This window comes from Mus caroli, unplaced genomic scaffold, assembly GCF_978045245.1.
Source record: "Mus caroli unplaced genomic scaffold, Mus_caroli_1 scaffold_15, whole genome shotgun sequence".
In the NCBI taxonomy this organism is placed as follows: Eukaryota; Metazoa; Chordata; class Mammalia; order Rodentia; family Muridae; genus Mus; species Mus caroli.
The window spans coordinates 73,151,880-73,223,968 of record NW_028227270.1 but is presented as its reverse complement, the minus strand read 5'-3'; the positions used below and the strand labels follow the sequence as shown (position 1 = coordinate 73,223,968).

At 41.8% G+C, this 72,089-nt stretch overlaps 1 long non-coding RNA gene across 1 annotated transcript; it reads right to left on the bottom strand.

Moving 5' to 3' along the window:
* Positions 1–50,922: 50,922 nt before the first annotated feature.
* On the bottom strand, positions 50,923–53,318 carry LOC110307574 (uncharacterized). The gene is made up of 3 exons (XR_002379424.1): positions 53,278–53,318; positions 52,710–52,848; positions 50,923–51,030 (listed from the first exon to the last, which is right to left on the bottom strand). It is a non-coding gene; the product is annotated as an uncharacterized LOC110307574 (long non-coding RNA).
* Positions 53,319–72,089: the final 18,771 nt, after the last annotated feature.

Below are 72,089 nucleotides of genomic sequence, written 5' to 3'. Positions count from 1 at the left end.
ATTAGAACAATGAGATATTAAGACTGTTGCAACAATTTAAAATCAAATCTGTTTGAAATTTTAGCTTCAGACTAACCTCAACATTCAACTCTATTTGAGTTCAGTTCAAGATTTAGAGTATCCATGAAATATGGACTAAATCTCAGAGTCATTTTGATTCATATTTTCCTGATGAGGAACATTTCTTTAAGTGCCTCTTGGCCATTTGAGATTCCTCTGTTGAGCATTCTCTGTTTAGCTTTGTACCCTACTTTTTAAAGTTGGGTTATTTGGTTTGTTAATATCTAATTTCTTGAGTTCTTTATTTATTTTGTATATTAGTCATCAATCAGATGTAGGGTTGGTGAAGATCCTTTCTCAGTCTGTAGACTGCCATTTTGTCCTATTGATGGGGTCCTTAGCCTAGCAAAAGCTTTTCACGAGGTCCTATTCATTGTTGATCTTGGTGCCTGAGCTCCAGGGTGCTCTGTTCAGGAATTTGTCTCCTGTGCCAATGAGTTCAAGGCTATTCACCACTTTCTCTTTTATTATGTTCAGTGTGCCCTGTTTTATGTTGAGGGCCTTGATCCATTTGGACTTGGGTTTTGTGCAGACTGATATATATGGATCTATTTGCATTCTTCTACATGCTGATATCCAGTTAGACCACCACCATTCTTGAAGATGCCTTCTGTTTTTCCATTGTATGGTTTTGCTTCTTTGTCTAAAAACATGTGTCAAAACCCCATAGGTGTGTGGGTTTCTTTCTGGGTCTTCAATTTCATTGATCAACTTGTCTGTTTTTAGGCCAATACCATGTAGTTTTTATTACTATTGCTCTGTAGTAGAGCTTAAAGTTAGGGATGGTGATAGCTCCAAAAGTTCTTTTATTGCACAGGATAGTTTTAGCTCTCCTGTTTATTTCCCCCCCATATGAAGTTGAGAATTGCTCTTTCCAGGTCTGTAGAGAATTGTGTTGGAATTTTGGTGAGAATCGCATCGAATCTGTAGATTGTTCTTGTAAGACTCATTTTTTGTTAGTCCTACCAATCCATGAGCAGTTGAGATCCTTGGGAAGTCTTGTGCAAGAGTTGGGGATAGAAGTGAGTGAGCCGAGGGGGTCAAGGACACCACAGGAAGACCTACAGAGTCTGCTAACCTAGGCCCATGGGGTCTCACAGAGACTGAACCACCAACCAAAGAGCATGCAAGGGCTGGACCTAGGTCTCACATTTGTAGCAGATGTGCAGCATGTCCTTTATGTGGGTGCTCTAACAATTGGAGCAGGGCTGTCTCTGACTGTTGCCTGCCAATGGTTCCCCTTCCCCTACCTGAACCGCCTAGTTGTGCCTCAGTGGGAGAGGAGGAGCTTAGTCCTGCTAGAACTAGATGTCCAGGGTGAGGTGGAACCCAAGTGGGACTTCCCCTTTACTTCAGAGAAGGGGAGGGGCTAATGGGGGAGGGATTTGCAAGGGCAAAAATGAGAGGAAAGGAGGGAGGGGACTGTGATTGGGATATAATGTAAATAAAATAATAAATTATGGGGAAAATGAAACAAATCTGACTTACATTGATATATACTTGAAATTTGAAACAGGTTTTTTAGTAGCTGTTTTGCAAACTCATGATTTTTTTTTAATTAAATAGAAACTGCAGGAGCTTTCCTCCAAGGTCCTGTAAAATGGTGTGAACTCAGCAACATGAAGTCAATCATGTTGGCCATTTCTCATTCATTTGCATATGGTTTTCTTCTGTATCTGGAAGAGGACCTTCTTCAACTATAATTGTGAAAAATAGGTTGTAATATGTATAGCAATATAAATGTAAATTAGAAAAATCCTACATCTGAACTAAGACTAAGAATTTTAGCATATGGGTGTGGACTGCAATAACCCTTTACACAGGCGGCTTCTCCAGCTTTGTCTTCTCATCTTTAACTCCCAGTCTAGCACCAAACAACATTCTTAACTCTTAGAAAACACTATAATCGGGGTTAGGTATGGAGTTCAGTTGGTAACTTGCTTGCTTGGTATGCAGGGAGTACTTCATCATGAAGCCTGAGACAGGAGGATTAAAAGTTCAAGGTCATGCTCAGCTCTATGGTAAGTTCAAGGCCAGCCTGGGCTATTTGAAACCCTGTCTCAAAAATCATGCCCCAATTGTTGACTCCTTGTTTTCCTGCTTCTCAGCTGTCCCTCTAGTTACAGTACTCTTGGTATTCTAGTTTCTCCTTTGGAAAATACCCAGTTCTTTCCAAAGCTCCTTCCATGTGCATGTATCCTCTTTTCTTGAGAAAGCAACCTGAGACAAAAAGAATTGACATTTTTCATCCCCGACCCCTCTCTCTTCATAAAAAGAAAGTTAAAGGAACTCCAGAGGGTGGAACTGTGAAGAACCTGAGGAGGGGGAGTGGAGAGAGGCATTCTTTTATCAGATTGTTTAGAGACTGATATGTCTTTTCAGCACACTCCTACACGGAGGTAAAAAGAGTCAGACCTTTGTCTGAGGTGGAAGGGATTCAGAATGAACTGATATAACCCTAACCTGACTGGTCCCAGGGTGTAGTGCACAGCATTGGTGGTCTAGTGGTGGTGGGTAGCTATCTGGTGGCCCAGGGAGTGGAATCTGTTTTGCTGGCAATGTTTGCTGGATTCGATCAGACCTGTTAATATGGCTCCTTGGTACTCACCACAAGTAAATTGATGGAGAAGTAAAATAGGTGATGATCTTAAAGGTGGTTCTTTGTTCTACCACTTGACTTGGAGAAGGGTCATTCTCCGAATATTCCACTTGGCCATTTTTAGAATAGCTTCAACCTGCAGCTGAGAGAGCCCGGGTGAAGGTTCTCCAAATTACCTCTCTTGTACAGTCCAGTCACACACACAGCGACTAGAAAAATGATTGATAGCTGGGTCCATGAATGGCATAGACCCTAGGGATAAAAGTTGATATCCAGCCTCACATACATAGCTTTAGAAGGAAGCCTAGGAAACTTCATATCCCAGAGAATCAGCAAGAACTTGGCTCTGAATGTGTGTATTTTCATCTTTTGTCAGCATAAGCTTAGCCCTGTAACTAGGTGTTCCTTTAAAGGGAGCCTGTTGGGATGTTCTGCACATAGACTTTGCAGAGTCACAGTGTTATTCTTCCTAGGAACCTAGTCTCGGTCTGTCAATGGCTTCAACATTGAAAACTCAGCTAGATTCTGGAAAGCCGTCAAGTGATTTGTTAAGGACAGGGCTTTCCCCAGGCTCCTGATAACCTGCCAATTATTTCTTTCTACAGACTAAACAGGACACTTGTTGAATGTCACTTACCTTGTCCCAAGGATGCTGTGTTCTGTAACTAAAATCTATAGCATTCTGAGGTTTACACTTCTGGATGCCACCCAAACTTGCAGTCCCTTGAGATGACTGAAGCCACATTTTCTGGAGATGGCTAAGTACTACATTTTGGCATTGCCTCTGACCCATTCTTCCCAGGGAGTCCTGATTTGGAGCAATGTCCCTTCTTATCCACCCTGATCTGCAGACACCAGTTACAGATTCAATGTCCCTTTCACAAACACAGTCCCCATCTCGTTGGCGAACAGTGTCCCCTATGAGCCCTTCTGCCGAGCACAGTTGGCTAATGGATTTGCTGGCCGTGTGTAACCACTTGCTTTTGCATGCCTGCTGTTTTGAATCTTTGAATTTCTTATTTTGCCATCTGCCACTGTATCTCTGGAATTTCACTTCATTAAATGTGAGGGCATTGCCATTTCTAAGCTCAACCAACCATCCCAGTGACAAGTTAGCACCATTTATTGGAAGTGTCCCACGGTGTTAAGGCCTGTGTCACAGTAGAGTGTTTCCATGTTAATGACCTCTCCTTCCTTAATGCTGTGTTCTAGCCCTGTTATGTAGCACCCATGGGTTACGGTTCCATTGGATTCAGATAGTGGTATTCTACCAAGAGCTATGTTTTATGCACATCTTTTTAGACTATCGTTCTTTCCTTCCTTACCAAGCACAGAACTTGCCAGTGTATTATCAAATAAACCAATCCTAATCTCTTGCCTGACAACCAGGAGAAGATTAGATTACACATCATAATACGGCTGACATTAATCTGAATGGATGAGATGTCTTCATTGGCTGTGAAAGAGACAAAGGCACTTTTCTTCAATAGGAAAAATGGACACCTCATCTGGCCACAAGTTTCCATGAGTATCTGAAATATTTAATATTACTGAGTGGTGTGAGATAGACATACTAGGATCTACTTTCCTAATACAGGTTGTGTTAGAATTGAAAGGGTTGAAGGTTTACCCCTGGAGACTTGTGACCCTTACAGTTAAGTCTCAGGGTCTTTGACTTGCTCCTCCCTCTGGCTATAGGAGATAAGAGTTGATGTGATGGAGAAACATGCTGATTTTTACTCCATCTGTAATGGGTAATTAATCACTTGTGAAACTCGCCCATTGCCTTTCTTCAATGCAAAACTAGTGCCCTACAGAGCCATGGGATTCCATTGTTCTCAGAGTACCATCAGCCCACCTTCAAAAGCCTGAGATATTGCACCTACCAGTGTGTTCCTTCTTACCAATGCTCTATCTTGTCATACTACTTTCATACAGGACCTGTGGTCACCTGTGATGTAGTCATAGCTACTGCTTGGCCCATAAATGACCTAGTTTCAGAATCCCATTTTAAAACCTTGCTCTTGAGAACATATTACCTATCTTGAGTTAAATTTATCGAAAGGGGGACTCTAGAATGGACATCTTCATTGAAGAAAGATATCAAGGAACACATAAACGTATCCACAAGGCAACCTCATGCATAGACTGGGTGAGAGCATTCAGCTACCATAACTTCAGGCTTTTTTGTAGCTTTCACACTGTCATCGGTCCTCCTGGGGTTCCCTAGGATTCTCTGGGTCAGTAACTAACCAGAGCTAAAACAGAAACACTTCTGCCTGGCTGAGGACTCATCTCAAGCCAGCCTTTGTCTTCTGCAAGCCTTTGTCCTGGTCCCACTTATCATTCTGGCCAAGAGGTTCTCAACTGAACATTTAAGTGAGACATTTGCTAACCAAACCAGTCTGTCTCCTTTAAGCTCTTGCCTCCTCCTCCTTTATCAGGAATTCACTCAGCTATACCAGTGTCTCCCTAGGCCACTGTAAGGGACACGGAGGATAAAGAATGACCCTTCCGGGGAAGAAGGAAAGCTGTAGCACTGGAGGTTAAGGGAGTATCTGGGCTCATGAGAAGCTCTGGACCTGATATGGTCCTTAAGAATGATCCCCAGAAAATGAAGCAAGAGGGACAATCCTTTCTAACTCTGCCTCTATGACTCACTGAGTAAACACTGCCACCAGGCAACTATACTAGGTGGGTGAGTCAGCTCCTGTGAACTGAAGGCAATGCCCAGGGAGAGACCCAGCTGTGAGCCATTAGCAGCAAACATTCCCAGCAGCAGAGAGAATAAAGGCCCAGGTTCTCACTGGGGACTTCAGCAACCTACAGTTTCTACTTCAAGTAGAAGCTGAAAACTAGTGTTCTGATGAAAGGAATACAGATGGAAACTTCTTCCCCCTTAGACTGAAGATGGCACCTTTAACAATGCTCTGTTGAGTTCTTAGAGCACATTTTCTTGGGGCAGAAAAGATATTATCAATTGTTCTGCTATACTGAAGTCCTGAGCAATGCCAAATGAAAGGAATCCTATATTTTCAGGGCACATGGTGTGCTCTCTTAGCAAGCACAAACAATAGTAACTATAGCCACAGCTTATTGACTACTAACAGATATGTTTCTTGTATGATACATCTACATCCAGTTCCCAGAGAACCTGAATACTGGGTATCTTCTCTATTTGAATGGTGGGACCAACTGCTAGTTGGAAGGTGGATGGTTTTTCTAACAGTACCCAGCCAAGAAACAACATACCTGGAATGAAACCCAGCTCTTCTTGGCCGCAAGAACAGTTTTCTTTACCATATCCCCCTGCTTCCAAACCCACATAGAAACCAGGGTCCTCATTACAAATGCTTTCAGGAGCCATTGCACATTTCATTCTAAAGGAAAGGCAAAAGTTGAAGCGTCAGAGCCCTTCCCTGTAATGATCAAACGCATTGATAACTATGATCATGTGATAATGGCACAGGTGTTAGGAGCACGGGGTGGCAGATTTCATCTGAAGCCCGGGAAGATATTCTGTAAAATGTGTGCTCTCTGCCAGTGTGCATTCACTAAGCTGTTTTGTCCCCACAGTATCTAGTCTCCCAGCTGGTTACATTCTCCTCGCTTGGCAGTCAGCATATGAACTGCTGTGGCAACACACACACACACACGCACACACACACACACACACACACACACACTCCTCCCAGCCTTCAATTATCAGGATGCAGCAGGCTTTTGAGGTCTTTTATTCTTTTTCCATCCTGAACCTTTTGATGGGTTGCTTATACATTCTTTACCTCATGAGCTAACAAGGCTGTCTATGAGGAGAGGATTCCTAGGCAGCCAATTAGAGGCTGTGAGAGTGATCAAAACAGAGCAGCCTGCTGGGGGTATATCCTTTACAAAATTAAATGCAATGCACCCATTGCTAAGAGTTTAGTTTGGACAGGAGTTGGAACCTCACATCTACATCTTTGGTCAGCTAAATAAACCTGGTGGGCTATTTTTGAGTTTTGTAGCCTCTCTGTACCCATTTCATTCTCTGTCTCTGTCTCTCTGTCTCTGTCTCTCTCTTTCTGTTTTATACATAATCATTGCTCACATTTTAAAATACCTAATGATAATGGTTAGCATTTTGCAATAAAAGATGGACAAAGGTAGCCCGCTCGTAAGAGCCAATGCTTTGAATAGAATCTGTGGGTGCAAATACCTGACGATTGCAGATAGAATTGCAGCATGCAATTGGAGAAGACAGAAGGAGACTGTTACACCATCTGTGTGTGAAAGCCAGAGGTGATGTTACCTGACAGTTGCAAAGGCAGATCATTCCTAACCAGAACATGGAAAATCACTCACCAGAGTCTCTAACAAGCACACTGTGTCCGACTCTCAATCTAGTCCAATCTAGCTGACCCTCCTCTTCCTCCCAACTAGTTCTTTGTCTACAGTCCTCTCACATGTTTGTTTAACTAGGGTTGCTTTTCAGAGCATGGATAGGGGTTATTTCCCAGATCATGGAAAACCGAGCAGTGGCTGCATCAGTGATGCAAATGCTTCTCCTTGCCCAGATACCGTTGACTGCCTATAGAGGCCCCCAGGAAGGGGCAGGGCCTCGGGACTCTCTCCTCTCCTTACATGCTCCAAAGCTGACCTAATTCTTCAATAGAACAAACATGGGATGGGCCTTAAATAAGCAGAGGGGGGACATGAGAAAGAACAACTCTGTCAGTATACCTCTCAATGTCCCAGGAAACAGTTGCTCCACCCAGCAGATCACTCCCCAGTCACCCCAGGCCGAGTCCCTGCATGACCTGGCTAACTGATTCCGTACTGTGTCTCTCCATTATTAAGGAGCATACAGACAGGCTTTGACACATTCAAGTGTTGTGGATTTTTTTTTGACCATGTTGAGGCATAAACAGAAGAGTTATGTGTTTAATCAACACAAGCAGATGTCAAGGAGTGCAAAAATATGCCTCTTTTAAAGTCAGTATGTCTGCGTGTCTGTGCCGGCATATGCCCGGAACATGTGTATTTTGAGTGGTAAGCAAGGACAAATGACTAAAAGAACAACAAAGCTCATCCCTAAAAATATTCTTTTAAAAAAAATGTCTGTTGTATTGTAACATTTCATATCCATTCAGGGGGGCTGCTGAGCAGGCTGCTGTGATCTGAGACAGCCTGCGATGTGAGCTGAGCCAAGGACCCTATCACTCGCAGTCCCTTTTGTATGGAAATACAGTGCAAGATCTCCGTCATGTCAAAATGACTTGATATCTAGAGATACATCCCAGGGAGGAGCATAAACATAGATTGGGGTTAAAGTAAAAAAAAAAATGACCTTTTTGGCTTGTTTTTATTTTTTAAACTAGGTCTCACTGTTTTAGCCGTGGCTGTCCCAGAACTTGCCCATAGATGAGCAAACTCTGATGCTTATGTCTCCCAAGTGCTGAGAATAAAGGCATGTGCCACCATGCCTGGATATATTGGTAAAATAATGTTTAAATAGGGATAGAATTGAGCTGGGAACTCCCGAGGGAAACAAATATGAGAGAGACCACTCTAGTTATCACTTTGATAAGAGATAAAAATGCTGAACTTTCCCATAGTGGGGGGAGAGGGGGAAAGGGAGTGGAATGCAGATTTGACAATAGTTTCAGGCAGTCTGAGGCAAAGAGAACTAATACTTGAATGGGTAGGTGACCCATGTCAGGCACTGCACTAGGCTCTCTAACATTGACATTGTTTTATCCTTATAACAACTGCATGAGATAACGACGCTGTTTCATATTTACCAAGGGGAAAAGGCTCAGGTAACAGGTTAAGTGTTCTTCTGAGACTCACATCACAAGATTGGTATCAAGCCACGCTATATGATTTCTGGCAAGTGGATCCCAGGTGAGCATCAGCAGCAGAAAACACACCTGAGCCAGGTTAGTGGCAGGCAACCTGCAGGGGTCTTCAGAGGGTTGATGATAAAATGTCTTAATTATTACAACAGAAGAGGAAACAAGCTCTTAAAATGAATGGGAATTCTCTAGGACATTCAGTGGTGTCAGATTGAATGTGACATGATCTGAGGAGTTAGGGCTTCATCCAATGATGACAGGATAGGGAGGTGGGAGAAGGTTCTAGAATTCCACACAGTTTTTAACAACTGTGGTGATCTGCCACTCAGAGTTCCCTTCTGGGAGGCAAAAAAAAAAAAGTTGGCTGATGACATCTAGGGTCACACTCTCAAGATCAGCTACAGTATACATGAAGGCCATTATTGAGAGCCAAGCTGTTCTGCCAGCACAGAGCGTCTCTGATAATCACTGTGAAGGACACCCTAGCAGCAGAGCCAGTCCTTCTTATAGCTGTACTGAATTCTTCTTCTTTGATCATTCCCCATTCTCCTGCACCCATAAAATGTGTCTTCTGACACCCCACATCATGGTTTAAGGCCCTTTCCATCCAATCAGGTAGAAATTGAAGATGCTATTGTTCAATACCCTGAAAATTCCTGTACTTCTAGTATAACCTAACACAACTGTGTCACCGAGGGTCTAAAATAATAGATTGGCATTATGAATGGTTCGGAAAAGCAGTAATAAAATCAGGATAACACGTCTCTGTGGGTCAGGACTGTGGTACAAGTGGTCACAGATCCTGTCTCAGTAGTATCAAGATCATAGGTCCTAGCTCATAACAAGATCACGGATCCTGGTTCAGTAATAGCAAAAAGAAAGACAAGAGTTCCCATCCCCCCAAAGAGCAGCCAGGGACAGTCCCTCATTACCAGAACCAGAGGCTGTAATTACCATAATAATCAACCAAATCAGAAGAACAGCACATTTAAATGATAGAAATGGTTAATAGAACAAAGTACCACCAAGAGGGAAATAGACAAGAAACCAGGGGTGCTATTTATGATCTGTAATCACAAGTACCAAGAAGCAGGGATCTCAGGGAAACATCATGAGCCCGTAACATTGATTTAGCAAATACATTGTTTTCAGGAAAGAAGAAATGTCATGCATCTATGCAAAAAACGACAATGATAGTCTTGTACAATTTTATACCCAGCTCTAAGTTCACTTTCCTACATACTATTAGAATCCAGTCTGAAGGCATGTAGGTTATCAGGATATCTATCAGACTATCATCTGGATCCAGTGCACCAACCAAGTCAAGCTTTTAGGGCAGTCTCAGCCACTGTTGGCTAGTACACCAGCTGCATTGGGAGGATTCATACACTTCACTATCTAAAATAAGCCCTAAAAAGATTAAAGGATTTGTTTCAACAAAGTATTTAGGAGTCTACTAGTCATGGTATATTTGGATACACATCCAAACATTTGAGCAGAATTCCCATTAGGATCTTAAAGAGATCCTCATGTAAGATGCCATGTTTCCTCCACTGTTTGGTGTCTTTGTCAAATATCAGATGACTGTAATCACTCATGCTTGGATGTTTTTTGTTCCATGTCATTCAGGTCTGTTTTTTTGTGCCAGGACAGTGCTGTGTTTATTACTATTGCTCTGTAATATAGCTTGGAATCTGTCTATCCCTTTCCCATCGTTCTTACTCAGAATTGATGTAGCTTTGGGGGAGTCTTTTGTGCTTCTGTGCAAATTTTAGGTTGTTTTTTTTTTTTAATATCTGTGAAGAATATCATGGAAATTTTTATTGGAATTGCAACGGATCAGTACATTGTTTTTTGGTAGGATGGTCATTTTCACAATTGTAATTCTACTAATCCGTGAACATAAGAAGGTCTTCTAGTATGTTTCTCAGTTTCTTTCTTCACTCATTTAGGGTTTTATTGTAGAGTTCTTTCACCTCCTTGGTAAGGCTTATTCCTAATAGTCTTTGGGTTATTTGGAACAGTAATGTTTCCATGATCTGTTTCTCAGGATGCTTCTATGTGATATGTAGGAAAAACTATTTAATTTTCTGACTTGATTATGTATCTTGCCACTTTGCTGTAAGTGTTGATCACTTCTAAAAAAAATTAATGGAATTTTGGGATTTCTTCTGTATTATATTATGCACATTATATTGTGTATAATATCTGCAAATGGAGACAATTAGACTTGCTGTTTTCTACCTCATTCCCCTGTATTTTCCTTCTCTTGTCATTGCCCCAGTGAGGACTATAAGCACTATATTGAAAAGAAGTGAGGATAGTGGATGACCCTGTCTCAGTCCCTATTTTAGTGGGATCACTTCAAATTTTCTCCATTTAGGATGATGTTGGAGGTGTGTTTGTCACATATAACCTTTATTATATTAAAGCATCTTCTCTTTACCCCAAGTCTCTTTAAGACTTTTGATGGACAGGCATGCCACATTTTTGTCAAAGGTCATGTCTGTATTTATTGAAATGATCATGTGATTTTTTTCAACAAGGATATTGGTGTACAGCTTTCTTTTTCTGTTGTACCCTTACATGGTCTTGGTAAGATGATAGTCAATTAATAGAGACCGTTTGGAAGTGTGCCTTGTTTTATTAAAAAGATAATTCAGGAATTAGTGGTTCTTACCATTATCTTTGAAAGTCTGGTAGAAATCTGCTGTGGATCCATTTAGACTTCTTATTGTTACTAGAAGTCATTTTATCATTGTTTCAATCCCCATATTTTTTGAGAGTTGGCTTAAGTTATTGATCTCTTCTTCATTTTAGTTTCATAGTTGGAATAAATCCAGAAATTCATCTATTTCTTCCATTTTTTCAGTTAATGGAATATAGGTTTTTAAACTATTTCCTAATATTATTCTGAATTCATAGATGTCTGTACCAGGGAGCCTTGTTCATTTGATTCTTAATCTCGGTCTCTTTTCACTTACTTTTGGTTGATTGGGTTATAGGTCTATTTGTCTTCTTTATATTTTTAAATGATCAGCTCTTAGATTTATTGATCTTGTATTGTTGTCTTCATTTCTATTTAACCAAGTGAAATTTCTATTTTGCCTCTTGCAGGTGTTTCAAGCAGATTCCAGCCAATGCTTAGGCATGATGGTAGGACTGAATGGAACCAGGGCAGAGCACTTCTAGCTCAGAGGCCTATGTGTTTTGCTTCAGGGAATCTCCTCAGCCTGCTTGAGTTTTGATTTTTGTTTTTTGGTTTTTTTGTTTCTTTGTTTGTTTGTTTGTTTTGTCGTTGGTGTTTTGTTTGTTTTTAAATCAAATTATTGATTAAGAATTCATCCACGCATACAAAGTGGCTTGATCCTGCTTACCTCCATTCTCTCCTCTCAATTCCTCCCCATCCCCTACTCCTCATCCCCACTTTTCCTTCCCAACTTCATGTGCTCTTAAATTCACTGAGCTTACTTGGTGCTGGCTGTGTGGGAATGGGGTCACCTGAATCATGGTAGCTTCTCTGTAACTGTTTGGGCTTTTCTATGTCCGCCACAGCTCCCCAATGATGACACTTATGTATTATTTTCAATGCTTATGGCCATAAGCTAGGCTTACTCCCAACTAGCTCTTCACGTGTATTAACCAGTTTATGCTCGTCTATGTCTGCCACACGGCTACTATTCTTTCCTCAGTTTTATTCCTCTGACTTTCTCAAAGTACGGGTAGCAAACATCCCGCCCCAGACTCTTTCCCAGGGTTCTTTTCTCTCTCTCTCCCTCTTTCCTGAACTCCCACCTTCAACCTTCTTCCTTTGCTATTGGCCATTCAGTTCTTCATTGATATGTGATGCTTTGACACAGTGCCTAAGAGATTATCCCTACACTTCTCAGTAATCACACACCTTAGAACATGATCCCCCTTTTCCAGCAGCCACCAAAAGGCAGTAATTCTTCAAAACTAAATGATTAAGGTTTTCTGTTTTTTTTTTTAAACAAATCAGCAGCTTGAGCCATTCTACCCAATTCCCCTTAAAGTTTTCCCCTTTACAGAGAGGACAAACCTCCAAAACAATCTGAACCCCACTGTCACATTCATAGTTATTTTCATCAATGCATCTTTAAGGCATTTTGTTTGTTTGTTTTTATTTATGTATGCATAGCACCTGTGTGCAGTGAACTCAGAAACCAGAAGACACCGCCAAATCTTCCTAAAATTGAAGTTAGAGGCAGCAGTCAGCCACCCAGTGTGAGCACTGGAAACCAAACTTGGGTTCTAAGAGCAGTAAGTGCTCCTAGCCACTGAGCCATCTCTCCAGTCTTCAGCAATACTTCTTCTCAACTTCTAATCCTGTCTTCATGTTCTTTTCCCAGAGACCTTAAGAACCATGAAAGGGAAATCAGAAAAAGATATACTCGGAGCTGTGGCTCGATTACTGAAAACAGACTGCTTTACCATGTCTGTTTTGAGCGTTCTGGACCCTTGCAAATACCTCTGGGCTTTGTTTGTTTGTTTTAGTACTGTTTGATTTTGTTGTGTTTATGATAGAAAACAGAAAGTCCTAAAAATAGAAAGGAGTTGCTGGTTTCAAAGAGAACAGGGAAACCAGAAACTTGTGTTGGCTCCGCCCCCTCAGCGCTCCCCCCCCCCCATATTGGGCAGAAAAGAATCCAGCTGGGGAAAGCTGCTGGTGACAGAAAAACAATGAAGTTGCTTCACTACAGGTGACAAGGAAAGACATTCAGTCAGTCGGCTAACAAGAAGTGTGATCCAGATTGCACACCTTCCCACAGAGACATATTTAAAACATCTGTGTCCAAAATGGTCTAGTCCCTAGGAAAAAAGGGTCTTGTTACAAACCCTTGGGTTGGTGTTTGTGATGTTTATGAACACAACCTAAGCCGCTTTAGTAGGGCTCCAAAGAAAGGCAATTTCTACCCACAGAGAAGGCATGCCAACAACATCTTTGTTTATACATGTCCGAGGAGAGGATAAAGGCATGAGATTTGTTCCTGAGTGGCAATTCAAGTCCAGAAGAATGTTTTGAGATATCGAAGAAACTGTTTGTCTCTAAGATTGTTCGGAGGAGCTAGAGGGGGAAATACCATTGACTAAGCCGACAGAGGGAAGAAGAGAGAGGAGGGACTATTGAAAAAACTCGGGACGGGATATAAAAGTATGTCTACTCACCCAAGATGTATGATATTCTCCCTCTAGTTGGGGACTTCTAAACAATTCCCATGGGCCACACAGCATCAGTATTAAGGCTGTGTGTTCTGTTCTGGTTCACACACTAGAGCCCCAACAGGAATATACATGGACAAAATATAGTAGTACATACATGATACAAGAAAAGAAAAATCTAATTGTTGCTTTTGCTGCATTGGCAGTTGACATTACTATTAGGGTTTTCACAATTTAAATTTTTCTATTAGGGTTTTTATAAATCGAATATTCTAATGGGACGATTTCTGTCTCATTGTAGCTTATTATCATTATCCTTGTGATTAATGCCCTACTTTGTTGTTCTTGTGATAAAACTTCCAGATAAAACCAACGTAAGAAAGGAGACTTATTCTGGCTCACAGTGCCAGGTTATAGTTCACCATGGCAGTGAAGTCAAAGCGGCAGGAGCTGGAGGGAGCTGGCCCCACTGTTAAGAAACAGAAAATAGGGAATGCTCTGGGTGCCTAGTCACTTTCACCACATACATCAGCCCCCACCACCACCACCCCTACCCCGGGATCACAGGGATGGAATGTCACCACCCACAGCAGGCAACTTCTTACCTCAGTTAATTTATTCAAGATAGCCTCCCCGCTCAGATATCCCTAGACTTCTAGGTTCTTTTAAGTTGACAGGCAGCACTAGCCATCATCACTGAGACCAGTCGGACATCTAGAATCTAGTACACCAAGAGTGGGAGGCTTTGCTTCGTGATATAACCCTGCAAGTCACTTAATATGCTGCATCTCAATTCGATCATCTATGCATACTTCCTGGAGTATGTGCTGATGATGAAGAAAGTGGGAAACATTCAGTGTTATTGTCAGGTTCCTTGCATACAGTAGATGCTCAATAGATGACTAGTAGTAGTTGTTGAAGCAAAGCGCACTGCAGTTGTAATGGTTACTGCAGTAGTGAACGCTCCAGAAACAGGAATGGAAATATAGGGTATTCAGGAATTCTTAGAAGAAACTTGGGAAATACGTAAAATTAAGTCATTTGTCACACAAATGACTTTATAGTTTTTTTTAAAAGCAAAATTGATCCTATTTGAAACCAAAAATCAAAAACCACAAGCCCCCTCCAGTCTTGTGAGAAACATTCAATGGTTTTCAGCCTTTCCATTTTGATGTGTATTGCTGCAGTCATATACAGCAAGATCGCAACATTCCCTGTGAATCATATTTTTATTAAACACTGTGTATTTTACGTATTTTACCTCTACCTTTTATTATTTTTTTGATCGAAAGCAACTAGGATCCCCGGCATTCAGAGGCAAAGGCCCAAAGACTGTGAGATCAAGACCAACCAAAGCTACATACATAGTCTCTTCTCCAAACAAAACCAAACCAAGCACAGCGCACACCATCAGCAGCACCTCTTTCCTCTCCTTATATCCGTTCTTAGAATCACTTATATGCTGGTGTGCATTTATGTGTTGGCATACAATTAAATATTGATGTAAACTTATTGGGCTCATACTGTATGTATCTTCCTCTGTCTTGTCTTTCTCGTTTTATGGCAACACTTCTAAGTAAATAAATATAGGCATAGCTCATACTTTGTAATAGCTATATAATGCTTCACAATAATGGTTTTCTTCTGTTTGTTTACCCTTTCCCTTGTTGACAAGAATTGAGATTTTTAGCAGTATTTTCTCACTTTAAACAATTAAATAATGCTATAAGAAGCATTGTTTCACTATTGTTCTAATCCCAGTTCTAATTTATAATAATCTTATATAATAATATTCTATTTCTATAAAGTGACAAGGACTATGAAGGAATAGCTAGGTTAAAAGAAAACATGTGTTCATTTTAAGCTGATATTTCTAGAATAGTCTCTCTGGTAGCTTTATAGATTATACTCTTCCCCCCATAATGCAGCAGGCCACCACCCCCCAGCATCCTTCCTTCCACAGCTCAGCCAGCTACCACTCCTTCCGTCTCTATGTCTATCATCAAGTTCTCTTTAATTTACCATTAACATCTGTGGCCTTGAGCCTGGTTCCCATGAGCATGCTTCTGTCTTGCTCCTGGCATCCGGGGGCTTTCCTGGCTCCAACAACTGTTGAAATGCGGCCCAACCTGTGTGTGTTTCTCTCTGGCTGCTGCCTCCCCATGTGATACCCACAGTTCCAATTCATTGTTACAAGCTCATCCATCCTTTCCCTGGAGAGAGAAGTCCTTTCAGTTCATTGTTCTGTGCTCAGCTTGAGCTCCCAATATAAAAGAGACATAAGAGAATCTGTTTCCTCCTCCTCCTCCTCCCCCTCCTCCTCCTCCTTCTTCTTCTCCTTCTCCTTCTTCTCCTCCTCCTCCTCCTGCTTCTCCTTCTTCTTCCTCTTCCTCTTCTCCTCCTCCTCCTCCTTCTCCTTCTCCTCTTCTTCCATTCCTCCCTTCTTCCTTCCCCTCCTTTCTTTTCTCTCTGTGTATATACATGCATGCATTCTGTGAGTGTGTATGGGCACATGTGTGTGTGTGATGCTGGGAACTGGAATCAGAACTTCTTTCATGCTAGGAATCTAGGCAAGTGCTCTGCCACTGAGTTATAGCTCCTCTCTCTCTCTCTCTCTCTCTCTCTCTCTCTCTCTCTCTCTCTCTCTCTCTCTCTCTCTCTCTCTCTCTCTGCTAAACTATCAGCCAAAGCAAGATCTAAGAACAATCTAGACTTAGCATGATTGCTCATTTCACTAACAGCATATGGACTGTGTTCTTGGAAGAACTCCCCTGGGTAATTTCTTTCCTTGAGGCTCCATGATTTTAGTCCATGGAAGTCTGGGAGAGTCTAGATCAGCACTGTACACCTTTGGCTACCAAAGGTCATTTGCATATATTTATGGTCAAGGGTATCGGCTTCTACTCATGGTCTTTAGTGGGAATTTTCTGACATTGATTATTTATGGTCTTGTTACTATTATAATCTTTATTATAACTAAGAGTCACTATGTAGTGTAAGGCTATCTCCAAACTTGTAATCCTCCTGCCTCAGCCCCTCCAGAGCTGGTATCAGAGGAATCCACCAATGTCAATTATACTTGCATCATTTGACCATGTCAGTCCAGTCTGTACTTGGTCAGTACTACAGAAGACAGAGAAATCCAGAGATGGCTAAAACAACAAAGAGGGAAAACAGGATTCATTGAGTGGCTCTCATTTCTTCTTGAAAAGGGTCTGTCTCTTATTTACTTTTCCAGAAAAGAAGGTGGATAGAATTAAAACATAGAATTTCAGAGCAGGGTTCCAGCTACTTCCTGTTTCCTAGCTTCTCTGACATCGGGAGCAAAGAGTGAAAATGTGAAGCCCAAAATAGACCTTCTTGCTTTGCAATCTGTCTTTGACCTTGAATTATTTATGATTCTTAGAACAAGAGGGATCAAAATGATTGACATGATAAGAACCAAAAGATTTTACTTTCCACAGAAAGGTATTTTTAAAAAAAATGCCGTGGATGAACGGATGCAGCAGGAACATGGGACATAGGTATGGTTTCTGTTCTCTCCATATCGTGTTTTTGACCAGGCATACAGTGAATGGCTGTCAATGGCTCAGACCAGTGGCACAGCAAACAGGACAGTGATCTGTCTCAGACAAAATGGCATTGATATACTATATCACCTTGCAGAGATGTAAGCACCAGAGACACACAGTTGGAATTTTGATGGATAATAATTATTAAATCTGAGCAATTAAGCTTATCTATTCTTAGAGATTATCTGACCCAATAATTATTACCCAGAAAAGTTAAGTATGTGTTTGAGATCCATATTCTCACCAATGATAAGCCTGTCAATTTCATCCCATTAGCTAGGTTCTGTTACTGCCTAATGCTAATATGGATGAAATCACCATGAATCCTAGTTGTCAACCAAATGCACTTAGAGGTTCTGTGGATTAGAAAGGATCAAGGTAACTTACTACTTGTACGCAGAACATCTATCCAGCTGATTTTTAAACCACAGAAAACCAACTCAGTAGTGATAGCAACTTCTCTAACAGAAATCAAAATGATAGAAGCGGTGATCCACACACTGACTGTACACAGACAAGCTGAGTGATTCACCTTCATAATTCTGCTTAATCCATTATTCATCATGGCTATGAGGGGCTGCAGGTGGAAGAGGCAAGTCCCCTGCCTGTTTCTCAGAGCTGTTAAGGATAGAAGTTGGATTTTAAACCCAGATTTGCCAGAATCTTCTCTCTCTCTCTCTTTTTTATTCTCTGAACATGAGATGTATATTACAGTAAGAGAGCTCACCAAAGGTCCAGGGACTACGACACTAATATCAGTAACAATATTGATAAAGCAGCTGACTGACAATCTCAAGCTGTGCGTAAAGTAGAACTCTAAAGTCCCACAGGCTTTTAAAATAAATCAGTATTTTAACGATATTTCTTGCATGATGCATAATCAAAATTGCGTGCCTTTAATTTCTTGGGGACAGACTGTTTTTTTGTTTGGTTTATTGATTTTCTTACTGTCCCAAGGCAACTTTCAAAGAAGGTTCAGAAGAGCTCTGAGGTGAGGTGGAGACAGAGAGGTGTCTGAACAGAAGCAGATGCCCTGGAATAACCTGAAGCTAGAGAGGTGACATCACATACAGCTGTGGCAGCATCTGCCTTACCAAATTCATCCTCTTGAGCCATCTAACCAGGTGGCCTGAAGAACAATGAGAACATGAAGATATTTTTAGGATGTTGCTAAATGCATCCCTCAAGAAAACATGATTCAGGCCTGTGATATCACCAGGCTATGCACTAGGCCAGGGAACACCCATGGCTTTGGGTGACATGTTGGACACAAATGACTAAGCCTAAACTTAAGAACTGGGCTGGCTGGGTGGAAAACATTCCCATAAACCTATTCAAGCATGTCCTGTGCTGTCTGACATTGTGTCCTTCATGAGGAATCAACCGGCAAGGAAGAACTTGTTGATGTAGCCACAAAAATCCTTCACAGATTGCACTGAAATAAAAGCAGAACACATCAACAGTGAGACTTGGATTTAGGATGACCGGGTAGAAATATTTTGAGAAAATGGAGGATAAAGATCTTAATGCCATCTTCAATATGGGCTTACGGGTTGCAGTCACTGTTCCCCCCGCCCCAAACACCAGCCAATCTAGTGACACTAGTAAATATTATTTTTAAATGAAATAGAGGGGCTGGAGAGATGGCTCAGGTGTTATGAGCATGTACAGTTGTAGAATACCTGAGTTCTATTCTCAGCCCCATCTCCAGGGGCATCTGCCTCTTGCCTCTGAGGACACCTGCAACCATATGGGCACACACACACACACACACACACACACACACACACACACACACCTCTGGATCCTTAAAAATTAAATAGAATAGAATTTAGTATCCATAGTAAAAGTTAGCACTTTGGTTAGTTCTTTGCCCTGAGAGTATGTGGGTGCTGCATCACAATGTGTCATATCTCCTATGCCTTATCATATCTCCTATGCCTATGTCATATCTCCTATTCACAAAAAAAGTGTAAAAGAAGTGAAAATGTTATTGCTTTAGATCAGGGATTCTTAAGCATCCTATTCAAATCCCCTTTCTGTCCATTTTTTTTTCTGGGATCCTGGGCATACTGGTATATAAAATAAGCAAACAAGTTAAACATTTGCTGATAATGAATCACAACGTAATTTATTTTAAAACAATTCTTTACTGTACATAAAATTTTACCATCTATTAAAGATCAAAGCAAATTTGCATACTAATGAGAAACATGTGCTTGTTTGCTTAATATAATCCAACCCAAAGATATACTAATTTGATACTTACATGCTGAAGAATGATGATAGGAAAATATTAAAAGTATTTGTTTTCTCTGTAATTAGACAATTATGTTTCTAGAACAGCAGAAAATTTGCATGTATGGTAGAAACACTTCAGTTTGTTACATACCAATGATCTCAAGGCTTAGCCAAGGTGTATCAAGTAGAACCCATTGACATGTGTGTTGCAGAGCATACTTCATGCAAAGTGCACATGTGTGTGCAGAACCAGGCTTGCAGGGAAACTGTTCTTGGCCCTTGTGCATTCAGAAACCATGTACTATTGATGTACATGATCAATAATTCCCAAGACCCACCCCCACGTTCACTTACCTGAACCCATATAGGATCACAACCCTCAGTTTAAGAAGCTTTGATGTATATGATATTTCTAAAACACTTTAACTTTGTGGTTGTTCAAGTCATTCTATGCCTTGGTGGCATCCTGAGTAACTTTTAGCAGTGCCCAAGTTTCCTATGAGTTACTTAGAGGTGGCTGTAAGTGGCCTCTCCTTGGCTGGTCTATCAGATTGGGGACACACCAAACCCAGAAAAGTCATGCTTTACCTCTCGTGTCCCCGAAGCAGAATGTAATGCAAAGCCTGTCATCAGGGGTTGTCCCCAATGGCAGAGTCCATAGTCTCCCATGCAGGATGAAAAGGATGGTGGGTGACCTATGGCCACCATGGCATAATAGTGAGTGAGTTCCAAGGCAGACGCTTCAGTGACTTCACTTTCACAGACTCTCAAGTTAACTCGCTCCCCTCCCTTCTCACTCTGTAGTTGGATATGGTCAGACACAGCCAAATAAATACATGGCTTGCTCAAGGGCACACACTTGAACAGGGCCAGCCTGATATTAAAGTGCTTCCTAAAGTGATGCAGTGCGTTCCAAGCATGCGTGCTCCTCTACCACACAAGAGACACAAATATTTCACATGCTTTTGGGAAAAGCTATTTGTCACTTCTCTGAGATTACTGAAGGTTTTGGAAGTTTGAGCTTGGATGTTCTGCTTGGAATAAAACTAAGTAACTCTCTCTCTCTCTCTCTCTCTCTCTCTCTCTCTCTCTCTCTCTCTCTCTCTCTGAGTGAGGAAGAATAGAGAGGGTTTAGAAGTCACTGAGCCCCTCAAGACCAGGCAGGTCTTCTGGAGTTAACTATTGGAAACAAAGGGAACACTGGAGATGCTGGCAGAGCTCACAGACTCTCAGACAGCTGGAGTGTTTCTGCATGATTTAGCCTCATGTAACGAATCTGGCATTTCCAAGTTTGGGGAGGAGAGATGAGATGAAGTTCACATTCGCTTGGGGTTATCTCTGTAATCATTGCCCTTTGATGCCAGTAATATTCAACTCAAAAACCTAGATAATCTTCTCATTATACAGAGTGTAGAATCATCCCAGAATTCTGATCGGTAACATTTCCACACGGGGAACGCTTCTCTGTGCAGCATGTCCTTTTCCTATGAAGTCACTTCTTGGCTGGCTCTCTCTCCGTTGCCCTTGACTCTCCACCAACCCCCAGTGGCATGTCAATGAGAGCAACTGTGCATAGAGACCTTTCTCAGACACTGAGTTTCTAGTTCATTCAAATTTCTGTTTGGGGTGCTCTGAAAATACAGAAGGGACACGGGACAGATGTGCCATCCAACTGGGAACATCTGGAGAGTTTCACTGAGTGGGTAAAGTGACCTCTTCTCATTTGTGGAGACAGAAAGTCTATTTCAGGGATGGGTAGGGTCTGCAGCAAACCGGTGGTGGGGTCACATTTCTAGGCATGGCATGAATGGTGCAGTTAGCACCAGTGCCATGTTTTAGAGACCTGGTTTGGACAGTAAATTGGCTTGAAATAAAATAAGCGAAATCTGGCTGTGATTCCACTGCCCTGGTGAGATGGTTCCAGAGCCCAGGGGAAAAGGACAAAAGGGGTCTGATTCTCTCCAATCAAGTAACGAAATAGCAGCTGTTCCCATGGGCAAGAAGTACAAATGGCTTTGCTGCTGAAATAGGCTTACAACGAATCCAGGCTAATCTTTGTGAAGCTGTGCTTTGAATGACTGCTGTTAACAAGCATTTGCTAAGATAGTTGCTGGGTTTTTGTTTTGTTTTGTTGTTGAGATTTCAGAGTGCAGCAAACCTCTCCTGCCTTCTCTTGTCTCTTCATTTCTATTAAGGGAGAAGAAGAGCTACTCCAAAAATCTGCAAAGAAAACCAACTCTTCAGTCTTGTCGGTGGCACTGGCTATAGATTCTGCCAAGCTACATAGTCCAACTTTGGGGATAGCACTGGTACAAAGGAATTATATAGAACAAGTATATTCAGACCTAAGCATACCTCAGGTATTAAATAGCATTTGTATATGATCTACACATGTCCTCATACATACTTGGAATCACTTCTAAATTACTTATAATACTGAGGAAGATATGGATACCATGTAAGAAAGTATTATGCTGCATTCTTCAGAGTGACAAGAAAAGGTTTACACATATTCAGTACAGATAGAATTTTTTTTTGAATACTTTCAATCCACATTGGTTAGGACCGTAAGTTCAGAGACCATGACCAGGAAGGGTCAGCTGTACTTAAACCTGCTCTCTCTTAATATTCAGATGATGAGAAAGAACTTCAGGAAGCACTTCTCCACACAGACTCCCAACTATCTATTTTATTTGGAGTTTTTGTTTTCTTGAGATGGCATCTTACTAATTAATATGTACCCCTGGCTGGCCTTGAACTCATCATATAGTCCAAGATAACATGGAACTTGATGCAGTTCTTTTACCTCAGCTTCCCAAGTGTTGGGACTATGGCTTTGTACCACCATGCCTGAATTTTTAAAATAAACATTTTTATTAATTATTTGAGAATTCCATACAATGTATTTTTATCATATTCATCCCCAACTCTTCCCTTAACTCCTCCCAGAACCACTCCAAGATTCCCTGCCAAATTCCATTTCTTTAAAAAAAAATAGTAATCCATTGGCTCAAATTTGTGCTTTTCCTGGTGTGGGTTCATCGAACAGCTCAAGAGCCACACCATTAAAGAAAATGGACTCCATCTCTCCTATCTTTCCCCAGATTCCACCATTAGTCCATGGATCCTCAGTTAGGCGTTAGGGCTTATGGATCCTTTCCCACTCTAAGCTGTAATGTTGACTAGCTTGACCTTGCACAGATACGTACAGCTGATACGAGCTCATGAGACCAGTGGCCCTGATGTTTGCAGAAGATACTGTTGCACTTTGGTCCTCCCTCACCTCCAGTTCTTATAGCCTTCCTTCCATGATGGTCTCCAGGCCTTGGGGAGAGAGTGTGATGCAGATACCCTCTTTGTGATTGAGATCTCTTGTATTCTCTGCTCTTTGACCAGTTGTGAATCTGTTGTCAACTACCATCTACTGCACAATGAAACTTCTCTTTTAGGAACTGAGGACTGTACTAATCTGAAAGCAGAGACATGTGAACTTAGGGGAGAGTTTGATACTAGATCCATTTAACGAACTAATAGTAGGTTTACCTCTGGGGCCTCTGAGCTCACCAACTAGTGTTCTTGGCTAGATTTTCAGTATCAGGCCTGTGTTTCCTATGGTAGAACAAGACTTAAACTCAATGAGGAAGGATTGGTTACCTCTACAAATTTGTGCCACTATTGCACCCATGGACATATTTTGCTTCCTTGGTCATTATTGCAGATTTCAGGATCCACAGTTCGGTAAGACAGTTGAAGACATTGCCCTAATTTTCCAGTAGCTGACATAGAACTTTCCTTTTACTATTAGAGCTAGCCAGCAGGGAGGGACTTCCTAGTCAGCACTGACTTGATTTCTCCATGTTCAACATGTATGGCATCTGCAATAGAGTATTACCAATCAGTTCTGTACTCAACTAAAAATAATGGCAATAGCTATATTATTTGGGGACACCCCTGACCAACTATCTGAGGAGAGGTATCTCACAGTTGGTAATGGGCTTTTTTGGGCTAATATATTGTTTCTGGAATAAAAATAATCCCCTGTAATTCTTTTGTGGGAATACACACATATATACATACATATTATTTTTTAAAGATTAATAATTTATTAGTTCCAATTTGTGCTTTCCATATATTTCTGGGTGTGAGGCCACCCAGTGACTCATGGTTGACCTACCAAGAATTACACTATTAAAGGCAACCAACCCTCCCTCCCCCAAAAGCCATCCTCAGCCCACAGCTCCTCAGTTAAAGGTCAGAGCTCAAGAATCTTTTCCACTTTCTGCTAGAAGGGAGAATGTATGGATATTCATACAGACCCCTCTCTCCTTTAGCCTGTATGTCACTCCTTACCAAGGATCGCTCTCCCTTTTCATACCAATTTTCCCTCTCTAGTTTCATAGACTCTATAGGTACTCCAAATTCATCAAGCAAATTTAAAGATTCGATGCTAAGATCCACACTTGCATAAGAATGTGTGACATTTGTCTCTCTGGGTATAAGATAGTTCACTTAGTACAACATTTTCCAGATCCATCCATTTACTTTAAAATTATATAATGTTGTTTCTCTTATGGCAAAATAAAATGCCACTGTATATAGGTGCCATGTTTTTATTATCCATTCCTTTGTTGACGGACATTTAGGCTGTCTTCACGTCCTAGTGTTGAGATTGGAACAGCTATGCACGTGGATGAGCTTGTGTCTCTGCAAGAAGAAGCAGGCCTGTGAGTGAATGCCCAGGAGGGCATGGTGGAGTCAGGCCCTGTGGTAGATCTAGTTCTGGTTTTTAAATGAACCACTCCACTAATGTCCACAGGAGCTACACCAGTTTGCACTCCTACTAACAGCCATGAAGGTTTCCCATTTGCCATATCTTGACCAGCCATGGTTGTCTTTTATTTTCATAATTGTAACTATTCTCATTGGGGCAAGCTGAAAGTAGTTTTAATTTTTGTTTCATTTCATTTCATTTATTTTTCCTAATGGCTACGTTTAGTAAACACATTATAAGAGATATTTCTAACCATTTGTATTCCCTCCGCTGTGAGCTGAGGTTGGCCTTTGTTGAAGCATGGATGTTGAAGCATGTGCTTCTATGGCTCTCTCAACTCTAGGTCTCAGAACAAGTGTCTGGTTTTCAGCCCTCACCACACTCTTCTTACCACTGTGGCTTTGGAGCATTAGTTGAACACAGGAAAAGTGACAGCTCCAACCATGTTTTCATTGTTCAGGATGATTTTGGCTATTTGGGATCTCTTTTGCTTCTTCACGAATTTTAAGATTGTCTTATCAATTTCGGTGAAGAATTACATCGGCATTTTGGTGGAGACTGCATTGAATCTGTAGTTTGCTTTAGAGAGGATGGCCATTTTCACGTTATTAATCATATCCATCAATGAGCACGGGAGGCCTTTCCATCTTCTGATATCTTCTTCAGCATCCTTGGGTTTTCATTGTAGGAATCTTTCACTTCTTTGCTTAGTTTAACTCTGAGGCATTCCTCTAAGGCTACTATGAGCGGCTTGTCCCGCTGATTTCTTTCTCAGTATGTTTGTTGTTTATATTTGGAAGGCTAGCGATTTCTATTCATTGTGTGTCCTTTAGGAGATGTCTGGTGGACTCACGTATGTACCGAATCAAATAAGGATGCTTTGACTTCTCCTTTCCTATTTGTATCTCCTTGTCTCCTCTTACGTCATTGCCCTCTCCTGGCCTCCAGGGGCTCCTGCACACATGTAGTGCACACTCAAGGTGGCCTCAAGCACATGCAAATATATAAATCCTTAAAAATATTTTCCTACAACAAGCAGGAAAATGTACGTACATACACTCACAACAGAAAACAACTTGTCTGTGAAGTTATAATCAAAAAGTTTCTTGTTCAGCCTGGATCCTCTAGAGACGTCCTTCATTGCCTTCTCACTAACATTAGGGTAAAGGTTTTGAAGAAGTATGAAAACTCAGCCTCATCGTAACTACTCCAACCACCAGCTACGACTTTTCCTTTCAGAATTTATTTTATTTCCTTGTATTGAAAATAGATCCTTGCTCATACAATATATCCTCATGACCGTTTTCCCTCACTCCTCCCAGTTAAGTATCCCCTAGCTTCCCTCCCACTTGGATCCATTTCCTTTCTGTCTCTCGTTAGAAAAGAACAAGCTTCTGAGTGTTAACAAGCAACCAGGACAAAATAAAATCTGATAAAACCAAAACCCATCACATACATCAGGGTTGGACAAGGGAACCCAAGGGAACCCAACAGAAGGAAAAAAACGAAGAGCGGGCACAGGAATGAGAGACCTACTCATTCCAACACCACACATTTTCACAGAGGGAAACAGAAATATGGGACTATATATTCCTTCCTTCCTTCCTTCCTTCCTTCCTTCCTTCCTTCCTTCCTTCCTTCCTTCCTTTCTTTCTCTCTCTCTTTCTCTCTCTCTTTCTCTCTCTCTCTTTCTTTCTTTCTTTCTTTCTTTCTTTCTTTCTTCCTTCCTTCCTTCCTTCCTTCCTTCCTTCCTTCCTTCCTTTCTTTCTTTCTTTCTTTCTTCCTTCCTTCATTCCTTTCTTTCTTTCTCTCTTTCCTAAAATCTTTTCACTGTTTTTTCAGGGTGTCCGGAACCCAATATGGATCTCAGGCTGGCTACCAACTTATCAAATTGCCCCTGCCTCCACCCCCTGAGTGAGCATGGAATCATAACACCTGGCTTTAAAATGATTTCTTACCTTCAATAAACCAATAGTAGACAACTGGGGTAAAAAGTATGGATGAAAAAAAAAAAAAGCAAGAAATAATTATGTGCAGTGTTTCCATTCCTAAACCAAGAATTAAACATGAGCACATAAATAAGCTACTGAATATGTTGTTTTGCTGACTCCACAAGAAAAATTAAATACTCCTAGATTTCCATTAAAAAATAGCATTAGACAGTTTTGAAGGCGACAAGTTTGAGTAAAGTTTTTCTTCACGTAAAATAATCTTTCACACCAACAAAAACACTTCAATGTGTTAAGAGAGATGTTCTATGGTACAAAGACACGGGCTTCAAAGCAGAACAATTTAGTGGGATTCTTTCCAACTTTTTAAACAGGAAATCCAAATTTTGATTTTGATCCAGACTTGTAAAATTTGAGGCCTATCTTGCCCATATCTCCAGTATCACTGTTTCCTTTTCCTAGCTGATTTAGATAGTAGTTCTCACCCTTCCTAACTTTGTGATTCTTTAATACAGTTCCCAATGCTGCCGTGACCCCTAACCATAAAATTAAATTTGTGGCTACTTCACAACTGTAATTTGGCTATTGTTATGAATCATAATGTAAATTTCTGTGCTTTCTAATGGTCTTTTGGGGGGTCATGACCCATAAGTTGAGAATCTCTAATCTAGGGGCTCTGTCTTGATACTACCAATCTAAGAGCCAGAACGGACTTCTGTGTTCAGTTCTTGATTTAACCATAGCACCAGTACCACCTGAACTGTATTCAGCTGCTTTGAATCTTCAGAGCTTGAATTTGCATCTTATTGGGCCCCCAAGATGATCTGAAAGGACCTTAGCTCTTGAAAGACTGCATCTCCAAAACTAGAACGCATTTAAAATAAAAGAACAAACTGAGAAGCTCATACTACAATCCTTACTGTTGAGAGGCTGAGGCACGAGGATTTCTGTGAGTTCAAGGCCAGTATATGCTATATAGTTCCAGACTAGCATGCACTACAACATAAGGCCCTTTCTCAAAGTAAAACAAAAGCAAACAAGCAAAAAAGGAGAGTAAAAGAGAGAAGAGAGGAAGAAAAGAAACCAGAAAGAATTGTTACCAAAATCCCTCATTCTATTTTTTAATAATAATTTAAAAAAATAGACACTTAGTTCCATTGTCTTCTTTGCTGGCTTTTCTTCTTTTTGAAAAGGCATTCTGTTGTTACTATGCTGAAGAGCTACATGAGACAGAGAGCTTGGCAGCCTTCCCACAATCCTCAGCATGTGGGAATAGCAAGCAATAAAGTGTTAGCCCCTGCCAACTGGTGGCTCCGTGTAAATGTCTCTGTTAACAACGAACACTGCTGCTAGCAGGCATCGGAGCAAAGCGGCAAATCTGTTCCTCTCTCCGGTGTGGCAAACACCACTGAAAAAGTCACCTAATTACTTGATTAAGATGTATCAATCCCGGAAACTGTTGATCTAGAACACCGAGTCTCTGACATTGACTTTGTTCTTGATTAAACAGAATAGTTCCAAACGGGTTCTTCTATATTGTCTCCAAGTGCTGTCTCCCAGGCACTGGGAAAAGTTTTATAGATGAGATTATGACAATCATTGTGCAGTTGAGTCCCGGGATGATGGGAAGCTCTGGAAAGGCTTTTTACAATTCTCAGATAATAACTAGAGAGAACATCACTTTTATAAGCATCCTGGTTATTTTGAAAAAAAAAAAAAAAACCACAGAGGATTTTTCTGTCTCATCCTCATCCTGATGAAATATGTTCCTGAGGAGGATATCTGCCTGGCAGCCCTTCAGCCAGATCTGCCTCCATTTCTCCCTCCCTACAAGATATGCAGTTTACCTAGTTTGGTCATTCCTCACCTGAGGAGGGAGTAGATGTGGTTTAGTGACAAGCTTGGTTGTGATGGCAGCTACATTGCCCTTGTGAGATGAGATGGTACCCTTCAGGGACCACTACACTAAGATATCAGCAAATGAGAGAAAGTTCATCCAAGGTCTGCTTTGGAAGCTAAACTGAGAGGGAAAAAGAACACGATGTTTGTATCCCAGAAGAGGTATCATGTATCAGTTTTTGTTAGGAAGCATTTTCTGGGGCTGGAGAGAAGTCTCTGCAGGAGTGTTTGCTGCTGTGCCAGAGTACCTTAGTGTGTCACCCAGCACTCACATCAGGAGGCTCACAGTGCCCTCTGCTGGAATTCCTGAGCAACTGCACACACATGGCGCAGAACCTCACACAGAGATATGCATACTAATGACAAATAGAACTTTAGAAGCACTTCCTACTGTTACTAAAATGTATGAACTCTATTGTCCTCTTTCAAAAGCTTCTTTTCTTGAAGTAATAAAGATATCTGCATTTATTATAAGATTTTTATCTACCAGTTCTGTGGTTTCTTTTTCCCATCACAGCCAAGATCATAGTCATACATGTACAATTGTCAAACCGATTATTTAGACTTATCCTGATCTCCCTTTAGTTTTTTAAACACCAGGAGTTGTGTAAGAATAATTTCAACTGTGTTTGTACATTCTCTGGAAAAGCCCACCCCACCACCACCCTGAGCCCAATGCCAGTCACAGCCTAACCATTCAGGTGATCTTGCTCTTAAGGAAACAAGGTTGTTTACTTGTTGTAATGAGAGTTTAATAAATAGCCTCAGTCACAAAAAGGAAACTTACAAGTTTCACTTTTAGCACCACATATACACAGATTTGTCCCCAGATATTACACTGAGAGGGTCACAGGTAGAGTAATTCTCACCTTTGCCGAATCAACGGGTCAAATTATCAAAGGCAGGAAACAGCTCTGCTGTTCCACAGTAGAGTGATATTGCAGAATAATTTGCTATTCAGAAAAAAAATCAACACACTCTCCATTTTAGTTATTGTATCCAATTATCATAATGATTACTACAGTGATTATTATAATCACTGGACTATCCATGAAAATGCCCTAAGTAGCCACGGTACACCTCACACCTCTCTCTGTCCCTGCCAGCCTCCCACTCTGAGTACATGTGTGTTTGTGCAAGTTCCTTAAAGAAGAACAGGACTGAATTTATTTTTACTGTCCTTACTGTTCAACGGGAGCAGAGCAGAGTTGGATTGCTCCCTATCCTTAACCATTCCAATGGCAGGGACACTGAGAAATTCTAAGTCTGAATCCACTCTAAAGAGGACACATGGAGGCATAGATGCATAAGAGATAAAAGCCCTGTCCCCATTCACACTCAGCTCCGCAGTGAACTCTGGCTAGGGAGCTGGAAGAAGAGATGGCTCGGCACTTTGTGTTTATCTGTGAGAATTATTTGGACAGTTGTACTCTTTTGACCTTGAGCTGCAAGCTTCCAAGACATCCTCCTACACATGATTTCCTGATGAGGTCAACCACGCTCCAGCGCTCACTACAGCCGGTATCAGAGCAGAAACGAGTCAGAACTGGTACCTTTTCAGACCTACAGTTCAGTCAAAATGACTTGGCACAGACTTCACACCGTGTCAGCACAGGTGAGGGTAGAAAGAGCGGTCACTCCAGCCTTTCATTCTGAAAAATCCACTGTGTCCCCAATATTTTATTCTAATGCTCTGAGTAGGTAGGTAGTGATAGGCTAAAATAGTAGATCATTATATGTGTACATTGTGCTTTATGTATTCCACCAAAAAAACAAACTAATTAAACATGGTCATAAATGTCACAAAATTACTAATTAAAATTTTCAGAATGCTATACTAATTGAATATCTTATAACAGATAACAAAAGATCATAGATGTAATTCTGAATTTTACTTCACACTTGGAACCTCACAAAACTCTCTACCATGGCAAATGCCTTGCATTTGCACCAGTGACACAGGCTTATAGCTCTCTAATAAGTGTTTGATAAAGATCACTTATTTGCTCTGAAATTGGCCTGAGAATGCATATAGTGCTCAGAAAATCTGAGCTCAGGCTTTTGGTCTGACTGAGCGAATCGAGTACAGAAGATACTGTGGTTTGGAGGTGAAATGCTTCTCTTCTGTTCCCTTGGTCTAAGAGTTGGTGATGCTGTTTTGGAAGGTTGTGGGCTCTTTAAGAGGTAGAGCCTTGCTAGAGAAAATAAGTCAATGGGGCGTGACCTACTGAAATTGTAACCCAGCCCTGTTTCCTGTCTGTTTTCCGTTTCCTGAATGTAGATGTCATGTGAGCAACCCTTCCTAGTCCTACTTCCTGTGAGCTTTCTGCTTCCTGACTGTGCTGCTACCATACCTTCCTCGCCATGATAAACAGTATCCCATCTTAAACCATGAACCCTCCAAACCACCTTCCTCTTTAAAGTTGCTTTGTTTGCCGTCCTAATGAGAAGAGTCATTAATACAAGTTGACATTTTAATTTAGGGTCTAGAACCCAAGAAGCGTATGGCTAGCCTGTGGCTCACTGTCAAACTGTGGTCTCCCGCAGCTGGAAAGGAAAGACATCTCCCAGTGCCATCAGAGGAGGCTTGTCAGAATTCCAGAGTTTTAGTCTCTACCAAAGAAGATAGCATCCCCTGAACTGTGAGCTGGATAAATGGATAACTGTAAACAGACCATATGACTTACTATACCACTCTTGAGTGCATGAGTGTGTGTGTGTGTGTGTGTGTGTGTGTGTGTGTGTGTGTCTAAGTCAGCAAACCACAGAGATACTCTCAGTTGTTTACCAATGTTCTATTTACCACAGCCAAGGTATAGAAACCGCCTAGAGCTCCACCAACAGATGAATGGACAAAGAGAATGTAGTATTCTATACACAATAGAATTTTATTCAGCTGTTAAAAAAAAAAAGAATGAAGCTGTGACACTTACAGAAAATGATGGAATTAGGGATTATTATTATTAAGTGAAGGAAGCCATGTTTTCTCTCATAAAGTGTGTGCATGCATATGGTTGGTATCTCTTACCCCGATTCCCACATTCAAGAGGAATGGAATGGCAGTCATGGTGGGACTGGCCTCAAGAAAAAAAAATGAGTTTGGTGTTGCAGATAGACAAGAAAGACATTTCCTCACCTAAGATGCCTGGAACACCCTGCCAACTGGTTCTGAGTGCAGAGGCCCATATTTCAGTCTTCTGCATAAAGAATAGGGGATGTTGGGCTTGAAGTCCACTGGGCTCTGTGGACTCCATGACTTCAACAGAGGAACCTGCTAACCTCATTTGTGAACTTGACTTTGAGAGGGACCCGAAGCTGTTCTCTCTACTAGACAAGCTGACTTCCCACTTAGATCTTACCTTAAGCATTTTCAGCTAGATTAGCTTCCTACTAATGAAGACTAGTTGGGTGTTTATTATTTTTGCTATATATCATTATTGTTAACGAAGGGAGAAACTCACTTTCGTTTACTGGGGAAGCATTCAGTGGGCTTCTACTTGGTCAGGTCCTGTTATGCATGTCAGGGATTCTACAGCAGCCACAACAACCATGTCATAGCTATGTGGGGGGTTTGGTCAAAGAAGAAAGAACATCTCAATATAAATCAAGACAACATTCAGTAATTATACCATGCGGTATGGTCAAAGAGGACGTTGCAATAGAGTGACTTTAATACAAGTTAAATGATGAGATTATCAAGCATTGGAAATGAATTTTTTAAATCCCAAATGCATTCATGAGAGTTAATTATAACACGGCTTCTTTGTCTTGCCACTAAATGCTCAATCCAATTTGTCTTTAATAAATATATAACAGGGAGATGGCGACTCCTTGAACTATCCCGTGGAATACAGCTGTCTGTCAAAATGATTTAGAAAATCTGAAGTTGTTTCTTTTGTTCTCCCACGATCACTGGTTATTAATTGTATATTCATGGGGTTTGAAGAAAGCAGTGCTATTAATTGGGCTTTGTGGGGGACTTTATAAGATTGTGCAACAGTGAGGGGGGCTGATGAAAGGAGAGATTAATCCCCATGTAGTGCCAGAAGGGTGACGAATGTGAAGACTTCCTGATGAGGCTGGAGCTCACAAAGTGTTGATTCTAATTTTAGCAAAACAAAGCAGATATAAATCTCGTGTACTTTTTACTCAAGGATGTTTCCAAATTTGTTTTACTGGAATTAGCAACTTTCTTCCAGCAAGGAGACCCTTTCTTATCTGGAATTAGATCACAGTCATCTTTCCATAAACAAATTACCCTTCATATATGTAGACAAGGGAGCCAAAATTATTATGACACAGTACTTTTAGTGTAAAAATGAGAAGCAACTGAATATCAAAGACATAGGAATTCTATTCATTAGTGCCATTTCCCCATGTTGGTAACACTAGAATCATGAGTATTTTAAGTCATATTAATTTGACTTAAATACATCCACAATATGGCATTTGTTTCATTATAAACACAAATGTTCATCTATACCTTCTTAATGGTGTTAATGTATTCTTCAACATGCTGTATAGCCCTATAACTCACGTTGCCTCTCTTTCTGACATAGCAAGCATCCAGATGTATCTCCTCCACTGAAGGAAGTGTTTGGGTTTGAATCGAAGACACTCTTTTATGTAAATATATCTGTCACCTGTCAATATATATCTCTGCAGCAGGATTCTACAAACAAAATGAAGAAAAACTAAAGCATGGCTTCACCCTGTAAACACCTCTTCCCCCAAGAGAGCACATAAAAGACTCTCTCAAGTTTATCACCATCACAGCCCTGCAGGTTGATTGAGCAGAGCTTCTGGTTCTTTCTCCAGAGGAGGGGAACTCTGGGTTCTCAAGTAGTAGCAGTCCACGGTGGCTGAACCACATGAACAAAATGATGCCTGCCCACGGTTGGAAGACCAGATTGGCTGTTGGTCCCAAGCAGGTAGACGTCTATAGTGTATGTGGGTTTTTCAAATCATAGCAATTGTACTTAAAATACAATCTTCTGAGAAATGGATGCTGAATCAGATTAGTTCTGGCTGGTGCCTGACAAATCACCCCAAACAAGAGCTGTGTCATATCCCAGCTTCACATAAACTCATCTCTGTTAAAATATGATTCATATATCATATAATGCACTCATCCAAGGTGTGTGATTCGATGTTGTTGGCTCTTTTTGTCACAGACTTGCTTTCAGCTTAGACAGCAGGGGTAGTTGCCCATCTGTCATCCTCCGAAAGAGCCTTGTACCTTTAAGCTGTCACTCACCCTGAGCCCTAAGCTCCTATTCCACTTTCATCTCTAGGTTTTTCTTGGCATGCCAAATGGATGGAATCAATAAACGCATGTTCTTTTGTGACTTAGAATAATATTTTTCAAGGCCCATCTCTGCTATGTCATGCATTATTTTTGTTATTGAAGAGTAACATTGCTTTCACGTATGCATCACAGCTTACCATCTATTTGCCAACTAATGATCCTTCAGGTAGCTTCTCACTTGAAGATGTTGTGAATAAGGCGTCTGCATGTCCCCACAAGAAACATAAGATGTGCAATCCATTTAGATTTACCTCAGGTTGCAGCTTCTGGGTCCAATGGTGGGTCTATGCTAAATAGTTTGAGGATCTGCTCATCTGTTTTCCAAAAGAAGCTATGCTTTACCATGAGCAGTGCAAGTAAAGTCTCATTCCTATTCGGTTTTCAGCCCACGATATTTTCTGTGTCTTTTCTATTATAGTATATCTTTATGTATATTAATCATAGTACATCTTTATGATTTGGGTCATTGTTTTAATAATAACTGGCATTAGGTATTTTTGATGTGTCTATAGGTTGTTTATGTGCCTTCTTGAGTGGAATGTGTGGCTTATTTTTTTTTCTTCCTCTCAATGAATTGTTTATATATTTGTTATTGAATGCTGGTATCTTCCTATATTTTATAAACACATGCCTTGATCAATATAGATATGATTTGTAGATAGTCTCACTTATGTGGCTGACTTACTTCTCACTTGCTCAGTCCTGTCTTTAGAGTTAAGAAGTTTCTAATTTTCATAAATTACACAAATCTCTTTTGGTTTTATTAGCTAATAAACAGATGCCGTGTCACCTTCATAAATATTCACCCTTACGTTTACCAGGCTTTTATATCTCTAACGTATCTCAATCTAAAAGTCCGTTGTGAGTTAAGTTGTGTGTGTGTGGTATGAGGAAGGGGATCCAACTTCATTCTGTGGCTGTCAGTTGTCCTTGCACCATGTGTTGGAAAGAATTTTTTAAGAGAATCATCCGATTAAGTCTTACCTAACCTGACCAATCTTCCTTTGGTTCATGTAAAGATAACTTCCTTTGAATCCTTTTTACACCTGGAAATTCTTTTGGTATAGGAAGAAATAGGATCACTGGAGTGCTGTCCATCAAATCCCCAAGTCCTCCTTGAAGGCAAGAGTGAGATACAGAGCAGGGCATGCTCCCGGAGGGGCTCTGGAGAATCCTTAGAAACCCGCCAGCCAGGTGGAGGGAGATATCAGTGTCTTCAGGCCTGAGCCCGAAACTGGCACAGCCTCTTCTTTCTGGTAAAGCATTCACAGAGATAACCAAAGTCCAATGGAAGAGCCAAGGATTCCACTTTTAGTAAAAGGTATGCCTAGGAGTCTATACCACTCTAACTCTTCACACCCTAAGCCACCGAAAAAGCAGCTTTAGGTAAATTATATCGTAGTGATCTTAAATGTCTAACATATCTCTGAAAACTACAAAGATAACTTCTAATAAAGAACAATGGGGAAGAGAACTTGACAATTTTGCTAGATTACAGATTAAGGAGGAACTGAAATATCATTTCCTATGGGAAATGGGCTGATGCTCTCTGAGTTGTATGCTCATGTCATTAGATGCATTGGTGATATATATACATATGTGTGTGTGTGTGTGTGTGTGTCTGTGTGTGTGTGCGCGTGTGTGTAAGAGATGGTCCATGACAATCCTTAGACAGATAACACAGAAGTAATTTCCCCAGTATCAAGAACATTTCTTGGAATGGCTACTAGAACTAAGAAAGGTCTCATTTTGACTGTTGAGAAAACATTTATAAATCCACTTTTATTCTCATAGATCAAGGACCCAGGCTAATGCTACCAACAACTCCACCCCTCACAACATCACAACATCAGTCTTCCTTCCCTCAGCTAACTGGACTCTCACAAAATGGACTAAATTATTTATGCTATTATTGAAGATTCAGCCTTAGTCCGTGGTGATCAGATAGGATGCATGGGATAATTTCAATATTTTTGTATCTGTTGAGGCCTATTTTGTGACTGATTATATGTTCAATTTTGGAGGAGGTACCATGTGGTGCTGAGAAGGTAAATCCTTTTGTTTAGGATAAAATGTTCTGTAGATATCTATTAAATCCATTTGTTTCATAATTTCTGTTAGTGTCCATGTGTCTCTGTTTAGTTTCTGTTTCCAGGATCTGTCCATTGGTGAGAGTGGGGTGTTGAAGTCTCCCACTATTAGTGTGTGAGGTGCAATGTGTGTGCTGAGCTTTGCTAGAGTTTCTTTAATGAATGTGGCTGCTCTTGCATTTGGAGCATAGATATTCAGAATTGAGAGTTCATCTTGGTAGATTTTACCTTTGATGAGTATGAAGTGCTCCTCCTTGTCTTTTTTGATAACTTTGGGTTGGAAGTCAATTTTATTTGATATTAGAATGGCTACTCCAGCTTGTTTCTTCAGACCATTTGCTTGGAAAATTGTTTTCCAGCCTTTCACTCTGAGGTAGTATCTGTCTTTTCCCCCGAGGTGGGTTTCCTGTAAGCAGCAAAATGTTGGGTCCGGTTTTTGTAGCCAGTCTATTAGTCTACGTCTTTTTATTGGGGAATTGAGTCCATTGATGTTAAGAGAAATTAAAAAAAAGTCATTGTTGCTTCCTGTTATTTTTGTTGTTAAAGTTGGAATTCTTTTCTTAAGGCTGTCTTCTTTTAGTTTTGTTGAAGGATTATTTTCTTGCTTTTTCTAGGGTATAGTTTCCATCCAGGTGTTTTCCTGTTATTATCCTTTGAAGGGCTGGATTCATGGAAAGACATTGTGTGAATTTGGTTTTGTCGTGGAAAACTTTGGTTTCTCCATTTATGGTAATTGAGAGTTTTGCTGGGTATAGCAGCCTGGGCTGCCATTTGTGTTCTCTTAGGGTCTGTATAACATCTGTCCAGGATCTTCTGGCTTTCATAGTCTCTGGTGAGAAGTCTGGTGTAATTCTAATAGACCTGCCTTTATATGTTACTTGACCTTTTTCCCTTACTGCTTTTAATATTCTATCTTTATTTAGTGCATTTGTTGTTCTGATTATTACGTGTTGGGAGGAATTTTGTTTCTGGTCCAGTCTATTTGGAGTTCTGTAGGTTTCTTGTATGCTCATGGGCATCTCTTTCTTTAGGTTTGGGAAGTTTTCTTCTATAATTTTGTTGAAGATATTTGCTGGCCCTTTAAGTTGAAAATCTTCATTCTCATCTACCCCTATTATCTGTAGGTTTGGTCTTCTCATTGTGTCCTGGATTTCCTGGATGTTTTGAGTTAGGATCTTCTTGCATTTTGCATTTTTTTTGATTGTTGTGCCGATGTTCTCTATGGAATCTTCTGCACCTGAGATTCTCTCTTCCATCTCTTGTATTCTGTTGCTGATGCTTGCATCTATGGTTCCTGATTTCTTTCCTAGGGTTTCTATCTCCAGAGTTGTCTCACTTTGGGTTTTCTTCATTGTTTCTACTTTCCTTTTTAGGTCTTGGATGGTTTTGTTCAATTCCATCACCTGTTTGGTTGTGTTTTCCTGTAATTCTTTAAGAACTTCTACCTGTTTAGCAGTGTTCTCCTGTATTTCTTTAAGTGAGTTATTAATGCCCTTCGTAAGGTCCTCTACCAGTATCATGAGATATGATTTTTGAATCTGAATCTTGCTTTTCAGGTGTGTTGGGGTATCCAGGACTGGCTGAGGTGGAGTGCTGGGTTCTGATGCTAGTCTTGGTTTCTGTTGGTAAGATTCTTACATTTGCCTTTTGCCATCTGGTAATCTCTGGTGTTAGTTGTTATAGTTGTCTCTGGTTGGAGCTTGTTCCTCCTGTGATTCTGTTAGCCTCTGTCAGCTGTCCTGGGAGTCCAGCTCTCTTCTGAGTCTCAGTGGTCACAGTACTCTCTTCAGGCAAGCTCTCCTCTTGCAGGGAAGGTGCACAGAGGTCTGGCGTTCAGACCTGCCTCCTGACTGTAGATGAAGGACCAAAACAGGGCCCGTGCCAGAAGATGGGTTGCCTCTGCACACTGTGTGCTCACCTGCACAGACTGTTCTCCGAGGGACCCAAGACACAAGATGGTTCCCTCACCTGCTCTGGAAGTCAGAGCTCTTCCAGGTGGTCAATTCTCCTCTGGCAGGGAAGGTGCCTGGATGTCTGGAGCCCGAAACGGGGGGGGGGGGGGTGTTTTGTCCCAGAAGCTGTATCGCTTCTGCCCATCCCAGAAGCTGTGTCACTTTTTTTAAAAATATTTTTTATTACGTATTTTCCTCAATTACATTTCCAATGCTATCCCAAAAGTCCCCCATACCCCCCCACTCCCCTACCCACCCATTCCCACTTTTTGGCCCTGGCGTTCCCCTGTACTGGGGCATATAAAGTTTGCATGTCCAATGGGCCTCTCTTTCCAGTGATGGCCGACTAGGCCATCTTTTGATACATATGCAGCTAGGGTCAAGAGCTCCGGGGTACTGGTTAGTTCATAATGTTGTTGCACCTACAGGGTTGCAGATCTCTTTAGCTCCTTGGATACTTTCTCTAGCTCCTCCATTGGGGGCCCTGTGATCCATCCAATAGCTGACTGTGAGCATCCACTTATGTGTTTGCTAGGCCCCGGCCTAGTCTCACTTCTGCAGTCCCCTTGCTCACCCTCTGCAGTCCGAGAGCTGATCTGCGCAGACTGGTCCAGAGGGGACCTGGGAGACGAGATGGCTCCCTCACCTGCTCTGGGGGTCAGAACCCTCCCGGGGGCCACCTCTCCTCTGGCGGGGAAGGTGCCCAGATGTCTACAGCCCAAAACAGGGCCTGTCCCAGAAGCTGTGTCACTTCTGCAGTCTGCACTCTTCACCTGCGCAGACTGGTCTCAGAGGGGATCCGGGAGACAAGATGGCTCCCTCACCTGCTCTGGGGGTCAGACCCCCCCCCCCGAGGTGGCCACCTCTCCTTTGGCGGGAAAGGTGCCCAGATGTCTATAGCCCGCAACGGGGTTCTGTCCAGGAAGCTATGTTGCTTCTACAGTCCCCTCCACAGTCCGTGACTGAGACCGCAGACTGGTCTCAGAGAGACCTGGGAGACAAGATCGAGGGCAAAGTTCCTTAAGGATCTCCTCTTCTGTTACATACTGGCATGTTGCTGAACTTGGACACCAACGCATAAATTTTGTGTTAACATTTAGCCCATAACACAGACTCTATCTGGTGGAGAGTCCTTAGGGAAGCCCAATGGGGGTTCTAAAACTTAACACACGAGAGGGCTGAAGTCTCTCCATCACCTATAGTCACACAGGTATTAAAAAAAAAAAATAAAAAATTAAACCACTTCCTGGCCACATCTCCAAAAATTTCTCTCTAAATATCTAACTACCTCAGGTCCTAGTATCCCATAGGCACTGTCTAGTTCTAACAGAAAGTTAGGATGCACACTAGCAAGAAAGGAGAGAAAATAACAGTGGCTGTATGGAGAGAAAGAAGGAAAGAAACATGAAGCAGACTTTAGAATTGGCAGGTACAAAGCCGGGCGTGGTGGCGCACGCCTTTAATCCCAGCACTCTGGAGGCAGAGGCAGGCGGATTTCTGAGTTCGAGGCCAGCCTGGTCTACAAAGTGAGTGCCAGGACAGCCAGGGCTACACAGAGAAACCCTGTCTCGAAAAACCAAAAAAAAAAAAAAAAAAAAAAAAAAAGAATTGGCAGGTACAGGAAGTGCTGTACCCCACTTCCTTTCCCCAGGCTTGCTTTGGGAAATAAATGCTTTGAAGTTTGGGTTTCTTTGAATTTGGGGAAACTTACATTGGTACAAATAAAATGTTTGGAGAATGAATGCCAAAGTCACAAAATTCATATATGTGTCCCGCTGAGACACATGTCTGAGACACAACCTTCGGGTCATCTCATACAGTCTTTTTCAGATGCTTGAGCTCTGGCTGCAGCCTTGTGATGTCAACACCACTCGTGACAGAATCATGTCTACACAGAGAAGTTTAGGTGATCTGGGAGTTTTGAATGAGCACTGTGCAATTTGCTAGTTTAAAAGCTAGTGAAAAAGCTGGGCAAAGGGCCAGGAGAGATGGAGACTTGTAAGCAGAGATGGAGAGTCTAAGGGGAAAAACATTTGAAAGCCATAGGAACTTGAACTTGTTCTTAGACAAGAACAAGAAGGCAAAAGGAAATAAGGGGTACAATGCCCTCAGTTTCTCCATGGTGCAGATCCCACTCTCCTAGAACACTTCCACCATGTCCTCAGACAGAGCCTGTGACATCAGACCTAGTGAATGTCCCCGTGGCAATTTGCATATTTAATCATGCACTCTCATTGCCGTGGCAGAGATGACTGTGGTTGGGCAGCTGAGCCCCCATCTGCAGTAGGCAGTTGAACTGTGAATGAAACATTAACCCATTCTGCCTTTCCATTGGATACTTGATTACTATGTCCTCCAATAACAAACCTTTTTATATACAGGGGGATAATGCTTTCCACTTGACTTGACATAGCCCTGGACTGATATTAATTATCAAAGGTTAACCACAGGAAAGTGGTATTTGAAGATAGGCCAACTGGCTCCAATAAAATTGGTTTCCCATTCAGTTGGTTTGAAAATAGAATTGTTTCATGTTAATGTTTATCCCCAGTCCATGGAATCCAGGCACCTTGGCTTTGATTTTCTTTCTCTGTTTGATTATAAGTCCACTGTATTGTTTATCCAATATTCATTTACCCTTCATTCCAAGCTCCCTTTAAGTAGGCCAGAGCTTTGTAATGAACTCCAGCCAATAGCCTGGATACATTTAAACAGGAGCTAGAACAGGAGCTATGCAGTATGTTCTCTTCTATGTGGTAGGCCCATGTCAGCACCATCCTTACACTTCCACGAAGAGGAGTGTATCTTGCCTCCTTTCTCCATATATGCAACCACATGGATATACTATGCAAGCAAGTCACAAACTGTTAGGGTCTAAGGATTGCTGAAGCAAAACCCCAGACTCAAATAGGATGCAAAGGCAAAAGACGGTTATTCTGCAGAAAAGACCAGCATACTGGTCAGGGTCAACCACTCATCAAAATGGCCAGGACTCGAGGAGCTCCCAGGCCCTTTAATGCAGGGCTGGGGGAATTAGGTAACCTCTAATATGATTGGTAGGGGCAGAGCAGTGACATTGGTACAATTCTGACTGGCTACTATGCTTGTTTCATTATATTTGGTGAGACCTTGAAGAATTTTGGAAACCAGCTCAGTTTTGGCCTTGTTATCTCCTCCAGCTAGGTGACCCAGGAACTGACTCAGCTCCAGACTTATCCTCCCTAAGTCAGAGCCATCATTTAAAGAAGCCCATTGTTGGTGGCTCCTTCTGAGGAGCCCAGGATGTTTCCCAGAGAATTCAAATTCCAAAGTTTTTGAACCTTTCAAAGATGGGGTTCATTTGCTATTCTGCCCTGAATTGTCAGGCAGTCCTGAGGCAGCCATGGTGTCTGTTTTTCTTACATTTTCTGCAATAAGAAGGAAACTATAATGTGGTCTATTTCACTCATTTTCACAGACTTGGCCCAAGTTCATGAGAAGTTAGCTACTTTGTAAGTCAAATCTTTATATACCGACTGGGCAGTGCACCCTACAGCCATGTATATGAACTTTATGGTTCCTCTAGATAACTGTTTCTGGGAAATTACACCTTTTCAATGGAAGAAAAGAGATAGCCTATAATTGTCTCAAAATTGTACAAGCACCTATTAATCAGAATAATAAATTCTAGCTTAAACTAATTTTCCTCAAGGTGCTTCTTGTAGATAAAAGCTTCCTGGTGGGAGTTGCTTTATCTTTCCCCTGCTCCTACTTTCCCTCTCCATTTTCAATGCTGGCAATGCAAACCAGAACCCTGCACATGCTAAGCGAACACTCTGCTCCTTGCCTACATCCCTCCTCCTACCCTCCCTTTCCCAAAGATCTCCCATACTTACCTGTCTCATGACCCACACACCTACCTATGCACATATTTAACTTAGTCATAAAACTTTAAAGTCATTATAATTATCAAAATACTAGACATCGATATTTGAGAATCTAGATACATTTTTATATTTCACATCAATTAATTAACTAATTAATTAATTGAGTAGATGGGTATACACGTGCCACAGTAACTGTGTGGAAATCGCAGGGCAACTTTCAGGAAGTGGTTCTATCCTTCCACCTCATGGGTCTCCAAAACTGAACTCAGTCCCTCTGGCTGGAAGCAAGTGCCTTTACTCAATGTGCTAGCTGGTTTTGTGTGTCACCTTGACACAATCTAGGGCCATCAGAGAAGAAGGAGCCTCAGTTGAGGAAATGCCTCCATGAGATCCAGCTGTAAGACATTTTCTCAATTAGTAATCAAAGGGAAGAATGGTGATGGTGCCATCCTCTGGGCTGGTAGTCCTGGGTTCTATAAGAAAGCCGGCTGAGCAAGCCATCAGAAGCAATCCAGTAAGAAGCAACCTTCCATGACCTGCCTCCAGGTTCTTGCCCTATTGAGTTCTGTCCTGATTCCCTCCAACAATGGACTATGATCTACAAGTGTAAGCCAAAAAAACCTCTTCCTCCTCAGTTTGGATTTTGGTCATGGTGTTTTATCCCAGCAGTAAAACACTAAGATAACCACTAAGCTATCTTCCTACCCATAGCACATATTATCATCCAACTGAGAATATATTGAACTATCAAAGCAGAAGAAAACAGTGGAAACAGAATGTAGAACATAAAAAATAGACTCACACTTCCTGCCCACGAAGTACTTAAACTCCACTTCTTTGAAAACCACATAAAACTTTCACAAATAAGTGAAAGCTGAAAGTATCCTGTGAAGTAACATTTTAGATGTCCCACAAACTGGTTCTTGCGATCAATTAACCATTAAAAGTAAAAATAATAGTAAGCCATGGTTGTGTGACAAAATGTTTCCTGAGAAGATACAAGACACATCTATTCACCCAAGATAGGGAACCACAATCGACCAAAGTACAGATACCACCAAAGAACAACTTGGTGACCTAATGAGGCTTATTGGGGTTACTTGCAGGAGTCTGGGTGAGGAGATACTTACAGGAGGAAAAATTACTCAAAGGCAGCTGCATCACCAAAGCCCACCCCAGCATGGATGACAGCTCACAAAGCTGGGAGCCTGGAGCACACTGCACAGCCTGCAGGCAGCTCAGCAGGTTGCAGAATGCCCTTTTCCAATAACTCAGTTGCTTTAAACCTCTTCCTGGCAGCTGCTCTGCTCTGTCTTCTTGCAGTTCCTCTTTCTTGCCTGAGAGGGTCAGCTTTTATTGTTTACTCTGGCAGGGAGGGGCCTAGTGAATCCAGTCAGTTGCAGAGACTTCCTGTTGTTTGCCTTCCTGACTAGGGAATTTCCCTGTAGGGTGGAATGTTTCAATCTCTGAGGAAACTGTTATACAATACCATCCATATTGTTACTGTGATTCACTAATTGTAAAAACCAATTGATAGTTAATAAAGAAAACTAATTTTAGTGTTTTTGGCCCCCATTTAATTGCTATTAAAGACAAAATAAATAAGTAGTCTATCTACTGGGCTAGAGATATGGCCAATGTAGTCTTTAAGAGGGATATTACTTTAACTCTCCTACTTGAAGTGAGTTTGCTTACCACAAACTGAACTGAACTCTATATAGTTGGCATTATCAAAATCACTGTTGCACATTTTATACCCATCTAAAATATAAAACATAGAGAGATAGTTCCAAAACAAGATTAAGTACATTTTTACTTCAAGTTAGAATATTTTTAGGTATTTACTTTGATTTTCAAGTTTGCTATTAGATTTTAAAGATATATAGTAGATAATTATTAAAATTAATGAATAAAGTAGACACAAACATCTGTATGGGCTAACAAATTATTGTTCTCTGTCAAATAATGGAAAAACAGGAAGTAAGCAATAAGCAAAGGGAAGTACATTTAGCTAGGGAATTACTGATCACATTGGCTGTGTGTAAAGTTTTGTTTTGTTTTGATTTAATTTGTTTTGTTTTTCAGTAGACTGTTTTATGAAATGAGGATGAAGTGTGAATGTTCATGTTTTCCTCTTCCAAAGCTACTGCATAATCCTATGTGATTACTTGAAATGGAACAAGTGTGAATGAGAAATGGTGTTTATTATGGTCTAACTTACTTTCTTTAAAATTCCTTTAGACAACTTGCAATCTAAGGATGTAGTCTTGTGTTTGGGGAGCTAGGTGTAGTAGTACATGCCTGCAATAACAGCACTGGGAAGACAGAGACAGGAAGATCCCTATGACCTTCTAGCTATCTAATGTAGCCCATATTAACAAGCTCTGGATTCATTAAAAGACCCTGTCTTAAAATGTAAGGAGAGTAATCAGGGACAACACTCAATTCAGTGCTGACTTCTGGCCTCTCTGGAGATGATCATGCACATGCACCATGAACGTACATGTACACACACATGAGAAATAACACAGATATGTACACATAAAAATTATAGAGAAGAAGTCACAGTTAGTTAATGACTATCCTACCAAAAAAGCACAATTCCAGATGAGCTGGCAAGGCATAAGGCAGAACCACAAGATTCATATGTGTTTCAAAGGAATTTTGTGAGTCATGTTAAGTAATATATTTTAACCTGCAGATACAGTGATATGTCTGAAGATAGCGACAGTGTACTCATATACATAAAAAATAAATAAATCTTTTAAAAATAGAAAGAGAGAGAGAAGGAGAGAGAAAGAGGGAGAGAGGGAGAGAGAGAGAGAAAGAGAGTAAGAGAGAGATTATGTGAGTTTATCATGTGAACAGCTGATGTCAGTACATAAAAAAAAAGGTATGGTGACTCCATTGTTGAAAAAGGTCAGAGAATGTGGAGTAAAAGAGAACATGGTTAAACAAGAGATTAAGAAACAGTTTAAGTCCGGGCGGTGGTGGCACACGCCTTTAATCCCAGCACTTGGGAGGCAGAGGCAGGTGGATTTCTGAGTTCGAGGCCAGCCTGGTCTACAGAGTGAGTTCCAGGACAGCCAGAGCTACACAGAGAAATCCTGTCTCGAAAAACCAAAACCAAAACCAAAACCAAACCAAAACCAAAACCAAAACCAAAACCAAAACCAAAACCAAAACCAAAACCAAAACCAAAACCAAACCAAACCAAACCAAATCAAAACAAATCAAAAGTTTAAGAACTACTTGCTCATTGGTGCCTGGTCTAGACCTGGGGATGGAATGAAATAGAAACTACCAATACATATAATCACAGAATAATGTCAAGGCTTGCTTTGTCATAGTCATATTGAATTCGACTTGATTGTGTGACAGAGTGACAAACATGTCACAGGGAATTAGAGGAACATGTAGTGAGAATTTGGCTTCCTTTATAAAAGAAAAGTTATATTGTTGTAGAAAATATTTAATCTCGATCCGGAGCTTCTACCCTGCCTTTGATTATTCGTTCCCAGATAGAAGACACACAACTTTTATATTTATAATAAGTCTTAATCAGCACAAAAACTGGGCAGATATCTACCCTCTATGTTATTATGTCTACTTCCCTGCCAATAACCAACCTCATGATATGATGTACTGTGTTACATCTGGGCTACTCTTGACTTCAGTTACCCAGCTCTCATGGCCATGATTTCAAGATTATTAACTCCATGGTTTCTTCTCCTCTCTACCTTCCTCTCTCTACCTTCCTCTCTCTCCTTATGGTTCTTCTCAGACAAACAAGCCCTGTCTAGCTCAATTCTGCCCAGCTATAAGCTATAGGCATCTTTGTTCACCATTCAGGGATAACTAGGGGGAGGGGGAGAGGTCACACTTGGGTCTAAGTACAGTCTCTCTCTCTCTCTCTCTCTCTCTCTCTCTCTCTCTCTCTCTCTCTCTCTCTCTCTTCCTTGGTAGCAACCACACCTTGGGGGCCAGTAGTTAGCATTGCAATACATAGCCAAAGACCAAACCTCTATGTCAAAGGAAATTATATGAACATGTAGAAAGAATTTTGGTTTCCTTTTAATGTTATATGAGTATGTTTTTGCTTTAATCCCAGGTATGGGATATGGGGCTGCTTGAGATTGTTCACAGCAGCTGGCATTTGTCTCATGCTCTGGCAGGGGCATGATTCTCCCAGCTGAAGATATTTAAGTTTAGTATTCTAGTGAGTCTAGGGAAGCCAGAGTCCTGAGAGGCTGCAGTGGCCAATGCTCCCTGAGCTGCTACCCCTGGTTCCTGCTGTTATGTTTGCTGTTTGAATTGCTGGTTTGCTGTTTGCTGGTTTGCTGGATTTCTGGACTGCTGGACTGCTGGACTGCTGGATTTCTGGACTGCTGGATTGCTGGATTGCTGGATTGCTGGACTGCTGGATTGCTGGATTGTTGGATTGCTGGACTGCTGGATTGTTGGATTGCTGGACTGCTGGATTGCTGGATTGCTGGATTGCTGGATTGTTGGATTGCTGGATTGCTGGATTGCTAGTTGGAGATATTTTGACAACCAAGACAGGACTGGACCCCAAGGAACTCAATGTCGCTGGTCAGCAGGAAGTAGTCTAAAGAGATCTATGCCCCTTTTCCCTCTATTCTTTTTTTCTCTCATACCTAGTGTTGGGTTAGAAGGGATTGGGGTAAAGAGGGGTGGTAGGCATAAGAACCCAATAAAGTAGCCAAAAAGTACAGTTACATGAGCACATATCTGATATGGGAAAATAGAATCTAGGCAGACTTTGTTCAGCCTTTGATTCATCAGCAGAAATTGCTGTAGCAATTTGATAACATTTTTACAACCTCAAAACGTTCACATTTAGCTAAATTGACTCATTATACTACTAAATGGAATCAGGACTCAAAGTACTTACAAGTTTCTCTTTATTTTCATTTAGTTTTTGTTGTTGTTTCTTTTTGAAATAGGGGTTTCATTGTGCAGCTCTGGCTGGTCTGGAATTTATATAAACCAGACTAACCTCAAGCTTACAGATATCCACCTACCTATACCTGGCAGATGCTGGGACTAAATATGTGAGCCACCACACCTGACTTTTCTCCAAGACTTTTGAGACAGTAATATTTCAGATCAACTGAAGATTAGTAATTCTCAAGTGCTAAATAATGTGTCTTTGCAAACGCACATTTTATTGAAGGGTGGTGGTCTTGACGAGGTAGGTTTAGATTGGGATGCTATGAACGTCCTTTGACTTGATGAAAAAATATTTGTTTTTAGAACTGCTTCTCCTCCCTAACAGTGGGTTTATCATTTCAAAAAGCATCCTAGAACCTACACTAAAAACCATTCCAGATTTCTATAGATAGTAATCATAGTTCAGCTCAGTGTTCAAAAGTAATAAAATAGAAAATACCATTTCAGTTGGACACATTAATGCAGCATCCTAAATAGTGACTTCCACATAAAAACCATCACAAGAAAATGCAGTGTACTAAATACATTTTGGTTTTAGTCACACATAATAAAATGACTGCAGGCTCAACATACCTCTTTGGTGGCAGGGTTAGGGGCTCAGATTTAATCTCAGCAGGAAGAAGACAGAGGCTGGTAGGTCTCTGTGAGACTTTAGTCTACACAGTGAGGTATAGGCCATCTAGGATTACATAGTAAGACCTGGAGAGAGAGAGAGAGAGAGAGAGAGAGAGAGAGAGAGAGAGAGAGAGAGAGAGAATAAGAGAAGAAAGAACCAACTTTTTGGAAACGTGATACAACTCACTTTTGTGTATTTGTAATTTTGTGTACTTATATGTTCACAATGAGTATCTAGACATTTTGTGGGATTTTATTTAATAATCATACTGTACGGGGCAGGAGAGATGACTCTGAGGTCAATATCTCTTACAGCACTGAGAGGGAGAAGGAGACACGTGACTTCACCTCTAACTAAGAAGCTATTGCAACTGATGGCCCTGTGCACAGGGAAAATCGGTTTTCTGCAAGGCATTGTCCTGGGTCTATCCGCCTCTGTCCTGGGCAGGCCGCACGCCCATGATTAGTTATCCAGCACAAAATGAACAATGGTATCTGGTTGTTGTTGTTGTGGACTTTTTGTTTTACTTAAACAAAATTATGCTTTGGCTTATTTGTTTTGATTTTTGTTTTTGTGAAATTTTGGATGTTGTTTGTTTGTTGGATTTATTTTCTGTTTGCTTTGGGATTTTTGGTGTTTGTTCTTGTTTGTTTTATTTTTGAGAGACAGAGACAGACAGGCAGACAGAGAGACAGAGAGGAGAGTAAGCAGTAGGCACCACTACTGTGAGTGAATATGTAATAGAGAGATGGGAAAGGCCTGAGACCCTGTTGGTGTTCAGGAGCTGTGCTGACACCGAGGGCCAAACTGATTTGAGTGGCCTGTGCTGCCACCTGAGCCCATGGTGATGTCCTTGTCCTGGCTGCTGAGAGTCATGAACATTTGCAAGTCAAGCTGTTTGGGCAGAAGGGTGCACTATGGGACACACTAGGACATACTGCAGCTTTCATGGTGAGATGTGTTTTTTTTGTTTTGTGTTTATTGCATTTTTGTGTTTTTTTGTTTTCTCTGGGGAGGGGGTAGTAGCAAGGGTAGAGGGCGGTTATGAAGGGATGGGGAGGTGAATGGGATTGGGGGGTGCACATTGTGAAGTCACAAAGAATCAATAAAAAGTTTAATAAAGAGAGAGAAGAACACATACAATCAGGTGGGTGTCGAGGTGGGGGGGTCTCTAGGAGGAATTAGGGAAGGGGTAAACATGATCAAAATACATTGCATGAAAAAAATTAAATACATTTTAAAAAACCCTGCTTGCTGCTCTTGCAGAGGACCCGAATTCAGTTTCTTACACCATGCTGGATAGCTCATGCCCTTCTGGAAGTCAACTTTCAGACGATGTCTGAAGTCCTATTCAGGCCTCTGTAGGCACCTGCACACATGTGGCATGCGGAGGGGGCGGGCAGAAACATATAAAAATAAAAATCTTCAAAATAACAGATCTAGTATACATTCCAAGTGATGGCCTGACTCTATGTAAAAGTCTGTGTAGGGTCATTGAGAGCTGACACAGCAACGATTAGGATTCCAGCTGACACAGGATGCTGATGGATAACAAGGGTGCAGCCAGGCCACATTGAAGGAAGGTTGTGGGCTCCTCGGGGACCTGAGAGCTGAGGGGCAGGAGGGACCTAAGATCCCAGAGAAGGGCTGTGAAGTGAAGATGAGGAGAGGTCCCTGTGTTGATGCCCTGGGAAGGAATACATTTGAGACAATGGGAGAGGATTCTTCAAAGACATAAAATGTTGAGGGAGGAGGAGGAGGAGAATAGCATAAGGACAATTATAATTGTTAATAATATTATTATCCTATTATTTCCAGTTTCCATTTCTGTTTACTCTCTAGCGGTTAGCAAAGAGGAAGTAAAGAACAAGAGAGGAGTTAAAGATGAAGCAGTTGCCCAGTTCTTTTTCTTTCTTGTTCCTTTGTGTTCTCCCATCTCTCTCTCTCTCTCTCTCTCACACACACACACACACACAGAGAGAGAGAGAGAGAGAGAGAGAGAGAGAGAGAGAGAGAGAGAGAGCTCACCATCACCATTCCCCAAATCTATCAGGCTACACCATGTGGAGATAAAAAAGGCTGTACACAAATTTTAAAAAAACAAAAACTTCAAAAAAAAAATCCAAAGGCCACCCACTGGCTTATTTTGTGTCGATAATTATATCGGCTACTGTCTTGCAGAACAATCGCCTGCTGCGGTCCCGCAGCCGTGATGAAGAGATCACACTGGGAAGTGGAAAGTGTCCCTGTCCTCGGGATGGGAGGCGGATTTGCTTTCTTCCAGACAGCCTTGGAAACAGGGCGCAGGAGAGAAGCAGCACAGAGCAGCCACAGGGATGTCTGAACCTGCCGTCAGCAAGTGTGGAGACAAGGCACCCTTGCAGGGAAGTCGGTTTGCAAACAATGAACATCTTTTGTGTTCCTTGTTGGCAAAGCAATTGATTCTGAGTTAGAGATTGGCTGGATGCCACCTGAGAATGGTTTCTCTTCTGTTCCGAAGAGTACAGGAATAGGAAAAGCTGCAAGGAGGGTGTTCTTTCTCCCCTTAGCACTACTGCAACTTGAGCTGACTTGCTGTCTTCCTCTCTACTGTAACTCACTGTACGCATCTCACAGATCTCATCAAATGCTATGAAAGTCTTACAAACAACTGAAAATGCTTTGGGGGCATTTAATAAAATGTGGGATGGTATCTCACGTCGGTTATTCCTTCCCTCATGCAATTTACATATACCTTTCTCTTCTGAGAAAGAAGCCTAGCGCAGCAGGATGGATGCACATATAACTCACAGAGACGTTGGGGGGCGCACACAAGACCCACACAAGTTCAAGCCACATCAGGGCCCAGCACTAAGAGGCTATTTGCAATGGTTGTCTTCTGGGAAAAAAAATCAGTTTTCTCCAATAGAGTGTCACTGGCACTTATCAACCACACCTCAGGGCATGCCCCATGCCCAGGAGTCTCTGGCCAGCACAGAACTAGCTCCATGTTTTCTGTGTGGGTTTTTCGGTTTCATTCTGGTTTGCCTTGGTATTTGTTTTGTCTTTTTGTTTGGTTTGATTCCATTTGTGTTCTCTTGGGGAGGGAGGGTGTTTTGTGCCTTTTGGGAGAAAGAATAAAATTGGTTGAGGTTGGGGAGGTAGGGAGGATCTGGTAGGAGTTGGTAGAGGAAAACGTGATAAAACTATATTGTTTGGGAAAGCTTTTTATATTAAGGTTATGTGTATAAAGAGTTATATGTATTTCAAAGAAAGAAGCCAGGCTAACACCCTGTGCTCGGAGGGGAGGTTGTTTAAACTTTCTAGTGCTAATGTGAGTGGCTAAGGAACACAGAGCAGGCCAGAGCAGCCATTAAAGTATTATTGTTTTAAGAAGTAATAAAAATTCTCCAATAGGCTTCATTGAAACTTCAGATGATTCTATTAAACAGGTAGAAACCAATACTTTATGGTTTAGCTTCTAGCTGCTCCCCATTTAAAGAAGTCACTTTTTCCACAGGAGTGCTGTTTGAATGATTTCATATAAAACACCATCCACTAATTGGCTTTGACATAATTAACATACTGGGAGAAAGAGGAGCCAAGTCTCTGGCAGCTGTACCACAGGGAGGCTGGAGCTGCAGAAGGACTTTCATCCTCCCACAAGGGTACCATCCCATCACGGTGCAGGCAGGCTCAGGGGTGGGGGTGACCAGCCTGTGGGGTCAAGGGCTTCTCCTCTGTGCGCTGTGAGCCACGCCATCTTGAGAATGTTCCTGACTGCTCCAGACATAGAAGAAATCCCCGTGAGGTTACATGTTCCCATAGGATCAGCACAATAGCCTTTGCCTGTTCCTCTTCAGGGTTTGTATGTATGTACACAGCTGAACACACTTGTGATGCATTCACGGACACAAAGTGTTGCTATATGTTGTTTGGTTAAACGTCAAGTTGTGTTTAATGATGCATTTTGCTCATAAAGTTAACAGAGGTTGGTTGATTTATTTATTTTTTATTTTTCTATGTTGATGATGTGGTCAAATTCTTGACATAAAAACTTGAGTAGGAAGGAGTTTGTTGTGGTTCGTAGTTCCAAGGTCCATGCCTGCTGCCCTGAGTAGAGGCAACTGGTCACCCTGTAGCCCAGGTTGGAAAGAGGAGAGAGAGATTGAGGGAGGGAGGGAGGGAGGGAGGGAGGGAGGGAGGGAGGGAGGGAGGGAGGGAGAGAGAGATATTAGTGTTCAGCTGGCTTTCTCCTTTTAATTCATTCCTGGAACCCAGCTCCTGGGGAATGACTGAAGCCTTTTGAAACCTCCAAGCCCTACCCCAGTTACAGACTTCTTCCAATAAGGCCACACCTCCAGCCTCTGCTGCTGCTACCATGTCTTCCTTGCTGAAACTGTAAGCCTAGCATTAAATGCCATTCCATATCCTTTCAGTTAACCCTATCTAGAAACTCACTCACAGGGACAGAGCTCTGCCTCCCAGTGGATTCTGCTTCCTATCAAGTTGGCAGTATTAACCAGCATAGCTTTCTTTAGTTAGAAAAATCCTGAATTAGTCAGCATTCTCAAAAGTAAATAAATGGATGGATGAATAACAGAACCAATAGAATACGTACATATGGTCTCTTAGTTACTTTTCTATTCCTGTGATTAAAAATACCAATAACCCAGGCAACTTGTAAACACACACAGAAAGTTTGAGGGTTACAGTTTCAGAGGGTGAGACTCCATGACCTCGGGAAAGCTGAGCACTCATATCTTGATCCACAAGCAAGCAGCAGAGAGAAACTGGGAATGACACGGCCTTTTGAAACTTTAAAGCCCAACCCCAGTAACAATAGGCCACACCCCCTAATTGTTCCCAAAGAGTTCCACCAGCTGGCAACCAAACATTCTAATATATGAGCCCGCGGGGGGCCATTTTCATGCAAACCACCAGGTATGGTCATAAGAATGAAGTGGTTAGGGCTGGTGAGATGGCTCAGTGGTTAAGAGCACCTGACTGCTCTTCCGAAGGTCCAGAGTTCAAATCCCAGCAACCACATGGTGGCTCACAACCATCCATAACGAGATCTGGCGCCCTCTTCTGGAGTGTCTGAAGACAGGTACAGTGTACTTACATATAATAAATAAATAAATCTTAAAAAAAAAAATTAAAAAAAAAAAAGAATGAAGTGGTTAGATCATGCATTCAGAGGACTGGTGATTCCATAATGGCCATTTGTAGGCTGGAGAACTGAGGAAACAGCAGATTCTCAAGTTCAAGAAGCTAAAGGCTCAGGATATGCAGAATCCATTGACGCAGCCTCCCTGAGCATCATGAGTACAGGTCTGTATCACTCAAAGGCTGATGAAGCAAGAATCTGGTGCGCATTGCATGTGGCAGAAGAAAATACATTTGCCCAGGGGAGCCGGGGAGCTGCTTCCTCCTTTAGTTTTCTGTTTCCTCCAAGTGCAGTCTCTTCAATGCCACTCCCCAAATCCAGGATGTGCTTTCTTTCCTCAGTTTTCTTGCCCACAGCTGTCTCTGAAAACACCCCCACAGACATAGCCTAGAGAGCGCTTGACTAACACGCTAGGCTTCTTTCAATGGTTCAGCAAGCCGAAAACCAAGATTCACTATCACACAGTGGATAGACATAAAACACAAGCTCGCCGTTACTCTGATGGTGATAGAGATGGCGATATAACTACTGTAGGACAGCATTTTGCTTTGTTGCCCAAGCTAGCCTTGCATTTGGTATCCAAACTGTCAAAGTAACTAGGCTTCCAGGTGTGTGACAGATGCCCACAGAATAACCACATTTTACCTATATCCTTTTTGCTTGAAAGTTGTGCAGATCCACCTATCCATCCAACCTGCCAAGCATCCATTCAGCAGGCCATTCGGACCAGTTTTTGTAGGCAATAGCAGTAAATTAAACAGACTTCCCTGGTTTTGTGGGACTTCTATGTGCATGGGAGATGCAGAAATAAACAATAAAACAGTGGTCAGAGGGCTATGGAGGAGAAGAATGAGCTGAAAGACCATGAGGTGAGCAGAGGAACCTGAACCTGGTGGGAGGAAGGCAGTTGTTCCAAGAGAGGAAAGGATGAAGAACTGGGAAGACTGAACATCTGACCAGAGGTTGGCCAGTAAATCTCAGAAACAGCAAGAGGTTGAGATGGAGAAATGACAGTGAGTGTGGTGTGTGTAATTCAAAGGGTAAGGAGAATAAAAATCCTCCCTCCCTCTCCCCCTCCCCTCCCCTTCCCCCTCCCCCCTCTCTGCCTCTCCCCCTCTGAGAGTTAGAAGCCACTGGAGAATGCTAAAGGTAGCTATAGATATTCCATTCTGGAATTGTGTGTCAAACAACGCTGTAAAAGCTGTTGAGAGACCTTTCCAAGGAAGAACAAACATCCATTCGTCAAGATAGGATTGTCGATGATGATTCAAATAAAGGTTCCACTCAAGCTTGGCTAACCAATGGGATTGATAGGGTTGCCTAGGAGGCAGGAGAGAACCCAAGGCAATGGTTTCATTAAAAAGCCCATGCCAACGTTAGCACCAAGCGTCGAAAGCTACGTCCCAGCAAAGTGTCTAATCTCCTCCGGCAACTGTTCGGTACTCACTGGGACCTTAGGAAGAAACCTCTTGCATCTTGTAACTTAATGAGCTGCCTGGGAAGCGTTGCTCCCTCCAGGTGTGAATGAAAAGCTATACAAGGCCATCTAGGATTAAGTAGAAAGTTGTTGTGAGACAGAATCTTTTTGTTGTGAGACAGAATCTGGTGGTTTGGTTGACAGGGTTGAAAGTGGCGGTGAAGAGCTTGGTGTCCCTAGAAGGCTGAGAACGGGACCTTCTGATGCAGGATATGAAAGTGAGAGTTAAAAAAAGCAACTTCACTGTAGTAAGTAGTAAGTACTGATATCAGGAGTACGGAAGCACGGCAACATTTCCGTTCCCATTTCTACTTACCCCTTCTGTCTCCGTCTCCATCTCTCATGTCTCCGTGTCTCCGTGTCTCCGTGTCTCCGTGTCTCCGTCTCCGTCTCCGACTCCGTGTCTCTGTCTCCGTGTCTCCGTGTCTCCGTGTCTCCGTGTCTCCGTCTCCGTCTCCGTCTCCGTCTCCGTCTCCGTCTCCCCATCTCCATCTCTCCGTCTCCTCTAGTGTGTAAGGAGACATGCAGTTCTGAGGGAAGGTATACTGTTGTCTCAGGTAAAGCCTGAGTAGCGGTGAGATGGCTCTGTCATCTATATTTGAGTAGCAGTCCGAGAGTTATGATATCATATCCAGAGGACACAACGACAGTGTGGGAGGGATGAAGGTGGCATCTGCTTGAGGTAGAGCTTAGGGAATTTTACAGGAGTGGGATGGTGTACAATCTGTAGGAGCTTATTCACCCACAATCCATCCTAAAATCAGGAAAACATTTTGAGACTTCTGATTTTTAAAGCAGAGCAAACATTTTTTTTTTGAGAAAAAGAACTCTATTTCATAGAGCACATACAGCAGTGATTTTTTTTTAAATAACAAAACTTCTGACAGTATTTTGGATATAGTAATAATAAAACATTAATATATATATATTGGGAAATGGTAGGAAGCATTATACACTGATCTTATAAGGAGTTATAATTTAAGGCTGAGGACAGGGATATGTCTCTATCAAAAGTGCCTGCACCCAAGTGTGTGGACCTGGGTTTGGAGGCTCAGAACCCATATAAAAGCTGGGTTTGATGGCACACCTCACATGGGGAAAGGGAAATAAGGACAAGTAGGCTCCCAGATCTTGATGGTCAGCCAGTATAAATGCCAGTGAGCTCTGGATTCACTGAGAGAATGTGTCTCAGAAAATACAGTGAGAGCTACAGAGGAAGCCTCATCTGATGATCACCTCTGGCCTCCATCTGCTCAGGCAGACACGCGCCTCTTCTTATTTCTTCATATACATAAAAATCTGAGCATTGACCACACTTTAGGAAGAAAAGACCAGAGCTAGGGTTATAGCTTAGGGGCTGAGAACTTGCCTACCACACCCCAGGCTGTAGGTCAGTAACCAGCACCTCAGATTATAGCAGTAATAAGACATATGGGTTTCAAATGTCACCGTATTATATCATCCACTTTATGCGATTTGACAGCAATATATGCATATTTGTATATGTACAACCAGAACACTTTTAGAGGGAAAAGACCTAATTGCGTGGGGAACACTTTGGTGACAGAGTCAACCGAGAGCTTTCTGAGGACTCCTTGCTCTGTGATTGTCCTGTGGATCAATTGGTAACATATGGCCAACGTCACATTTTCATTCTTAAAGAGTCACTAAGGGATCACTCGCTTCCCTGCAGCTAGGGTAGGCTCTGACATGACAGTACTCATTTGTCCCCAGAATACTTCCCCCCAGAGGCCCTAAATCCCCTAGTGCCAAGCTGAGTGTCCCCTCTGGGCTCACACACTCAGGGACAGTACCCTGCAGAACAGTGTTGGCCTCCACTGCCGCAGCCACAGGAATACTGGTCGCACAGTGAAATGGAAGGAAAAGCTTGAGAAGATTGCCTGGTTCCCTTTGTTCTGTTTTCCTGAAATTATTTCTTCTGAGAGAGATACTCTGGGGTTCCTCTACTTTTCATATGAAGAGGGGGTGGGGGACTTGGGGGGAAGGGGCAGCCCCGGCAAAGTCTGCAGCCTGCTGAAAACCCCTGCTTGTGACACTATGATCATTTCTTGTCATTTATTTTTGCTGAAGCTATGCACCTTTGATTAAACCTGGCACAGCCCTTTAGGAGCCACAGATACACATCAAAGAAGTTAGCTCTCCTAGATCAAAATAGATGGAGGGCTTGGACATGGCCCAGCGCTGTGTGAGCGCAAAGAACAAACCACAGCGGGAGGCAATTGCTTTTGGACAGGAATCAGAAAATAACCAAATGGATTTCCTCTATTCCCTCCTTCATTAGCAGCATGGCAAATGCCTTCATCCTGTCAGCAGAGAAATCTTTATTGGATTTTTATCTACGGATGAGTTTGCAGGCTCAGACTTAAGGTGGAATTTTTGAAGACCTCTCCTAAACTATTAAGCATTTTTTAAAAAAATACATAAAAAATAATTTATGTTTGACGAGAATAATAAGTAGCCCAATTTCCCCTTTCATTCTATATGCAAGCCACTTGCAAAAGCCCAACTGGATTGGAGAATGTACAGTTTACTTTGTCTCCCATCGGCAATCTGGGAATGATGAAAACAAACATGTAGATATGTCCACAATGGGAGCCAGGGGAAACTTTTATAAATATGACTCTAAGATGTTCCTGGAAGATTCTGAAAAAATAGGGGACTTTCATTTTCATATAACCTATATCAGGAGACAAGGACCTGACTTATAATAGCCAATTGAATATTTAGAAACAATAAATCCCTTTGAATGACTATCTTAAAGTCATACTCACACAAGTAAAGGTATGGCATAGAACATCCATCATCTATTTAAAAATAAATCCAGTGAAACTAGTAAAGGAACAAAACGATTCTCAGAGCAGCATGACTAATAACCAGTCGTTCCACCTTTACTTTTAACAATGAGCCTTCTAAGTGTTGGGGGATCAATGACCTCATTTGTTCCTTACAATAGTCCTATGATTTGCTGTGTGGTCAATCCCTTTCTATCGATGAAGTCATTGAGGCTGTGAGAAGAAATTGATGTGCCCATAATCAATCAAACACTTGAACCAGGCATTGCAAGTCTTTGTATAGAGAGAGGCAGATAATAATGTTTTAGGCTCTGTGGAGCCCATGGCATTGGTGTAGTTAGGTTACACTCCTGACCATCTTTAGCGCTGTAACATAGAAACAATTGGAGCTCACGCAGACATAACAAACATGGCTGAATTCCCAGAAGACTTCATTTATGAAAGCCAAATTAGAATCTCAGGTGATTGTCACATCATAAACTGCTACCACCTAAACATTTCTAAGGTGTGTGTATGTGTGTGTGTGTGTGTTGGTGCATGCATGTTCTCACATACATGTGTCAGTGAAAGCCAGAAAAGGGCAGCAAGATTCCTTGGAGCTGTTTTTACACATGTTTATGAGCAGCCAAATATAAATGCTGGGACCCAGGCATTTGCAAGGTGCTCCTCCTGATAGGCAGGGCTACATCCTCTTCTTCTACCTATTTAAAATTGTGAAATTATTCAAGCATCTCACAGGCCTATGACCCTAGTTACTCAGGAGACTAAGGCAGGAGGATCTTATATTTGAAGCCTGCTGAAGCTACAAAGTGAAGCAAAGGCCATCCTGAGAAAGACATTGTTTTAAAAACCTAAAAGAAAGAAGGGTGGGGGAAGCTGGTAAGAGTGCTGGCCTAACACCTTGTGGTGCTAGGTTCTGTCTCTAGAAACACACACACACACGAAAATTCTATTCTTAGCTAAAGATGCAGAGATAGATTTGACCCACAGGTCAAATGATTGTTCAAGTTCTGCTATATGAAACGGGGTCTGGATTCAAATTTAGATAGCCTATCACAATGTCTAAACCATACTGATTTGTTCCAGAACTGAGGAGAGGCCCTATTCGAAGACTTGCAGAGTGTTCATGCTGTTCCTAGTTTTGAAATTAAGCATAAGACACAAACATTCAAAGCTTCCCCATCCAAAGGGAAGGACAGAGTAGTTACTAGCAACAGAGCAATTACCAAGGAAGAGAGAGCCAGTAGCAAGCCCAAAGAACACTTATTGCCAGCTAGAGGGTTTGCCTAAAAGTAAATTTAATACTCATTAAGAAAGGAACATTGCTTTAATGCCACTTCAGTGGCTGGCAACTGGGAACTGGCTCTAAGCAATTCAGGAAGCTGCCTCACTGTTGAAAAGCTGACAGGCATTTATATACAAATCCTTCAGAAGGCAGGAAGACTGGGTGATGCCTCGTTATGGGCACCCCCCCCCAGTCCCTGAAAAGGCCTAGGTCTGAAATGTAGCCCCTTGAAGAGCAATGTGTATGGTCAAGAGGACCAGTGTTGGGGGGAGATACACACACACACACACACATATACACACACACAGAGAGAGAGAGAGAGAGAGAGAGAGAGAGAGAGAGAGAGAGGATGGGGGTGGGGGAGAGATGTTTAAATACTTCAGCAAGAAAGCATTGGATTTTACAAGTGTAGGCTCCACTGAAGAAGTTTCTAGAATTTTGCCCGTTTTTGAAGGTGGTGATTAAAAACCCACTCCCATCAAGGTACGCTCCATCATTTTTATGTTTTCCTCCTCCCACAGCGTGATTTGTTACATCCTTTCTGAGGCTGAAATCTGTCTCTGTAAGCCTGTCTTCCCTGAGTGATTTTGCAGGGATGGCTTTGTTCAGGAAAGCTTAGCAACTGCCGTTGTGCTGTGGAATAAAGCTGTCAGCGTGGGACTGAAGAAATACATATTGCGGAAAATAAGAAAATGCATTTGGAAAAGCCTCGTCACCTCGCCTTCCCTGGGAAACAAAGGCAGTGGCAGGGAATGTTCAGAAGGAAAAAAAGCTTTGTAGCTGTGCGGTGCATGCAGCCTCAGCCACAACCAAGGGGCATGGAGTGAATCTACAGCGTCCTCGCATCTCCCATGGAAAGCAAACCAAGTGATGGGGATCTCCAGAGTAGTGGAGGAAAGGAGGGCGTGGTTGGTACACGCAGCTATACATGAACATGTCTTAATATCCTGGATCCTCAGGGTTTGGCTACAAAGGATTATTTATCTTGTATGCCCCTCACTTTTCTTTGAGTTCTGACTTATTCTGTATTGTGAGATAATGATGGGAAACAGAAGTGAGTAGCAAGTGCCCAGCCTCCCTTACATTTAGTTTCATACTTACCTATGAGCTATAAGGAGCTTCATTGGCTGTGGAGGTTTACAGATGCATGCACAAAGACACATCGTCTCCCAGAGAACAACATTAACATAGCTTGTCTCTTGATGAGTATTCCACTCTGTGTGATTCTTTGAAAGGAAAATGCAGATTCGTGAACTATTGTGAGCAGATAGAGATGGAAGAATAGGAAGGTGGCATGCAGAAGTGAAATGAGTTCACTCCTGCCTCTAGATGGGTAATGGGTAGATGATAGATGGCTAGATGGAAGGATGATAGAAAGAAGAGAGGTGAGTGAGTGGATACTGATAGAATGATAGATAGATAGATGATAGATAGATAGATAGATGATAGAGAAACAGAAAAAATAGATGATAGACGAATGAATGATAGAGAAACATAGATGATGGAAAGATAGATAGATAGATAGATAGATAGATAGATAGATAGATAGATAGATAGACAGACTATAGATAGATGATAGATGATAGACAGATGATAGATAGATGGATAAATAGATGATAATTGATAGGCTATAAATTGATAATAAACAGATAGATGATAGACAGACAGTAGATAGATAGATAGATAGATAGATAGATAGATAGATAGATAGATAGATAAGATAGCTGATAGGTATGCATATAGATGAGATAGACATCATTAGTTAGACAAATATAGATCCTATATATTTTTCAGGGTGTGTGTGTGTCTGTGTGTATGTCTGTGTGTCTGTGTTTGTGTGTTGCTGCACCACAGCACATGTACATATGACCGAGGGCAGCTTCAGGTATCAGTCCTCACCCACCACCTTGTCTAAGACAGCATCTCTCTGCTGTATACTGCTACACAGGCAAGGAGAAATTCTCCTGTCTCTGCCTCTCTTCTCACTGTAGAGGAACTGAGATTACAGACGTGCAGGTCCTTGCTCAGCTTTGTGTAGATTCACATGAGTCAGATTTAGGTTCTACTGAGCCATTTTTCCATCCCTTAGATAGTCTATGTTCATATCGGGCTTCATTCCACAAAGCACAGAAAAAGTAATTTTAACTCTGTTATGTCACATGTGACCTGAAAGTGGAAATGAGGCTGGGCTGAGGAGTAGAGGGAGGGAAATAAAAAACCTAGTTCTTCCTAAGCTAGTAAAACATTTTTAAAATATGTAAATGAACAGAGATGCTGTGTCCAGCAGGGAGGAGCTTGAGACTAGCTACTTGGGGTTGGGTTTCAAATACTTTTGTTTTGTGTCTATTCCAAAATTGTGGCAAGAATAAAACTTAAATATTTTATTGTACATCCAAGTGCTTAAAATATTGAAATATTTAAAACTAAATTTGATCTTACTCCTTTTTTTTTTTTTTTTTTTTTTTTTTTTTTGTATAGCTGGCTACAAGCTTGAAGTGACTCAGCGTGATTCCTGGTCCAACTTCTGCCATGATTTCATCAGATTCTCACTGTTCACTAGGTACAAAGTAACTTCATAAGAGCAACATTTAATGTCTTTAAACGTCTTTCTGCCATTTGCAACTGCTGGTTTCTTAAAGAATCCAACATCTCTTGGCTTCAGTTGTCCACTGGATGTCTGAAAGGGTCTTGGGCACGTGGTTCCTGTCTGGAAGGCCCTTTTCCAGTAGGCAGGATGGGTAGCCATAGACTCTGCCTCTGACTTGGATCTTAGGGGTCTTAGCTTAAGTGTCTTGGCCCTGTTTGGCTCCGGCGGTGAGCAGTGGTCATGGGTGCTTGTTAGGGTTTTCCTGTGTGATTCTTGGTGTGTGTATTGTTTTTTGGGAGAGGGACCAACAGCACCACTGAAGATGCAAGGAGATGAAGAACTCACTGTGTCCACCTAGCTTGATTCACTGCACCTATCCAGCCTCCCAGCCTTCTAAACAAAAGGACCATTTTCCAGTCTCTGGGGGATTTGGGGGAGGGGTGCAGGGAATTCTTCCTATCCTCAGGCTAAAACCAGGTCTTTGAGCATCTAGGCAATATCCCAAAAGGTCACTGCAAAAGTGGTAAGCTATGCGTGAGCTGCCACTACCTGATAAGAGAAGGGGGTTTTGTTTTGTTTTTATTACATTTGGAGTGTGTGTGTGTGTGTGTGTGTGTGTGTGTGTGTGTGTGTTTTCACCCTACTGTACCTGTGTATGCATGCAGGCATGGCAGGAAATCCATCTTGACTGTAATTAGTCTGGAGCCTTTCACCTTTACAAAAACCAAGGCTTCTTGGGGCTGGAGAGATGGCTCCGCGGGTAAGAGCACTAAACTGCTTTTCCAAAGGTCCTCAGTTTAATTCCTCAATTCCCAGCAACCACATGGTGGCTCACAACCATCTGTAATGGGATCTGATGCCTCTTTTGGTGTGTCTGAAGACTCATATACATAAAATAAATCTTTTTTTTTTAAAGGCTTCTCATTGGCCTGGACCTGGTGAGATCTGCTTGTCTCCTAGTCCCCAATGCTGTGAATGCAGGGTTTGACAATAGAACTCAAGACCTCATGCTTGGCCAGCAAGTGCTTCATCAACCCATCCATCCCCCCTGGCCCCAAAGCTGGTGTCTATCAAAAGCAGCCTGTCCTGCCTGCGTACATGTCCCGGGCACCACTAGTCAGAGTAGAAAGCACCAGGACTGCAAATCTATGTTACATGTATTTGGTTACATCATTGCCTCCATAAACACAGTCAGGGTCTTCCAATTTAGGCAGTAGTTATTTAATAAAAGAGAAAGCAAATTAAAAATGAGTTGTATTGATAAATGTGATTAACCCAATTTAAATTTCAAAGCATTCATATTTTAATAGGCTTGGTCTTTTGTTCTTAGTCAAAATGCATAATTGCTTCTCCTCATTCTTTTCATTCGCTGTCAGGAAAATCAGAATAATCTCTGCAGAAAAATATGCACTGGGAAAAACTGACTCGAGCAAGAAGCCCTGTGGCTGCGTCACATGTGGCTAAGCGTGAAAAGAAACAGTTAGGATCTCACTGGCTCTGGCCAGAAGGGAATGTGTTGTCCTCTCCAACTGTGATGGGCAATCCAATGAGGTATCTGCTTTATCCTTAACTAATAGTTTATGTCAAAATTGAAAGAGGACAAAAAAAAAGGGATTTCTAGCAACGATTCTCAGCATACAAGCTGTCTCCCACACAACCATATCCCCACTCCTCACACCCAGCACCTTAAACACAAGGGATGCTGGACATCCAGAAATCGGGCAAAGTTCAATTTCTTCATAGGTGGTGTTTGAAAATGTATTTAAATGGATTATTATCACTAGATTCAAAGGTTCTCAATAAAATCCCATCGAAAATCCAAAGAAGATAGCTTCAAAATACACAGTTCACCAAACGTAAATTTTTGCAAGCCCAGTGGATAATAAACTCACCAGCAATCCAGTTTGGTGACAGCTCAAATTCAGAGACCAATAAAGAAAGGCTATTTACCCCAAAGTTGTCTGCGATTCCATCAATTATATATATGCATATGTATGTCTGTGTGTGTTTGCTGTACACAGCAGGGGCAGCTTCCCCCTAGAGCAGGAGCTGCATGGTCTGAGGTTGGAAGCACTCGGTTTTTCTGAGATCTGCAGGCGTGTTTCGAATGGCGATTTGCCAAGCACACATGCTTCCCATGTTTCCCCAGTGAGGGATCATCGCTGTGACCTCGCTGGCCTCTCCTTCTGTCACAGGACCTTCCCGAAGGCTGACAGGCTAGGAGAGAGTCAGTTCTTGCCCACAGTCATTTGGAGAATTCTGTGGCCAGGCTCATTGAGAAACGTGAAAACATTCCTGGATTCTAAGAAGATGGGGAATGGATGCTGGGAAGGAGTCAGAATTCTCAGAGGGGTTCCTGCCGGAAGTAGAGGCATCTAAACCTTAAGCCGGTCGTCTCAAGGCTCCCTCCTGTCTGTGGACACATCCTGAAATTTTTGATTGGTCAAGATGAATACAGCCCGTGAATCTTTATTATGTAGTTGCCTTTTTTTTTTTCCTTGCCTTTTCTTTTAACCTAACACTTCTGCCAGGGAAATCAATCACATTAAATATTTACTACCACACTCTTCCATCTTGGCTGCCCGTGGCGACCACCTGGAGAGTACTTTGAAACCCTGGCACTCCAGTCACGACCTCAGGGCTTTTGCTTTGCTGTGTCTGCAGAGGACCTGGACATCATCGGGATTTACAGAGCTCTTTGGGGGACTCTAGTATGTGGTCAGGATTGAAAATAACCCGCTGCAGAGAGAAAAAAAAAATCAAATCAAATAAATTCTCAGACTAAAATTGAGAGGCATTTTTTTAAAACGAGTCAGTAAATTCACATGAACTAATGTTCTGTTTCTGGAAAGGGAAGATGCGGCCGCCGTGAGGGTAAAGTAAATGGTCGGCTCGTCACCTTGATTCCGTGCCTCTGCACACTGCTTCACAGTCGCCGTGTTATTAATTTTCTGTTTCATAACCCTGACAAACATAATTGTTAATTACATACCATACACTCCACCCTCCCAGTAAATGGCTTCTCTCAGAAACCTCATCTGATACAGAGCTATAGTGCAATGCCCCACTATATTGAATTTCAATTTAATTATCTTTATTACAGCATTCCCTCCTTGAAGAAAATGATTAACTCCGCGATGGACTTACAATAGGAGAGAAAGCTATTGGAGGGACCCTCACCCTAAAGCCCTATGCCATCATCCAGGCTGGAGTTACAGGCTCAACAGCAACAATAAAAGGTTGAAAAATGAGGATCTCTTTCATTTCCTCAGCTTCTTGGGACATGATTCCCTCCATAGCCCTGGTCCCTCCATAGCCCTGATCCCTTCATAGCCCTGATCCTCCACAGCCCTGATCCTCCACAGCAGCTACCAGCACACACTGAATAAAAGGCAGGAGAAGTCGCATCTGAATGCCTCTCCCACCTATGTGTATGGGTGTGGGTGCACACACACATTTTCATCAAAAGCAAGAATGATTCTCAATTAGTATGGAAGAGGATGGGAAGTCCATGAGCAGTACAAATAGACTCATTCCTTAAAAATTAATTCTTTGGGAGTTAAACTTCATTTAGCACTATGTACCTTTTATTTAAAAAAAAAAAGATTTAGGGTGTTTTATTTTTAAACATTACCAAAGTGACTTTCAATAAGATTTTCTTCAGCCTTGGTCAGAAAATTAAAAGATCTAGGAGCTTCTAAGCTTCTCAAATGTAATTGTCTCCCTAAATTAACAGGAAGAGTCTTGGGTCCCACAAACTGGAAAATGGCACTGTAGGGCTTTGAGACCCCCTCCAGGTTGCAGAAGTAAAATCGCAAAGTGGGGTTTTACCATCACTAAGCAAGCCTTCATCTGACAGGAGTGTACAGAAAGGGCTTTGGAGGCAAGCACCATCAGGAACAAACTAGCCCTGGACTGAAAACAAGCCTTCCCTCGAGTATGCTCTTTGGTCTTCTTGAATGTGATGGGTAATTCAGGATCAGAGACTTCAGCTGGCCCTTCATCAAATAGGGATCAACACCAATTCAGACCATACCAGGGTCACTGAAAATGCAAATATGTGTCACTTCTGTTTTTTTTTAAATAAAAGTTTATTATTTTTATTATATATATTTTTAATTCTTTGATGTTTTCAGGAATGTATATAATGTATTGTGATTATATAAATGCCTCATTCCCAGTCCAACTCCCCAGAGAAATCCCCATCACATCCGCTCCTAGCTCATATCCTCTTTCCATAATCCACCCGATCCCTTTAGTGCTGCCTGTGCACATGGGTGTCAGGCCATCCACCGGAGCATGCGCAGTCCACCAGAGACAAGGTCCCTAAAGGACTCTCTCTAACTCAGCAACCTTCCCATGGGGCTTCCCAAGCCCTCCCATGTCTATGTGGGAATTCTGACTGCCTTGATTTTGTGCAGGCCTTGTGTAGAAACCACAGCCACTGTAAGTTTAGGAGTACATTGTCTCCCTCATGTTTAGAAGACATTATTTCACGGAAGTGCCCCCTGACCTCTGGCTCTTCTTCTGTTCCCTTTTCCACGCTTTCCCCTGAGCCATTAGATGATAAGAGATGTCTCATTTAGGGCCGAGCATGCCATTGTTCCTCACTCTCTACAATGTGTCACTTTTTAAATGAAGTACTTTCTTATTTCTGAGAAATGCATTGTGGGCTGACTTTATACTGTGCAAGCACTCCAGGGCGTGTCTGTCCAATCCTAGCTGGTTAGGGCATTCATGCCAAGTGGCCTGTATTTTGGAGGTTCTGAAGAGGTGAGACAGAGTCTCCTGTAATCCCAGCTGACTTCAAACATGCTACATAAACACCTGAACTACCTGCTTCTACCTCCCAAATAGTAGATTACAGATATGGGCCACCATGTCTGGCCCACATAGTCTCTTAATGTGGTCAAGGGATGTGGTAAACAGGACACGTACAAGACTGTTCCTGGCCTAAGGGGTGCAAATAAACTCTCTTGGTAAGCATAATGATTGTGCATTACAATATGTACATCAACCAGTGGCATAGATGCTTCCTGCCATCACCAAGTATTCAGTCAGTGCTGTGTGTGATTGCACATGCCACGCTTTTACGGCTCGGGCAGAGCCACAGGTTGGTTGATACCAACATCACCACCAGCACCTGAATAATGCATTGTATTACAATGTTACCATGGCTACAAGTCTTTAGGTCATAGGACTATCTCGGCTCCATTATAATCTTAAGAGAGCACTGTTGCATATGCACTGTTCCGTGGATACACAAAATATTTCAGTGTTTTACCGGCTGAGTGTGTTCATTAGTTCAGGGACCTAAGTACATAGTGAGGACTTCTGCTTGAGCCTGATTGAACTCGCCAGAGAATACCAATGCATCTGGATTAATGGGGCTGAGAGCTGGGGAGGAGGGGTAGGTATTCTAAGTAAGATATGTCCTTGTTGCTCTTCATGTCTCCATTCATTTACTCCCCTGCCTCCACTTCAGGGAGAAGGAGTTGCAGTTGTGCCCATATAATGGAAAGCATTTAGCACTAAAATCTCTGCAGCAGTTTGGGAGACAGGTTCTCCGATCTCTTTGGAAAGGTATGGTGGTGCTTTGAGGCATCACAGAAGTTCTACCTTCCAAGGCTGTTACTGTGTTTGATGGAACCCGGGCGATGGGAAGCATCAGTAGCTAATTGTTCCATGCTAAGGCAGAAATTTGGTGAGGCCCTGAATGGCATTGAATTCTTAGGATTAGATTGGTGAAAACTAACTGGCATGCTTGGTACACACCTGTAATCTTAGCCCTCAAGAGGCTAAGGCGGGATACTTGCCACAAGTTTCAGACCATGCAATGCTATATAATCAGACCTTGTCTCCAAAGACAAAAGAGTATTAGTACTAATACTAATACTGATTCTACTAATAATTGGGTGTTGAGAATGTAGCTTGGTTGGCACATTTCTTGCCTAGCATATACAAGATCACTAGGTTTGATCCTTGGCATTGTAAAAACCAGGCCTGTTAGCATATACTTGTAATCCCAGAATTCAGTAGAGTCAGAATTTCAAGGTTATCCTCAGATGTATAGTAAAGATGTAAGCCAACCTGCCCAGTGCAAAACCATATATCATCATCATCATCATCTCCTCCTCCTCCTCCTCTCCCACCACCACCACCACCTCCACCACCGATATCATTGCCATCACCATCACTGTGATTAATAACACCAATAAGTGCAAACTGAGTGATGATTAATAGTTAGAATCAGAAGAATATTGCCCTGGAGTTGCAAAGTGGAGAACGTCATACACAAAATAGTTATATTTTATATTATTATATTATATATATATTTTAGATTATTATAATATAATCTTTATATTAGTCACCATTCCTAAGAACTTTGTGGCACACATTCAGATTTTCTCACTAGTGGAGCTAGGCATGAACAACTAGTGGGGTCTGTTTCTTGCTTTAGCTTTCCCTCTCCGTGTGCAACAGTTTTAGATGGTTTTATCAGCTGTGTTACTCCAGGTTAGACCAAGAAAACAGAATCAACACCAGGAGTTTCTAATGGAGAAAACAATGCAGGTTTCTGGCTCTTTATTAGTGGAAAGGTCAAATAATAAAGGATGAGAGTCTTGTTTGTAGCTGCAGGTTGATATTTCAGTACCTACATGGATGCTCACACAGGTTTGTGTGTTTGCATGTTCTCTCACACACATCACACCTGCATCCACATGAACACATGTGTGCATATGGAAGAATACAATTGAAAATTCTAGAGCCTTTGAGCTCTGTCATGAGACCTGATGCATAGTGTCCCCTGGCTCTTGGAGTCACCACTGCCATTTTACTGCTGGACCACAGAAGGAGACCTCTGCCGCCACTGCCAGAAGTATGGTCTGCGGTCAAAGGAAATGACAACTCTGCCTTCCATTTTCCTGTGGAGAGAGAAGACCATGACTAGGCTTGACAGACCGATAAGTGACTCATGATAAAGATGACAAAGTGCAGACTTTCAACCTGCATACAAGGAGCTTAAATACCCTGGGAAGGAGACAATAGCCACCAACAACTCAACAGCAGGGCAGGCTGCTCAGCAGGAATGGAAGAGGGAACCTGGCAGCCTGGCAGTCTTTTTGGTAGATTAAATTCCATTCCCTACATGGTTGTGGGACTGGAGACAATGGATAAAGCCAGAGTTCAAATCCCCAGGACTCATAAAAGCTGGCCGAGTCCATTTATAATCCTGTTAGGTAGCCAGGTGGCAGAGAGAGGAGATCTGTGTAACAAAGTAGGTACACTAGTTGAGTGAGTTAGCTCTAGGTTCAAGTGTGAGTCCTTGTCTCAGTACATAAAACAGACATTGATTGGGTAAAACTCCCAGGTAAAACTGTTAAACTCTGACGTCCACATGCATACTCATACATGATCACATGCTCCTACACATATGCAAACATGTGGATGCACATGCTCACATTCTACACATTCATAGGCATGCGTGTACGTACATACACACACACACACACACCAGAAATAACACAATGAAAGTCTTGCCAAAGCGGGAAAACCAGCAACTTCCTATTGTTAATTTTGGATTCATATATTTAGCATAAAACGCTGGCTTCTGTTTGCTAACACTTTTATTAGAAAACATTTATAAAAACAAGCACTACATTCAATAATGTGCAATCAATACGCAGGCACCCTATTCAGCTAAGAAAGACAATGCAGCAAAGGAAATCTAGTTGTTGACTCTGGGCCAAGCACAGCATCTGAGGATGAGATCGGATGCAAATAGCTTATGAAAATTCACTATCATTAGAAGATGGCTTTTTTTTATGTCAGCTTGATAACTTCCAGGAAATGAGGAAAAACTCACAGTGATAAAAATCATGTAAGTAGAGAGCCTTATAAAAATAACTTATGGCACAGCATCCCAACTGCAAACTGCGACAGCATTAGCCCATCAGGAAGAAGTAATGAATTCTAATAAATCCGGGAACAAGCAAGAAAGTATTTGCTATCTCTGCATCAGTGTTGTGAATCTATTATCCTCACTCCATAGTATTTTTGAATAGAATGAAAAACACCGAGTAACAAAAGGAACATGTGAACTATTCAGGGAGATCGCTGTGACTTTTGTTGGTACACATGCCATGTCTTTCCCTTTCACTGGAGACTGCAATCGTCTTTGGAGAAAGTCACTGTCTTTGTAAGAAAAACAAACTTTTCTGAGCAAGTTAGCAACCAAATAGAACCTGAATGACAAACAGGAATTCTTCCTGGGAGCCACAACAGGCAATCCACATTCTAGGACAGAAAAAAAAATACAGTCGAAATTATCATAATTTTCTTATTTCATATTGACAAGATGAGTGTGCGTGCCTGTGCTTGTGCATTCTACACATTAGTGCACAAGTGCTTGGTCCAGTGCATATGTTTGGAAACCAGAAAAGAGTTGCAAGGGTCAAGTGTCCTTCTCTATCACTCCCAACCCTACATTTTGAAGCAGGGTCTCTCCTTGAACCTGGAGGTCACATTTTCATCTTGGCTGATAGTCAGTGGGTCCCAGCAGACTTGCAGTTGATAGCTCCCAACAATTCTGGAGTCCAGTCAAAGGCTAAACCAGCCCAGGTTACTCTGTGAGTACTGAGATCTGAACTTGGGTCCTTATGTTTGTGCAGAAAGAGCTCTTAATACTCAGGCATCTCTCTTGCCCACATCCACCTTAGGTTTTGAGACAGAATCTCTCACTGGGCATGGCGCTCACTGATTCTGCTAGACAAGGTAGCTAGTGAGTCCCAGAGATACTTTTGCACACTGGCGTATTTTGCCATTTGTAGACATTTTCAAAGAAAAATCAATGGACTCCATTTTAGTTTCTTAGCTCTCTCTGTTTCTAATAACTGTTTCTTGTTCTCTATAAAGGAGTTATCACTCCTGCAGATACTAGAGAAGGTTTTCGATGGTGATGTGGTACAAATTCCTGAAAACAACCTTGCAGACACACCCTTATCCCAAGTGTCAAAGGCATGGAGCTGGAGAGCCTTACCTGCATGAATAATCTGGGTGCTATACAAGATGACGTCTGGCCAAAGAATATTCTAAAGTATGGACATTGTCTCCAACCTGTCCCCCTTTCTTGTTGACACGCTTGACTGCCTATGCAGTCTTCTCAACTTCTTTCTATCAGTTATTCATAGAACTTGCTCTGTGTGGAATGCAGGATCCAAATTATAAATTCAATAAGAGAAGCATGTGTAAAAACAGGGTCGCCTAGTGCTTGGCTCTGAAACTGAAATGTGTCTTACTGTCAGAGAGAGTTCTTCACTTCTCTTGGTGATGCTTCTTTTCCTGTCTTTGTACAGAAAGTAATGGCATCTTTTACAATCCTTGGCATTATAAACTTGATAAAAATGTGTCACTCAGTAAATGGGTGATATTGGACCAATTTTAAATTTCTTCTTCATAAGACGTGAAGGTCATCACTTAATTAAAATGGTTTCCTAAAGTGGCTTCCACATTCAACAGCTGTTATACTGTACTCTGAAATTTTGGGGGAGGAGAGGCATCCATTAAAGGAATTTTGATAGCGATGAAAAATGATCAGGAGAATTGCTATTGTTCCAGATTAATAGGGAGAAAAAAAAACAGGGCATGACCAGACTAGAAAAAGAGAGATAGAAAAAGAGAGATAGAAAGGAAGAGAAGAAGGAAGAAAAGGAGGAAGAGAGGAAACATGAGAGAGAAAAGAACAAGAGAAAGACGAGGAAGAGGAGGAGGAGGATGCACAGTTTGTCGCCTCATTTCTGCGACAGTATTGACAGCCTATGCATACATTATATTTTCAAGAACGAAGAAGCGATATCCACAATTCACATACAGAAGGTATACCAGTTGGAAAAATGAAATCCCAGGTCAAACAGAGGAGGAAGAAATGTCTAATGGGGAATAAAACCTAGAGGAAGCTGCTGTCACTTTATCTGTTGAAAGGACAAAGACTTCTGATTCCATAAACTGTCTCAAAATTTGAATGCATTATGTATTATCCCAGAAGCCTTTTTGAAATGGAATGCACTCAAGAGGCCTGCTGGTCAGAGCATCACAGAGGCACCACAGGCTTTCTGTGAACCCAGAATGTTCCACTTTGATCTTCAGGCAAGTCGACTGTGACACTGTGTCCCCACAGAGCATGGTGCACAGCACAGGAGGCTCTTTTAACTAAAGTGCACACAGAGAAAAATTGATGAGACTCTTATGAAGTGGTTTGTTTTTAGCTACAAATGGAGAAAAGCAAGGAGAAAGGAGAAAGAGACACACTTTGGGGGACATAAAGATTCAGTTGAACCCAGTGAAGTTCTGATTCTCTGTAAGGCATATTTGAGGGGCTGGGGTATTAGCTCAGTTGGGTAGAATGCTTGTTTGGCTTGCATGAAGCTCTGGATTCAGTCCCCAGGACCACATGAAACTGGAGGTAATGCGTACCTATAACCCCAGCATTCCAGAGGTAGAGGCAAGAGGGTCAGAAGTTCAAGGTCATCTTCAGCTATACAGTGAGTTTGAGAAAAGCCCTGGGTTGCCTTAGACCTTGCCTTAAAAATACTAAACAAAAATTTTAGAAGTATATTATTTATGAGAAGATGAACCTTAACGCATAAGAGAGAGTAAGAATGCAGGGCAACAAGTAGCTGATCTCTAAACCCACCACAAAGCAAATCATAGCTGCCATTTCCTGGACTGAAATTGTTTGCGTTACAATGAGAACAGCAACTCTGGACAGACACAAAGAATGAGAGAGTCGCCCTGTCCCTTGGGTTCTGTCGGGGCTTTGTCATGACTTGTAATGAGCTGAACATTCCAATGTGAAAGAAAAAAGAGAGTATTACTGTATGGGGGGAAAATATAACTACATGCCCACATGCACCCGGATGTTCACCGAATAACACCTGCACAGACTGAGATGGTAACTCTTGTGTGGCTTATCTTTGCTTTTCAGTAGCCAGGATCATGTCTGTTTGAATGGGAAAGGAACAGTACACGTGCAGGAGTCATTTAGAGGTTAAACGAGAGCTACCATGTCTGAATGGATCCGTCTCAGGGAGCAAAATACAAATCTGAAACACAAATCTGAAATCTGTATTATATAAATATACACACACATATGTTTGTGTGTGTGTATTTATATAATCAATGTGCACAGTTCCCATAGTGACTCTGTCAAAGACAGTATAAGACTATAAACACTATAGACCTGTAACATGGGGAGTGGATTCTAAGGTAGATGTCATGGAAATGTGTGGGCTATGTAAAGAACTGGAAACGAATTACCCTTTCCATAGGAAAGCATCCAAGTTGATTTAACCCCAGTCTATAAGATGGTTTTGAGTAATGAAAGGTTAAAAGACTAAAAGAGCCATCGTGATATTTATGAGTTATTTACCCTTCAGAGGGGACACCAATAATGAATAAAGTTCTTGATGTATAATCCATCATTTGTTCATGGCAGGAGAGGGACAGATTTGTTGATTCATACTCAGGAGAATCGTAAAAAGCATACCTAGCAAATATTGAATGGTTACCATCATGATCATTAGAAGTATTCTGCCTGGTGCTCAATACCTCATGATTTGACTGAGTACCTCCCTCGGTGAGGTAAGCACATACTTGCCACGCTTTGAACTTAGCAGAGGAGCACTGAGGGCAAGAGATCCGAGTGTTGTCATGTCACAGATCCAGCAGGGGGTAGGGTTGGACAGTGTGACTATAATGGTGTATCTATGCATCCCACTGTTTGTGGGGGTTGACCCAACACAGCCTTCTCAGGCAATAGAAGGGAAAGGGGGCATTAAGAATAATGCTATTTGGGCAAATTAAG